Below are 71175 nucleotides of genomic sequence, written 5' to 3' on the forward strand. Positions count from 1 at the left end.
CCTGCATCTATTTTCTTTATTTATTTTAAACCCCAGACACAAAGTTTATCTGAATTTTCTCCAATCTGTTTCATTAAGAAACAACCGTCACCGTCAACTGTCTCTCTATTCAACACAATTATTTCCAAGAGGCTGGATATTGACTCGAAATCAGCTCTTCTGAGTGTGAGATGCTTTTAAGCACTGATGAGAATTGTTCCTGCTCTCTGAAATCGCTGCTCTGAGCGGAGCAGCTGCAGCTCCTGCTCGCTGCAGTAACAGTTCCCTCCAGCACAGCAGGGCTGGGCTCTGGAAGGGTAAAGCTGTTGTGGTAGGGATGTGAAGGAACCTTTCTGGAAGGTGGGGAGGCACCTGGACCACAGGATCATGGAAAAAGTCGATCTTTGGAGCAATTTTTTCATCGGTGCTTTCAGTTTGGGTCAGAGGCAAAAACATTGCTTTTCCCTGGAGTGCCTCTTTGCTCCAGAGCTGTGTTGTGGTGTAGTTAAATAACAATGAGAGAGGATTCCTGAACAGCTCCCCCACCTCCATCCCCCTGTCCATGCACTGGATCAGGAATCAAGGAGCAGCTTGGAAGATGGAACCCCAACATGAGAGAGACCAGAAGTTGTGGTTTGTGTGTGCCCGAGCTTTCTCTTCCAATGTTACACAGGTTTCCAGCCCTGGAGTCTGATGCATTGTCCAGTGTGTGATGACACCCAAACACCCAGGGTTTGTGTTCCCATGGTGACAACCAAACACCCAGGGTTTGTGTTCCCATGGTGACACCCAAACACGCAGGGTTTGTGTTCCTGTGGTGACACCCAAACACCCAGGGTTTGTGTTCCTGTGACACCCAAACACCCAGGGCTTGTGTTCCTGTGGTGACACCCAAACACGCAGGGTTTGTGTTCCTGTGGTGACACCCAAACACCCAGGGTTTGTGTTCCTGTGACACCCAAACACGCAGGGTTTGTGTTCCCTGTGACACCCAAACACCCAGGGCTTGTGTTCCCATGGTGACACCCAAACACCCAGGGTTTGTGTTCCCTATAACACCCAAACACGCAGGGTTTGTGTTCCCTGTGACACCCAAACACCCAGGGCTTGTGTTCCCATGGTGACACCCAAACACCCAGGGTTTGTGTTCCCTGTGACACCCAAACACCCAGGGTTTGTGTTCCTGTGACACCCAAACACGCAGGGTTTGTGTTCCTGTGACACCCAAACACCCAGGGTTTGTGTTCCCTGTGACACCCAAACACCCAGGGCTTGTGTTCCCATGGTGACACCCAAACACCCAGGGTTTGTGTTCCCTGTGACACCCAAACACACAGGGTTTGTGTTCCCTGTGACACCCAAACACACAGGGTTTGTGTTCCTGTGACACCCAAACACGCGGGGTTTGTGTTCCCTGTGACACCCAAACACCCAGGGTTTGTGTTCCCTGTGACACCCAAACACGCAGGGTTTGTGTTCCTGTGACACCCAAACACCCAGGGTTTGTGTTCCCTGTGGTGACACCCAAACACGCAGGGTTTGTGTTCCCTGTGACACCCAAACACGCAGGGTTTGTGTTCCCTATAACACCCAAACACCCAGGGTTTGTGTTCCTGTGGTGACACCCAAACACCCAGGGTTTGTGTTCCCTTTGGGAGAAGAGGAATCTGCCTGGGAGCTGTGGCCGAGGCAGGGTCTGGCTGTCGGAGGCGTGGCTGTCTGAGCTCTGTCCAGCTGTTTCCAGCTGTTTCCAGCTGTTTTCAGCTGTTTCCATCCTCTGCGGGCACATCTGGGCCGGGTGAGGTGTGCCCGGAGCCGGGAGCTCCCGGGGCCGGGAATTGTCGCTGCCGGGAGGGGCTGAGCCAGGGCTGGGGATGGGGATGGGGATGGGGCTGGACCAGCCCAGCCTGGGGCTGTTAAACCTCGCTCAGCACATCCCGAGCTGCGGGGGATGGAAAAGCTGCTCGGGAAGGAAAAGTGTTGCTGGTTGTTTTGACAGAAGTCGCAAACTGCCTGGGAAGACCTTGTCTGCACATTCTGTGACTGCTGCTCAGCTTATTGCTACCTCATTAGCAAGGAGTCACCTAATTAGCGAGGCAAGCTGTTAATTATGTGTGTACGGCGTTAGCTTTAAAAATGCTTTTAGATGTTAAATATTTTCGTGATAAAGAGTTGCCGCTAAATTATTTCCTTTCTGTATAGATTTCTTTCCTCTGTCAGAAGGGAACAAATCATGGGCTGCTGTAACCACCACAGACTGGGAAAAGCCTGGATTTCTTCTGGTGGAGTTGGCACTAATGAACAGAAATAATTTTTAAAAATAAGATAAAATGGCAAAGACTTGGTAAGGTTAATAAGATAGTGGAACCCCCGTGTGTCCAATCAGTCTTGATAAGAGAAGAAAAGCTACATGTTTGCTAAAATAACTTTAAAAACAAATAACATTGACTTTCCACACCTAGTGAAGACCAAATTTTCACTTGCCTGCATGCCTGCTCTCCCGGCATGCTCGGACCTGTCACCGTTCCGGCTCTCCCCAGGACAGTGTGACTTTGATTTTTGACTGCTGGGCAGTCTTTTTCATCAGATGGAGCTGGATTGCAAGGTGGAAATTAGGTGTCCCTGCATCTTCCCACTCCTCCAGCTCACATGAAAATTTTGTGCTGAGGACATGGATCCACTTCCTACCGGCCCCGCCGCGTGAGGCTTTGATTAGCAATTATTTCTGAGATATTAAAAAACACAATAGATGTTGCAGGGCTCTGGATTTTCAATTAGGATTAAGGGAAAGGAAAGGCTATGGTCACAACTCGATAGTTGTTTGTCCATGTCAGAATGTGAATTATTGGCACTGCCTTATGATCATGTGTGCTCATGTACCAACACTTGGGTGTGTTAACAGTGTCTCTTTGCATTGATTAGTTGAATTCTGACTTTCTGACTTTTTTTTTTTTTTTTGTTTGGGGGGTGGAGAGGGACAGAAAAAACGAAGGCAGACAGCACAGAGTGCTTTGTTCTTGATTTCTTAGCACTGTGTCTTCATCCTTACCCTGCTCCTCTGCTCTGTGTGAACTGGGATAGTAAAACTTCCAATTTAGCTTTAGAGAAGGATGAAACCACTTCATCCATTGCTGACAAAACTCAGATGGGACCTCTGGCCTGCAGGACTATTGTATCTTTTGGCTGATGCCTTGCAGATGCATTGCAAATGTGCCTCAATGGCACTGTCCTGGTGACAGGACTTTAATAGTGCATTTCCCAAAAGGAGCTGGAATTGGGTTCTTGAAAAACTTCTCAGGACCATATTCTGGAGCTGAGCTAATCCAGAATACTGAAACACTGCCCAGCTGAAGATGTGCACTTCCTTTAGCTGACAAATGACTGAGAATTAGAAATAGAAAGCAGCACCTGGAAGTGGAGCAGTCAGGAATGAGACAGGACTGCAGAGGAATCACCGATGAGGTGCACAGGTTCTGAGGGACAGGGCAGGAAACCCAGCTGGTGCAGCACTGGGAGACCTCCCAGAGCTCTCCTGAAAGAGGCCAGTGTGTGACCTGTTCTTCAGACCCACATAAAGCACAGTGGGGTGATATCTTTAAAGTAAGTGTCCACTCTAATATTTCAAAAGGACTTTTGGGTAAGGAAAAAAAAACCTCCCTGTGTGCAGTTTGTCTTGGGGTGAAGCTAGAGGCGAAGAAGAAATATTTGGGGCTTCTACCACTGATTGCACTATGGGTTTAAATTCTTATTTGATAGTCGATAAAGACAAATTACACTCAAAAATAGGCTCTGTAGAGGAGTGAGCTGGCAGTTTGCAGAAGGGGGTGCGCGGGATCTTAACGTGCAGTCGCTTGTAAAGGCTCGGGAAAAAAATTTTCAACTGCACATTATCTGAGTGAGCTTCCATATTTTACCATGACACCGACTCCGAGACTCATTTCCCTGGGTTAAGTAGTGTGGGGTGAAGTATCTGCCTCCGTGCCTCTCCCGATCCATCTGCTGCAGGATCCTGGGCATTTAACCTGGAGCGCCTGCTGATGTATGACCAAATCAGAGAAAAGAGGCCGCGCTGTTTAACCCTCTCCCTTTGTAGCTGCACTTAATGAATGTCACACAGGCCCACTATAGAAATGATGGAACATCCATTCTGGCAGCAGGAACAGAGCCCACCGTGCAATGATATGGTGAAATATGCTGAAAATATTCACAGGAGCCCAGCAACATAAACCCATGATTATTTTTTTTCCTTTAAATCTCAATATTTTAGCCAGTTTTTCCCCTCCACGTAGTAAAAGTGCAGTTCTAAAGAACATCTACTTTTTTTTGAGGGGAAGAGAACTCTATTTTCTTTTTAATGTGGTTGTACCGAAATTGCTAACTTATGCTAACCAAAATGTAATTATGTTGTCCGTGCAGGTCTCTTTGTCTTTCTGAAAAATATCTTATAAATGAGATTGTGGGTCTTAATGACTACATCCAGTAATTCCTGGGTTAAAAACAAAGGTGATAAAAGCATACCTTTTCTAGCAGAATTCTTCATGTGCAGGTGTTCTGTCTGCTGGCCCAGTTATTGTCCTCTCACTCATGGGGAGTCTCAGGTGGATTTTAAGAAAATTCACTCCTTGCTGAGAAGTTTTTGCTCAACATCTTGGAAGCAGCACAAGTGCAGGAGCTGTGAGTGAACAGGATTTTGTAAATGCAAAGCTCCTCTTGCCATGAGCTGGAAGAGTTTCATCCTCATTCCTTGCATGCATCTTTATCTCCTGAACTATCTTTTTCACCTTTTCTCAATACCATCTATGTTTTGCTTCTTCTCACCTCCAAACCTTGCACCAGATCTTTCTTTTGGGCTTCATTCAGGGAGAGAAAAGAGTGTGAAACTTGCTCATTGTACGGCTGTACAAAACCTCCTTCAGTTTCCCTAAATCACCATCATTCACCAACCTAATTTAAAAATAAATAAATCGTTTTTGTTGCTTCAGAAAGAGAATATAAATCTGAAAAGCTGCTGGCTAATTACTTCTGTTAGACTCAGCTTCATGCTGACAGCAAATGCCTGTCAACTGTTCTGTCAGAGACTTGTGTAATTGTCTGCATGTTCCTGTTAGAGGATGCTGTGTTCCAGGGAGGCTTTTTCGTGGAATTGCTCCCCAAAAAAGAACACCAGCACCCTCAGAGTGCTTTGCTAGTTGATGTACTCTCAGTTTACAAAGCCTGTGTTCATACTGGAGCAGGGAGAGCAGGAGAAGCTTGGATCTCAACCTTTGCTTTTCCAAGATAATCAGCAAACAGCGTTTGTGTGTGTGTGTGTGAACACGAGGTATGTAAATAAATGGAGGCAATACTATCTCTGGGACCTTCATTTCACCCAAGCTATTGAATCATCTCATCATAACTGCTTGTTATTAACCAAGTGGCATAATTCCAACTTAAACTTCCCCTTTGTTTACTAGAGACTTGCTGAGGAGCTTGTGCTGAATACTTAATTTTCAACCTTCTAACTGCATGTATTCATAGAAGGACCGAGCAGTTCTTCTCAAAGATCTGGAGCTGGGTGTGAACCTCAGCTTTATTCTTATAAGAAAGTTCCAGGTCTGTGTTTTAACAGAGAAAAAACCTTGTGAACAGGATTGTTAGAGGGAAGGGAGGTGATGCTTTGCATGAGCTGTCCTTGTAGAAGGTTATGTGCAATCCTTCCTCCAGCCAGACCCCAAACTGGGCACTTCTTATGTGATGACCAGAGGCTGAAAGTGTGAGTGAGGGCATTGTCTGCTCAGGACAGCTGTGTGCTGGCCACCAGCCTGATTTCTGGTCAGCAGCTCACCTGAAAGGGGATTATTCTCTGAATATCTCTCCCCCTTTGCTCCCCTCTCTTGCCTAATGTACACAATAAACCGCTATAGTAAAAACCCCAATAATTTCCTTTATTGACTGGCACAGTGGCTGTGCTGGAGCTCCTGGTGCTCGTGTTGGGTCAGGGTGACTCCAGACACATCTTCTTCCTTGCACCTTCTGCTAGAGCTCAGAAGATGTGAAATCATACATGCTGCTGTACATCTTAATATTTAAAATTAGGATGGAAAGGTGGCAGTGCCTTGGAGGCTGAAGGACTGTGCTTGGAAAAGCATCAACAGCTTTGTGAAGCAGAGTGAGGGCAGGGAAGCTCCTCATGGAGCAGGGCTGTTGAAAAATCTTTATGGAAATGAGAAAAGGGTAGTAAAGGCACCTCAATAAATTAATTTAGATGTTTAAGTGATGCTGTTAAACCTTTCTGTAAACAGGACTTTAACAACAAGCTCTACCTGAGCTTTCTATTTTCAAATGCTCTTCCCTGGCCCTGGTGGAGAGCCACCAGCCTGATTAACATATGAAATGAAGCTGCTGTCCCTGCACATTGCTGCTTCCTCCCGGTGCAGGAGCAACCTCCACACTCCCAGCTCACCCTCCTGACCCAGAGCATCCCTGTTTTCTGTGCCTTGTGACTGACAACAGCCGCAGCCTTCACATTTTGGGTTCTCGCTCTTTAGAAAACGATTTTTCTTTGGAAGTCTGTAACTTTTCGTGTCCCTGTGTCCCCGCAGGGTTTTTGTTTCAGCCTCTGGTGGCACGACTCGGTGACACACAGAGCCCACTCGCACCCTCCCCACGCCGGGCAGCCTTGACAGAACGGGTGCCCCAAGATAAATAGGCACCTTCTGCACAGAGTTGAAAATCGAACTCTGCCCGTGCTCATCTGGAGCTGAATAGATTGTCACAGAGCCTGGGGACAAGGGCAGGGCGCGGGGGGAGCGGGCAGGGCCGGGAGCTGCGGCCCAGTGCGGGGCCAGAGCTGCTGGGTGAGCCCGGCTGGGCTGAGCCTGGCTGGGCTGGGCTGGGCTGGGCTGGGCTGGGCTGGGCTGGGCTGAGCCGGGCTGGGCTGGGCTGGGCTGGGCTGGGCTGGGCTGGGCTGGGCTGGGCTGGGCTGGGCTGAGCCTGGCTGGGCTGGGCTGGGCTGGGCTGGGCTGGGCTGGGCTGGGCTGGGCTGGGCTGGGCTGAGCCTGGCTGGGCTGGGATGGGATGGGCTGGGCTGGGCTGGGATGGGCTGGGCTGGGCTGAGCTGGGCTGGGCTGGGATGGGCTGGGCTGGGCTGGGCTGGGCTGGGATGGGATGGGATGGGATGGGATCCATGGGATGGGATCCATGGGATGGGATCCATGGGCTGGGCTGGGATGGGCTGGGCTGGGCTGAGCTGGGCTGGGCTGGGCTGGGCTGGGCTGGGCTGGGCTGGGCTGGGCTGGGCTGAGCCTGGCTGGGCTGGGATGGGATGGGCTGGGCTGGGCTGGGATGGGCTGGGCTGGGCTGAGCTGGGCTGGGCTGGGATGGGCTGGGCTGGGCTGGGCTGGGCTGGGCTGGGATGGGATGGGATGGGATGGGATGGGATGGGATCCATGGGATGGGATCCATGGGATGGGATCCATGGGCTGGGCTGGGATGGGCTGGGCTGGGATGGGATGGGATGGGCTGGGCTGGGCTGGGATGGGATGGGATGGGATGGGATGGGATGGGATGGGATGGGCTGGGCTGGGCTGGGCTGGGCTGGGATGGGATGGGATGGGATGGGATGGGATGGGATGGGATGGGATGGGATGGGATGGGATGGGATGGGATGGGATGGGATGGGATGGGATGGGATGGGATGGGATGGGTTGAGCCCGGCTGGGCTGGGCTGGGCAGGGCTGAGCATGGCTGGGCAGGGCAGGGCTGCGAGCTCAGCCCAGTCTCTCCTGCCGGCATCTCTGGCCGTGCTGGAGCGCAGGGAGGACCCGAGGGCCGGGGGAGGAAGAGGAGCGCATATAAATCATTATTGGCGAACATCTCAGCTCTTGAGCCAGGCTGTCGCTTGCTGCTGCTCGTGGTGCAGCCCAGACATAAATCATAATTCCCCTACAATAGATCCTTTTGCAGCCGCCATCAGGAAAAGTGTGTTGGTTTTATCGATTTTTTGACACCAGGGCCCTGGCAACGGCCGCTCTGAATCATTATGAAATGAAACTGATTAGGAATTCATGGAATACTAAATAAACTTTACGAGCCCGTTGTAAGTTTTTTGATGCATGGGGAGCGGAAAATGAAAACTAATGATATAAAAATTACACAGCGTGCTGAGTATTATTATACTGCTATTGATTTGTTTCAAACTGTACATCAAAATCGAAGTGTGCTGGGTGTGCTTGGCTGCAAGGCTGATGCTCAAAAGCTTTTGAGGTTGGTTTGTTGTTTTGTTTTTTTTTTTTTTTTAAATGCTGGCTCCAGCATTTTTTGCCAGTTGGAGAAGGTTGTGCCGCTGCAGGATTGCTCAAGTGCTCCCTGCAGCTGCCTGTCCTCCTGCAGCCACCCTCTGCATGGGGATCACGGATTTTATCCTCCCGTTTGCAAGGGGATTCTCCCGAGACAAAAATATATTGATGAGGATTTTAGCCTAAGTGGATAACTCCCCACACACACACTTCTGCTCCAGGGAATTTTACTTCTGTTCCTTAATAGCCAACGTTGTGAGGGAAGCCCAAGACACTTGACAAACATTTATGCAAAACTGCACAAAGGGATCATTTGTTCTGCCACTAACTGCAGCCACCTCGGGAGCGAAGGGGAACAGCTGCTTATAATGCTGCCCATCGCTTTGGGTCAAGAACAGATAACTTGCCATTTTTTAAACTTTTCTTTCTACAAATAGACAATTTGTAACATGATCGTAATAGCCCTGTCCAGACTTAAAATCAATGGAAATAATGAGAGGAATAGGGGTGATCTATTTGCTTCCTATTTACTATTTTTGACAGCAGAATTTAGCAAAATTAAGTAAGGAAAAAAAAGGTAAAAAGGCTGGGAATGTTTCAGTGTCACTGTGAGACAAAGTGCTGAATAAGAGCAGGGGGTGTGGTTAGATGTAGTGGTGTCATTGCTTGTTTTTGTTGGAATAAAAAGGATCCTCGGCTGCAGATTGCCCTGCTGGCCTGGGAAGGTCTGTCCTGGCTGGAGCAATGTGGTTCTGTATTGCAAAGTGCCCATTCTGGCTCTCTCCTGCAGGCAGGGTGCTGGAGGATGCTGCAGCAGCTCATCTTATTATGATTTTCCTTAGGGGAAAACCCCTGCCCTGAAGTAAATACCTTTCTTCTTCATGGCATCCATTCTGCTTGAGTTCTGTGTGTTGCAGAAGAGCAGTGGGACACGTGCAGCTGTGTCCAAAGCATATTTGGGGAAAAGCTTTTTATCATTTCAGTGCAAAAACAGGGTCACATTTAGAAATGCCCGCTGGTGTAAATGGATTTGGCAGGGGATGGGAGCAGCAGTAACAAATAAGGTGAAACAGAGCTAAGCATGTGCAGAACCTCCTTCCTGGAGGTGCAGAACCGCTGCAGGTGTGGGCACAGCCCTGGGGGTGCAGGGAGCTTTCGGTGTCCTCAGCTGTGGAACAAATGCTTGAGCTGTGCAGGATTTTGCACAGATGTTGCAAAGTCTGTGGCTTTGGGATTTTGGGAGCCTTGTGAGCACAGCAGGAGCAGGGCTGTAGTGACATGATGGGGTTTTTGGGGCAGACAGCAATCCCAGGGCTGAGCACGTTTCTGGGAGTCCTCTGCCAGGGCAGGAGCTGTTTCTGTAAGCAGGTGACAATATCCTGATAGCTGAAATGTGGTGTCCCATGGCCTCAGCTCCTGGGGCAGGTACAGGAGGGCTCTCACAGGGGTATGGCCACTGCTGTAGGATCATCTGGCAGCTGAACTGAGCTTAATGCAGGGGACTTCTTAGGGTCAGCTCTATTTCTAGCTGCCCGTGCTGGTGATCATCTCTGGCCTAAGCACATTGCCTGTAAATGGAAATGTAATGCTGGTGAGTGGGGAGAAAATCCAACAGAATCGCGAACAGGAGAGGAGGAGAAAATTTAAGCAACTGGAAATAAGCTGCTGATCCACAGAAGGCTAAGCTGCCATGTCTCTTGGTAGTCCCCTGAGACTGCAAGTAAGCCTCCTGCAGCTCCCGTGTCCCTGATAAACTTGGATGTCACTGCTCCAGGCTGCACATCGAGCACCAGCTTGTGACCTGGGATCTCCAGATCCTCACCCTACAAACAGATCCTTCAGCTCCTTTCTATTCTCAAGCACAGAGAGCTGAGCCTGCAGGGTGTTAGTGGTGAATTTTGTTATGCTTTGGGCCAGGAGGGCTTTGCTCAGGGGAGCTGTGCCTGCAGCCACTGTGGTGCTGAACATGCCACTGTGCTTCTCCAGTGTGGGCTGGAGACAAAGCAGCTCTTAGCTTCAAATTCCCTGGAAAACAAATCTGGGAGGAGCAGCCCTATTTATTTGGGAAACAAACCCCTTATTTCCAACAAGTAATGTCACTTCAGGAGTGAGCTCCTGCTTCTGGTCCACGTCTGAGCTGTCTAGGAATTAAAAATATTACATTATATATAGATATAACATGTATTGAGGGGGAACAGCTTTAGTGTTTCCCACCAGGGCTGTGTTTAACTGCGTCCCTTGTGCAGATCCCAGGGTAGCTCAAGGACCTCCTGCACGTGGGGAGGAGGCTCTCAATTCCCATCCTCACAAGCCCTGCCTGGTCCTGGCTTGCCACAGACTCCAATAAATTTTTTGGCAGCCGTGGGCTGGTTCTGGCAATCTGTGGGTGTTTGGATGTTCTGTGTGATGCAAGCAGGGGATGATCTCAGCTGAAGGCAGTTTTGTTTTCCCGTGCCCGCTCTCCGCGCCTCGCCAGCGCGGGCGCTGGGGATTTTTCTAAGATATGTATATTGAATTTAGATTTGTGCTCTTAGTACCTTCACTCATTCATTCAGAGCCATATTGACTACATAAATTGAGTGTTACAAGTAAGAGAGAGTTTAGCCATTATTTTCTCAGTGATTTGATTTAATGGCCTGGCTGTTTTGGCCATTACTTCTGGCTTTTCATTTGCATGGATTCTTCGCTCTGCTGATTAGCATGTTTTTTATATTTGCCATTTAATTTCTCCCCCTTTTTGAAAAGCTGTGTGTTTCATAATTAAATAAATCTTGCATCTGTTTTGTATCTTCATACAAACACACATATAAAGGACTATATGGATGTTATATATATATTTATTTTCCCCCATCTCTGCTGATTATACAGAGTTAAATGCAGCTGTCTGTGTGACAGGAATATAGTATACAGTGTGTGGAGTGATATACAGGTCACTATATTACTGATGAATAAAAGTTTCCTCCTAAGGCAGCTGCTGCAGATTACTTAGTGCTTGACATGGCGTGTCTTTGTGTCACTGTTACCGGGTGAAATTAAATCAGAACAGGAAAATATTAATTTAAAGTAGGGGATAGAGGCTGCTCACTTCCAATTACTCTCTACCCTGTCAGCTTTATATGGGCGCAAACAAGGAAGGAGGCTGGATTAATTGCTTTGGACTCTGCCCCACTACAGGCCCAATTATAGAAACATATTGGCTCCCAGCACTATTATATACACTGCTGTGCAGGAAATTGTGTGAAATTTTAACGGATTTCAGACGTAATAATAGAGAACACGACTCAGGACAGCATTAGCAGGCTGGGTGGAATCTTTACGGTTGGGTTAAGGTTAAGCTGTTTGGGGGTCCTTTGTGTATTAAAGGATCATCTGGTTAACCCATGTATTGGGAGCTTTTGATACTGGCCTGGGAGCAAACAGAATAAAAACATTCATCCTCTGACAACAAGGAGCTAAATCCTCAGCTGGAATGAGGGCAGGAACATGCGGTGTGGGGCTGAGGAAGAGCCTTGCATGGCATTAAACACGCTGGTGTTGGGAGGTGCTCTTTAGAAACCACCCCTGGTGGTTTCTGCCACCCCTGCAACCCCTGGTGTCAGCTTGGTGTGAGACCCACCTGAGTCAGAGCAACCAGGGTGATCAGCACTGGCATCTGAAACAGCCATGGGATGATTGCTTTGGAAGTGCTTGTAGGAGGAGTACTCAATTCAATATTTTAGTTAGAATTTGTTCAGGCTTTTTGTTCCTCTCACTGTGAATTCCATCTGCTGTTTCCCTCCTTTTTCTGTGTTCAAACCCATGTGTTGTGAACACCTGGTAATTTGTGTGCCAGATCAAGGGACTTACTCCACAGCCAGAGCGACCCTCAGGACTCCTGAATGTTCTGTTAAAGTCACACATCCACCATGGGCTGGTGACTTTCTTAAAGACATTTAAGGTATTAGAAGTGAGGAACTAAAGAAATTCTGTTGACTCTCTGCTCCCTGCCCAGACAAAAGTGCTGAAGTCATCGAGTAGATGCACCTTTGATCTCCTGCCCACCAAAAGTGTTGTGGATTTGGTTTCACAAGAGCCCTGCTCTTCAGAGTGAGAGCAAACTGTGAGTTTAGCAAGTGTCTACCACGCTTCCTTGTCAGCCCCAGGATGGGCTCTGCAGTCTTTGACTTTGTGATCTTTCAAACCGTGACTCTTGACACCTCACAGCATTTCCTCCTCCTTGCTTCGGATATTTCAGTGGCGGCTGCTGAGGATTTTGGGGGGATGTTAGAGGAGGCCCAGCTGGTTGGGATCATAACTGAGGTAAAGCTGGGTTTAGTTGGGTTTGTTTTCAGCTGGTTTAACTGGGTAAACTCTAGAAAGCCACATGGTTGAAAACAGAGCCCTAAGGAACATGAAATGTGACTTCTACCATTCCTGCCTCTTGAAGTATCCAGAGAGGGACGTTTAGAGAATCCCAAAAGCATCAGAAATGGAAACATGTCTTTAGGCAGGATATCCAGTGTGATGAGATGGGGGAGTTCTGTCCCCCTGGGTGGGAGCACTGTGACAGTGGGGGCTCAGGCTGGAGGCAGCCCCATTGCCTGGGCCAGGGGCTGCTCCCTTGGCTCCCTCCTCAGCACATCAGTGACAGTCTGTGCCTCTCAATGGGCTACAATAAACGAGATACAATACAGCTGGTGATTTAGGGTGGCAGGGGAAACGCATAAAAAGCTGTCTGGGGGATCCAAGGTGGTAGAAGCCAAGTAAATTCTGACCAGAAATGGTTATTGAATGGCAGAATCTTTGCTGTTTTGTCTGAGGAAAGTCCATTTCGTTCCTGGATGATTATTTGGAGGGAAGCTGCATCTCCAGCTCAAGTCTTTGCCTCTCTTTGGTTCTGCTCCCTGTTCAGAGAGCCAGCAGGACCTGCAGAAGCCTCAAAGTGTCACTTTTATATTCGCAGTCTGTGCTGGTTTTAAACCAGGAGGGGTGAAGGACTGAATTTATGATGTCTGGTTTGGGAAATCTATTTTTGTTCCCTCTAACTGATTGTCTTGTAACCATGCCTGTTATGAGCAGGGAGCGTTGTACATAGAGCAATGTATAAATCTAAATCTCAGGAGACACGTGTGGAATCTTATCACTACCAAGTGACACTGAAAATTCTCTTGGCACTGAAGGCACTCTGATGTGGTGATCTGGGGAGGAGAGGGATGCAGGGGAGGCTGAGCTGGCCCAGCTTGGCCTGAGGGTTCCATCTCCTTGGAGGCAGCAATGCCAAGACTGCAGAGTGTGCCAAGGGCAGCTCCTGCTGCTGCCACGCTCTGTCCCAACCTCACAGCTGCTGTTGACACTAAAACCTTTTGGTATTGACCCAAAATCCTGTGGTATTGATCCAATCTGAGAGGGCTGTGGAGAGTCTTAGGTGGAATTTCCAGGAGATCCACGGTTCCATCAGGACATGGGTTCTAAACTGCTGGGAGAGCTGCTGGGTCAGTGGGGTCTGAGAGCTCTCCATCCCCAGGGCAGGCACCTCTGCCCTTCTGGCCCAAGGTGCTGATGTGGTGCCAATGCAAGGCCCTGCAGCCCTTGGAACTGTGCCTCTGGAAATGAAAATCAGGGAGAAAAAATTCAGATGGCTGCCATGAGATGGGACAAGGAATCAAGCAAAGAGTGACCACAGCAAGGCTTTGGAACTGTCTTCTGTTCCCTGGAGTCCCTGGGAACCTGAGCCACCCCCTTGCCCTTCAGTGGGAGCCACATTGCAGGTTACAGTAATTATCAGCGCCTTTAATATTTTTTTTTTCTAGAAGCTTGTCAAAATTGGTTGGTTTGGGGAAAAAAAATAAATCAAAGTGTTGACTCTAAAGCACATGAGATGGGTTTACCACTGATCTTCTGAACAGGAAGATTTTACAGGTGCCTGTGGAGATGGAACAGCACAGAGAGGGTTAATACTCTGCTTTGTTGGTTTTGACTAGGGCCCATGGTTTTACTGCAGCAGTAAAGTCACTTTCCTTTTATGTTTAAAAGCCAGCAAGGAAAAACTGCAATTACAAAGACAACTAAAATCTTCACTGGTACTCAACAAGGTAATCAGTTCAATTGATTTTTTTTTTCCCTAGCCAGAAAAGTATTTAAAGTTAAATTCTATCTGTGATTTTTATATGGAAAAAAAAAATCTGTCCTCTGAAATGCTTCCTGGTTTTAAAAACGCTCTATTTTATTTGCCCTATAAATGCAAACTTATAAAATGTGATAAGGGATCTTTCTCTTCTCCCTGCACAGACAAGACCTGAGCGAGCTCCCTGCTCTCCCTGCTTGGCTGCCAATTGCACGGACAGATATCACTCCATTAGTCATTAGCATCTAAATCATCCCACTTCTCATTCAGGTTTACTGGGCTGTGATGGCTACTGGATTCATAGGACACCTGAGCCAGGTCTTTTGTACAAGGTCTCCTGGAGCAATTGATTGTAAAAAGACAGCAGGAGAGCAAACCACTGGTTTCTGTGCCCTTTTGAGCAGGGAGGATGGGCTGTGCTGCCATGTGTTTTCTCTATGAATTATTAAAGTTTTTTCTTCTTGAAATATTGTAGGAGGATTGAGTTTGTGTTGTTCATAGTAGTGCAGCACCCCAGTGCAAGAAAACTGTGAGGATTTTTGGAAAAATAATAAATAAATAAACAACCCACTTAATTTTCAAGTGTGATACAATAGGAGCATCTCTTCCCTCTCTGGAGTGGAAGGGGGATGGGGCTTAAGGAGCTCCATGGCAGAGCAGCTCCATTAGGGGTCTGTTCTTGGACCATTATAATTAAAACTGTAGTTAATACTATGGTTAATCTTGTTCTTTATAAAAGCCAAGTCTTATTTACATGGATCAGACTTCAAAATCTGATGTGTGAATATGGCCTTAAAATGACTGGGGAATTCACTGGGATTTAACAGCCAGGTACTCTGGAGCATCTGGGCTGGGCTGTACACGAGCTGCCCTGTGCCAGTGGGTTTTATAACCCCTCTGTATCTCTGTTTAGGGCTCAGAAGGTGCAATTCATGTTCAGGGCTACAAAAACCCAACCAACAAACAAAAATCCCCCAGCCACTCAAGTCCTTGGGGCTTTCTAGAGCAGGGAGAGAAGGAAAGTGGAAAGCAATCTGTGATCCAGCACTTGGTGTCGAGGGATTGGGGGAGCCCATGAGGAGAGGAAGGAATGCCCAGCACATGTTCATTTTCACTTGATGTTTTTAGAGGAAGTGGCTGAGTTTCCATGAATGTTCTGGTTTGGGGGTTAACCCTTCCAGTATCCCTGCACCTACAAACATTTCATCACAAGCAAGATCACATAAATTCCTGGCAGTGGTATCTGTCCCATGCCCTCGGGCTACAGAAACCTTTAGTCACTTTGGATTGGACTGGATTTGAAAATAGGTCCCTAAGGTGAAGGACCAATACATCAAACCAGTAAATCATGTTTTATACCAACTCCTAATAATGAATGAAGTGCCATTTCATACAATACCTAAGTTAGGATTTTATTGATTAACTCTCATCTTGGTGTTCCACCCAAATCTAAGATATATTGCCTGCTGTAATTTTTACATTAGCTGTCAAATTCATCTTGTCTTCCCAGGGTTATGATGTGTACGGAGCAGACAATAAAAACCATCAGAGTTTCAGTGTTTATCTAATGAATATACACAGAGCAGAGAGATTAATAATGATTTGATAGGCAGAGCCAAGGGGCAGGAAATGCCCGAGTTTGGGCTGGAGCTCAGGACCGGGATTTCAGATGGAGGTGAGGGCTGGAGGAGGGTGATCCTCACTTGTCTCACCCCACGCCTCCCTCCTCCCCCTGCCAGGCTGTAATGGATGAGGGGAAGCAAAGACCAAGATTTTTTTTCGTGCATAACATGAAGGAGCAACGGGGCAAGGCAGCTGGTAAACACTAAACTAATCCTCGCAATGATTTGCAGAGGCAGAGCTCTGTGCTGGGGCTCAGAATCCAAACGAAGCCGTGCTGCTGGCATTCCTGTCCAGCGGAAAGAAATATTTTTGTGATCTCCTTCCTTATGTAGTTTCTGGTTAATAACCGCTCCAGGTGTCGAGCAGAGCCCTGGCAGTACTTTCCCGGTCCTCCCAAGAATCCAACATCTCCCTTCGGGATGCGGCTTCCCCCAAAGGCTGTAACGGGAGGGGGAGCCCTCATCCCGGCCAAGGCTCCGGCCACTCCTGCTGCCGGAGGATGCTCTGGGCTCCCGGAGAGGGAGGAATTCCAGCGGCCTCGCTGGGTCAGCCCGAAATCCCTGCGAGCCCCGGTGCCGCGGTGTGTGAGACGGGGGATTTGCGGCTCTCCGGGGAGGGCAGGTTGGCTCTGTTGGCCGAAGCACCGGGCTGAAAGGCTCTGGCAAGGTGCAGAGGGCTGCGGAGGCTGCTGAGCACAGCCCCGGGCCACGCTCCGCTGCTGCGGGGGGACGAGCCCGGAGCTCCGGCTCAGCGGTGCGGGACGGGGCTTTCATCCCCCGGCTGCCGGGGATAAAAACTGGGGTAAATACTGTAAATACCCGGTAAATACCCGGTAAATACCCGGTAAATACCCGGCTGGGTAAATACTGTAAATACCCGGTAAATACCCGGTAAATACCCGGTAAATACCCGGCTGGGTAAATACTGTAAATACCCGGTAGATACCCGGCTGGGGTAAATACTGTAAATACTGTAAATATCCGGTAAATACCCGGCTGGGTAAATACTGTAAATACTGTAAATACCTGGTAAATACCCGGCTGGGTAAATACTGTAAATACTGTAAATACCCGGTAAATACCCGGCTGGGTAAATACTGTAAATACTGTAAATACCCGGTAAATACCCGGCTGGGTAAATACTGTAAATACCCGGTAAATACCCGGTAAATACCCGGTAAATACCCGGTAAATACCCGGCTGGGTAAATACTGTAAATACCCGGTAAATACCCGGCTGGGGTAAATACTGTAAATACCCGGTAAATACCCGGTAAATACCCGGTAAATACCCGGCTGGGGTAAATACTGTAAATACTGTAAATACCCGGTAAATACCCGGCTGGGTAAATACCCGGTAAATACCCGGTAAATACCCGGCTGGGTAAATACTGCTGTTCTGCCTGGGGTGGAAGGAGCATTAAAGCCAGGAGCGATGCGCTCAGGGGGTGCAGGATGGGCAGAGCCCGGCGGCTGCTGGCTCAGGCTGAGCTCGGGCTCACATCAGGTAGCCCCTCGCTGTTCCTGCTAGCCACGGCAGCCCCCGGCTGAGCCCTCCGCCATCCCCCTCACCTAGCCATGCCTTTGCCAGTCCCATCCTCGCTCTGGTTGGATTGTGAGCTCCTCAGGGCAAGGACTTTCCCTCTGTCGCTGTTTCCCCGTGGCAGCAGGGACAGCAGGCTCCTGCATGGGCTGTGATGATGAGCGGGTGGCTTTTCCGAGCATCCCGTGCCAGTCAGTTCTCCAGCCAGGTTTAGTGCATGTCACATTTCACATCCCAACCCGTCTATTATCTGCACAAGCAGTCAGATCATAACCTGTTGAAAAATCTGTTTATTAAAGAGAGTAACGAAGCCTCAAAACAAATGTCTCCGTGCCTCCTTTCCTCCCTTTCTTCCCCTTCTGTCCGTGATTGCGTTTTCCTTTTATACATCCCAGCATGAAACAGTAACACATTACAGCACAAAGCAAAACACCACTTATCTAATCTCGGCTATAATATGGGATAGCCCTGAGTAGGATGCAGCCGGGGCCAGGAGCGGGGCTGGCTGGCAAAGGACAATGGATCGCTGCAGATGCGGATTGAGTGAGACAATTGAACCAATTATATTATTCCGGGCACTTCAATGAGATCGCAGAGCATTTCCTGAGCTTTGGTAGGAGTAATCAGCATTCCTATTCATCTCTGCCCCATCCTGCCTGCCTTGCTCTGTGCAGAATGCAGCTCCTGCACTTGTGGCTCTCAGACGATTCCCCGCACATTTTGCTCCCCTGTCTCACTCTTTGTCCTGGGCAAAATTTAAAAACCACTAATTACTTTCCCCACCTCTATCTAAGCTCATGTAATCATTTAACTTGGGTAAGTCATATTTGTGTGTCTCCCATTGAAATGTTTGGTCCTGTCTGGAAGCAGCTGTTTATTCACCTCTGAAATTGCTGCATTTTGGCTGCTGCTGGAGGGAGCTGCAAGTCAAACCCGAGGCTGGTGGCACATTACAAAGTGCTTTGTAACACTTTGGCTGAGAGGAAGCAGGATGACCTGTGCTGTTTCTTTTTAGCACCGCTTAAGCTGTAAAAGCAGCCAACCAGCTCTCTTCCAAATGTTGGCTGCTGAGATTGACTGCACTCATGAAGATAACAGGGGAAAGTATTTTTCTCTTAAGTCCACAGCTGTCCTAAATCAGCCGGGGATCCTGGAGGGCCGAGGAATGCTCAGCATCCCAGCCAGGGACATAAAGACACCAGGCAAAATGTCACTTGAAGTGTTGCTTCTTCTTCAGCAGTAACTCTGCTCCATAAATGCAATTGATCTCCTGAGAGAGGAGGGATTTCTTCAGCAAATGCAAGCTTTGTGAGGAAAAATATACGAGCTGTTGGGCTGGTGTTCCTTCTGTGTCTGCTCCAGATCCAGGGCCTGGGAGTGCCACAGCAGCCAGGGGATCTGGGGATTGCTGAGTGTGGCTTACACACTCCACACGGTGCTGCAGGGCTGAATTAAAGTTGTGTCCAGATTTAAAATCACTTCAAGCAGTTATTGCAATGTAAACTGAGCAGTGAGGGTTTGTTTTTTGATTTCATTCAGGTTTTTTAGTACAATATTTTCGTGGTTGTAAGATCTGGGCTGGATCACAGCTTTAAACCAACATGAATAGGAAATTTTGGCTCAAGAAGGTTTAGGCCTTGCCCTGGCTGGGCTGAGGAGCAGCTGGAGCATCCTCAGCTCCAAGGACTATTTTGCAGGATGGGCTGGGGGATGAGCATGTAATGGTAGGAGTTTTACAAGTGTCTAAAAACAGAAGCTTATAATGAAAGTGCTTCCTCAGCCATAACTATAGCGTGCTGGCATAATTGGAATGCTGAGTGGTGTGCTGGGTTTAGGAAGGTAATAAGAACTGCAATCAGTATTAAATAAAATGTATCTTCCTTTAGGGGAAATAAATGTATATTAAATCAAATATTCATGAATCCAAGTTAGTCTTCATACATTACACAAACAGTTTTTAAAAAATGCTGCTATCCTGAAGGCTGGGTGTGATGTGTGTGAAGGAGAGGGATTAGCTTGGAGCTGGGGAGAGAGAAAGGGCCTGGCCTGTCACCACCTGAAGGAACAAAGCCCTCTGGGCTCCAGTGAGGTCTTGCCTGAACAGCACATTTGAGAAAGTGGTTTAAATCGTGCAGAAGTGTTAAAAGAAGCAAAACTGCCTCTTTACAATATTTATCATCTCCAGCAAAACCTGGACATCCACCTGAGTGGACATCCAGGAATGGAAACCTAGAAGGGGAGTGGGTTTCAGTTCACAGATATTTCAGTAAATGCTGATTCCCTGCCAAGGGCAGGACTGAGAGGATTCACTTGCCTGTCCTCAGGGTGGCTTTTAGCTCCTGTGAACTTGTGTTTTCCTGCCTGCCTTAACACAGAGGGGAGGAGAACATCCTGCAGGAGAGGCACAGCCTTCCCTTTCCAGCCAGGCTGAGGATCTGTCCTGCTGCCAGCACCCTGGGATGAGGGAAAAACGTGAAAGACTGCAGCTTGGCAGCAGCACAGAGTGTGGATAGCACACACGTGTGAGCTCAGACTCCATGGGCTGGGACAGCTTCCTGCTTCTCACCTGGAGGGATCCTTGGTGCCAACAGGGGCTGCTGTCCTGCTCAGCTCTCAGAAAGGTGTTTCTTGTCGGTCACAAGAGGGCTCAAAGCTTCACAGCCTCGGTCCTGGTTTCAGCACAGTGTGGTGCCAATTTGGCTAAAAGTGTGGGGCACAAGGGGGTTTGGTTTCATGCCTCTCAAGTCAGGCTGTGCTGTTAGCTAACACCTCTGTGTTTAGGAGCCAAGGTAGTAAAAGTTCAGGCTGGTAAGAGCAGGGACAAATCTGTAGGTGTTTCCAGGAGAGAGTTTGTTAGTTTAATCAAATTGGACTCGTCTGGAGTTTGTGTCAGCAGAATTCTTCCGTGCAGTTTATGAAATGTCAGTGCTTTTATCCAACAGCTACAATCAATTTGCTGTTTGATAAAATAAGCAAACACCTCCAGGCTGCATCCTTATCCCTGCCTGTATAAACAGAGGGGCAGGGAGACACGGGCATGGATTCTGTTCCCTTCCTGGGGAGAGCAGGGTTTCGTTGCTGAAGGCTTCCAAAAGAGCGGCACACAGCTGTGGAGAGAGGGCTAATTTGTGTCATTTGCTGAAACCACTGGGCTCTTCTTCCCTGCTTGGGGAATTATTGATTTTATCACTCTCCGACCTTACACGTGTCACTGTCTTGTGCATGCTGGCCTGTAGGAAGTGCTGTCTACTGATTCACAGCTGAGGAATAATTCTGTTTTATTTGTGATTACTCTTTTATTTTTGGCTCATCAGCCATGCGCACTTGTTCTTTCTGCCAGGCTTAAATCCTCAGGAAAAATGTACCAAATAATCCAAAATACCCAAACAAAGCCTCCCCCTTCCCTACCACCCTGCACACTTTTATTCATCTCTGCACATGTTGCTCTGTAAAGACTCATCACTGTCCCATTGATTTCATTGTCTGGGTGTCTTTAACAGTTTTCTTGGATCTCTGTAAGTCGGGGAGAGCGGAATATGATTGCAGATATCAATATATGAGCGTGTAACCCTGCTGAAGTGCTGTCAGGCTGGCTGAAGTGCATGGGGGGGTTGCTGTGTTATTGTGCTGCTTCCCTACCAAAAAATCCCAGTCCCTGCTTGCAGAAGTGGAGGGGGGATAAGCAGAGATGTTGTTAGGGAGGAGGGTTGGTCGTAGGGAGGAAATATATGGAGCATCTACTAGAGCTTGCATGGTACATTAATTGTCTGTAGCTTTTTCCTTTCCTTCTCAAAGCAAAATTAATTACGGGGAGGTGATGTTCCTTTAATGAACATCATTTAATTTAAAAAACGGACAAGTATACTATCATTAGGTCTCTTACTTAATGTAGTGTGTTTTCTTAAGCTAAATCTGGTTGTTGTGGCACGGTGGAGGTGAAGAGAGTCCCCTTCCTCCGGGATCCGAGAGCGGCTCTCGGCTGCTGAGCGTCGCACAAACACCGAGCCCAATCTCTGCTTGCCTGTGGGGGACACTGCTTGACCGCTTATTGCATATTTCATCAGCTGATTTCTGCATGCCACAGCCTCCCCGGGGTGTCAGGGTGACACTGGGGTTCAGATTAATTGGCAGGGCAAGCAAGGGGAGGCAGGGATGTTCTGTGCTCCCAGTCTGAAATGATTCCCCCCTTCCTCTTAAAGGTGCCCTTTATGGGAGAGGCTGAGCCTGACAAGAGCTCAGTGATAACTCACCAGGGTGGGCTTGGGTTTGCCCAGCACTGGTGAAAATCAGCTCATCTACAAACCACCTTCACTTCTCTTCCACTGCCCCCTTCAACAGCTGAGCCACACAAACACAGATCAGGTAATCCAGGCTGGAGGGACACCGAGCTCCACCCTGGCACAGCCACCCTGCAGTTCCCCCTTCAGCAAAGGGCACAGAAGTGAAGGGCTTCAAAAATAAGAGTAACAAGATTGAGAAGTCCAGATTTTAATTAAATATACAAGTGGTGTGTTGGTTATTTGAGGGGAGTGGCAGCTGCTCTGGTTTCAGGTGTTCTGTTGTGCCACATCGAATCATGGCTCTAAGAGGTTAATCTCAAAATTAAATAGGTGGGACCTCTTAATGCTTATTAATAAAATGGTCAAAATTAGGGATATTTTTTCCTATAAGGAAAGTGGCATAAGGGTTTTTTTAAGGTTTTTTTTCTCTAATTGTTTCAGCTTTTAAAGATTGGATATGGTGTTTCTGGTCTGATTTGTGGCTATCAGTACTTACATGAAGTGTCATTCTTGATATGTGTGTTATCTCCATTTTCAAACACAGGCTTTTTATGAAAAACTAGAACTGAAACTGCAGTGGATGAAATAGGAGCTATTCCACGTCAGTTTTCAGAAAAGAAAATCAAAATCCCCCTGTATGGAGTCACTGTTGGAGGTTTTTGGCACTACTTGGAGGCCAAGGAGGAGGATCTCAAACCCGTTTTTAGTGTTTCTGTCGGGGCTCCAGAGCCTTTGCCAGCCCATTCTCACTTGCTGTGGTGGAGTTTGGATCAGGCAGTTGTTGCTGTGCTGCCAAACCAAGCATCCTGATTTTTAGCTTTTTTGTTTCCCTTTGGCCTCAAGTTTGGCTGTTTGCAAATGAGCTGTTGGTGACACCTCAGTGACTGTGTTTGACTGATTTTTTTTTTCCCCCTGAAGATTTTTTGGGGGTTAACCAACATATGTGGGTACAGAAATACCCGCTCTTATTCCCTACAATATCCACTTGCTGTGTGTTATTTGCTCCCACCGTTGAGGGGTTATTGCATTTGTCATCTCCTTTGCCATGTGGGGCGAAAGGCAGCGTTTGTTAATATACAGGAGAGCTGGCACTTCCACGTCTGGGAAATGATGTACTTTGAGAAGTCACCTGAGGTGAAAAGTGCCACGGGAGGGTAAAATGTTATGTGCCTGAAACAATGGCCGTGAGCAATGATCATCTGCAGCGCTCACCTCCGCAGGGCCGAGGTTCTGCCACCCAATCTCCCGTGCTCAGATTAACTCAGGAGCATTAAACACGTGCCCTGTGCTGGCTGCTTCCCCGTTATCTGCTCTCTGTGTTCTGAGCACAGAAATGCTTGCTTCTCTATACTAAAATGGGATTTTTTTTTTTTAACCTAGAGAAAAGTGTATTCCATTGTTATTACCTTCATTCCCAAGCTGTGTTTATACTCAGATAACTGCCAGCCTAGTTTCCAGCAATAGCTGCCGATAGAAAAGATTACCTCTATATTCTGAGCATTTTATTGACTTGTTCAATAGCACTTTTCTGTCATTCACCATGGCTAGAGGGGCTGGCCTTGGGGCACAAGAGGTACCCAACACAGCCCTGCTGTCCGGCTGTGGTCAGAGCTCTTGGCTGTTCCAAATTTGGGTTACTGGCAAAGAACTTGTGCAAACTGGGGCTCTTGATCCATCTCTCTGTGGAGCTTGAACTTCACATCATTGGTGTAACATGGGGAGCTGAGGTTTATGCCCAGTTTGGGTTGGTGCACGGTGAGCTCTGTGTGATGTGGAGGTGTTTGTGTGGAGCAGGACCCCAGCCCGTGTGGCTCGCGTTTATTTTTGCTCCTCGCACCGGCTGTAGTTTGGTTCTAGCTCCGGCTCGGGGAACGCTTTGCTGAGCAGGCTGCAGGAGGCTCTGTCGTGCTCTTGGCAGGGTACAGACAGAGTTAACCCCTCAGTGCATCAGCGTGGCTAACAAATGGTCCCAATCCTCCCCCGAGCCGGGCAGGGGCTGCTGGGCAGGAGCCCTGGGGCTGGCAGGGCGTCCCCAAGGAGGGAGAGGGCTGCTGGCAGCCTGGGCCGGGCTCTGCCGTCCCCCTGTCCCCGCTGTCCCCTCGCTGTGTGACAGCATCAGAGGGCGCTGCGCCATCTCCGCTCCTCCAGCGCTCCGTGTGCCGGCCCTGGAGCGGCTCCCGCGGGGCCACCGAGCTCCTCCCGCAGAGCCCCCTCCCTCCCCGCGTGTCCTGGCACGGCCTTGGCTGGGTTTTGGGGACGGTGAAGGTGCAGCAAGGCTCCAGGCTGGGATTTTCCCGCAGGTGCGGGGTGTTTGCGGTGTTTCAATCCCCCGCAGCTCCGGGCTGGCGGGGAGAGGAGCCCTGGGTCCTGCTCAGCTGCGCTGTGTCCCCGCACACCCTGAGGGAGGCACTCACCTTGTCCGAGGTGCGGGATGAGCTCGGTGGCACCTCTGGGCTCTCAGGAGCCTCTCCCGAGGGGCAGCGCTGCCCCACGGACCCGCATCCAGCGGCTCCTCCCCAGCGCAGCCCCTCCCGGCACTTCCAGCTACTGGAGGAGGTTAAGGAACTCCGCCGATCCATCCTGTTGTTAAGTGAAGGTAGCAGGGTGCCAACAATTAAAGAAGTAATTGTTCAATTGGTTCTGCAATAATACTCATTGATTCTTTGTTTGAAGTGATTCGCTTTTCAATCCTCCTGCATTTAGAGATCTTGTTTCACCTATGTCAAGGCGAGTTCAGGAAACCTAATTAACTGCGTTTTGTTTTTTATAATTAGGTCCCTAAAATAATTCATAGGTGGTGTTAATAACCCCATTTAAAAATCTATTAAGCTTTTGGAAAAGTTGGACAGAATCCTCTGTGCTGGTTTTTTTTTTTTTTTCCTTCCCTTCCCTCCTCCTTTTCCCCTTGGAGATGTGGCGCTTCTTCCTTTTACAGCGCACTAATTAAAAGCAGTAGGATTACGGTGGGAAATAATATGCATGTGAGGTTATCGTGCACAGGGCAAGAGGAGGCCGCGGTTCCCTTCCCCTGCCTGGCTGCAAGGAACACTCCCCATCTCCAGCGGGAGCTGGCAGGTTCATTGAAGGACAGATTGTCCGCAAGGACCCTTTGGCATTTGCGAGCCGCGGCCAGAAGGAGCGACAGGAAGGGATAAGGTGCGGAAAACGCCGGGCTCCCGAAAGGCAGCTCTGCTTTCAGGGGAGCCCCTCCCCGAGATCTGTCTGCAGAGAGGGCTTTGGGCACGTTTAGGAGCCCGACAGGAGCGCTCCGTGCCCAGCCGGCTGTCCTGGCACAGGCAGCCCCCGCCGCAGCCGGGAACACCCCTGGAGTCCTTTCAGCGGCAGCACGGACACACGAGCTGCCCTGTTCTACCCGAGCTGACCCGTTCCGTTCTACCCGAGCTGACCCGTTCCGTTCTACCCGAGCTGCCCCGTTCTACCCGAGCTGCCCCGTTCCGTTCTACCCGAGCTGACCCGTTCTACCCGAGCTGCCCCGTTCCGTTCTACCCGAGCTGACCCGTTCCGTTCTACCCGAGCTGACCCGTTCTACCCGAGCTGCCCCGTTCCGTTCTACCCGAGCTGCCCCGTTCTACCCGAGCTGACCCGTTCTACCCGAGCTGCCCCGTTCTACCCGAGCTGACCCGTCCCGTTCTACCCGAGCTGCCCCGTTCTACCCGAGCTGACCCGTTCTACCCGAGCTGACCCGTTCTACACGAGCTGCCCCGCTCTACCCGAGCTGCCCCGTTCTACCCGAGCTGACCCGTTCTACACGAGCTGACCCGCTCTACCCGAGCTGCCCCGCTCTACCCGAGCTGACCCGTTCTACCCGAGCTGACCCGTTCTACACGAGCTGACCCGTTCTACCCGAGCTGACCCGTTCTACCCGAGCTGACCCGTTCCGTTCTACCCGAGCTGCCCCGTTCCGTTCTACCCGAGCTGACCCGTTCTACCCGAGCTGACCCGTTCTACCCGAGCTGCCCCGTTCTACCCGAGCTGTCCCGTTCTACCCGAGCTGACCCGTTCCGTTCTACCCGAGCTGCCCCGTTCTACCCAAGCTGCCCCGTTCCGTTCTACCCGAGCTGCCCCGTTCTACCCAAGCTGCCCCGTTCCGTTCTACCCGAGCTGCCCCGTTCTACCCGAGCTGACCCGTTCTACCCGAGCCGCCCCGTTCTACCCGAGCTGACCCGTTCTACCCGAGTTGACCCGTTCCGTTCTACCCGAGCTGACCCGTTCTACACGAGCTGCCCCGTTCCGTTCTACCCGAGCTGACCCGTTCTACCCGAGCTGCCCCGTTCCGTTCTACCCGAGCTGCCCCGTTCTACCCGAGCTGCCCCGTTCTACCCGAGCTGCCCCGTTCTACCCGAGCTGACCCGTTCTACCCGAGCTGACCCGTTCTACCCGAGCTGCCCCGTTCTACCCGAGCTGCCCCGTTCTACCCGAGCTGACCCGTTCTACCCGAGCTGACCCATTCTACCCGAGCTGACCCGTTCTACCCGAGCTGACCCGTTCTACCCGAGCTGCTGGCTGCCCGGAGCCTCCTGCCGGGCTCTGTGAGCCTCGGCCGGGGCTGTCCCGGGGCAGGGAGGGGAAGCCGCCCCTCGGAGCCGCTCCCGAGGCTCCGCTCAGCCCTCCGGGGTGCCAAGGCTGTCTGACACGGATTTTCCAGCAAGGAAAAGCTGCCCTGTGGCTAATGCACAGACATTTGGCAGCTTTGGGCCTCAGCGCTGCCGCAGCTGGGAATGCTTTGTTCTACTCCCACTTAGGGAGGTGGTTTGACGTGTGTAAAGATAAATGCTTATCTCGGTAGGGTTATGGAATTCCCTGGAATGGTTCACCTGCAGGATGGTTCAGAAGGCTCTGCCTTGGAGAGTGATATCCCTGTGCAGGGGGTGTATAAATTCCAAAAAGAGCCACAACAGGAAGATCTAGCTAAACCTGACATCACCTGCAAGAGCTGCAGGATGCTCTCTGCATCCTCAGGGAAGGCTGCAAACCCTTTTTTGCCTGGCAGAGCTGAGGTGCTGGCTGGGAAGTGCAGTGTGACCTTCTCCGTGGGCTCTGAGGCATGGCGAGCGTCCTGAGCGAGCTCCAACAGCGGCATTTTCCCACCACATTTTCCTCCTGAAAGTCAAAATGTAAATTTTTTTATTACCCCTCCTGAATGTGACAAAGTCCTACTTAAAAATGTAAAGATTCCCATCTCCACATGCACCATAAAGGCCTTTGCATTGCACGTGAAGCCTCCAGACTGTTGATTTATTATTGAGCTACAATGGCTGGAGCAGAAGAGCAAAGTGAAATCTATGAAAGTGGCTGATGTGACAAAATTAACAGTTGTCAGCAGAGGAGAGGGGAAGGCAAATGTTGATACTCAGCAAACTGGGGCCTGGGGAAGCAAATGTAAATTTCCAGATGTAAAAAATCTTTACATCTTATGTAAAAAATTTTACATTTCCAGAGGTAAAAATCTTCCTGCAGCAGCAGGGATGGGGCAGGAGGGATGCTGAGGGTCCCAAGCTGTGGGCAGCAGTGCTGGGGCCAGGCTGCAAAGCCAGCACAGCCTTCCTGGGGGAAGAGAAGGAAGGGGAAGGGGACAAACCCTGTGGTGTTCTGTCCTCTCTTGCTCCCATGGTGTGGGGTTATATTTTATATAATTTATATTCTATAATGGTTGCTCTGCAGGGGAATTTGGGCAGTTCCCACTGGTGTCTGTGGTAGCTTGGGTGTGGACATGGAGAATTTCAGGCTCAGACAAGGAGACAGCTCAGGAAGGGGATAAGAAACCCCTTTATTCTGGGTTATTTTTTCAGTTTGAGCCCAGCTCTGGCTCTTGATGTTCTATCTGAAGCTGTTGAAGGTGTTTTTCTGGACCAACAGGAGGGGCAGATGTCATATCTTGCAAGTGGAGCTGAGATTTTGGGGGATGAGGTTAATGATGGGGTTATTTGTTCTGAATTTCTGAATTGAGATGTTTTGCTGAGTGTGTGATGTGCAGCAGGGAAAAGTGGAGCCCTTGTCTAACAAAAGGGTGAATCTTGTGTTTGGTGGGATTGTTTATGGCAGCCCAGGATTAAAGTGGTTTGAGATGTTTGCTTTCACATTCCAGGCTTCTTTTCACCTCCATTTGCAATTTTTGGGGGCTTTTTTATACACAAATAGTTGTGCCAGTCCAGCAGGGCCTCTCTTGGGGTATTGTGCTGGTGCTGGCAGGAGTTGACCCTTCTGGTATCTGGGAATTCTTCATGTGTTTCACTTGAACAACTCTGATTAAACAAATTACTTCCTAGAGGGATATTTTTGAAAAAAAACCCCACCTTTATTCCCCAAATATCTTGAATTTATAAAACAAAATGTGTGAAAACTTGCCTGACCAAGCTTTCATTGGGAGGTGTGGGTCGTGGTTTGGATGAAAGGCTCCCTGCAAGATTCCAAAGCAAGAAACTTCCCTGCTAAACCTGTCTGGAAAAAGGTTAACATGAGATGAATTGAATTATATTAGTGAAAATTGCATCATTAGGAGAAGCCTCTTCCTGCAAAATGCACGAATATAGCTGAATTCACAGATGCATTTTGGTCTTCTGCACCAGGAATATTTGTCATCCCAGAAAAAAAGTGGAAGAGGCTTGTTCTTCAATGCCTGGCATGTCACTACATGCTGTGAAGTGCAAATAGAGGAAGAAAAATTAACACATAAAAGAAATGTACTGTTTCTGCAGGAAAATTAGCTAGTTAAAGCTGAGGGAAGTGGCTTTTTAATAAAATAAAATAGGAAAAAAAAAAGAAACAAAACCACAGCAGAAAATAGCAGCATCTTCTTTTTGCTTGGCTGGGGAAAAAATAAACATTTTTTATACTGCAGCTCTGAGTGCTTGGAGCTGGAGGAGATAAGTCTTTGAATGAGAGGGGAAAATAGTTCCTAGAGATCCATAAAGCTGGAACAATCCTGGGATCCCTTTGGTGTATCCAGAGCTGCAGTTCCCCACTGAGCACCGGCTGCAAGGGACTGTGAGGGAGGAGGAGCCGAGTGATGTTGCATTGCATGCACGGATTTCTCCCTGCAAAAGCACCCCTGCAGCCTGATCCCCTCCTCCCCTGCCCTGCCCACTGGCACAGGTGAAAAGAGGGGCTCAAACTGTGGCTGAGTTGTGCAAACACACTGAGTGTAAAAGAAAATAATCTAATTATTCTGTGGTGAAGCACTAGCAAGTGCTGTAGATCCAATGTGGGTCTATTTCTCGCCTTTATTTTGTTTTTGGGAAGGATTTTGAAGTGACTTTTCGACTCACCCCTTGATACTATCAGCCCTTCTGGATTTGGCTGACTTTGGGGTGAGTTGGTGAGGTTGAGCAGGATTGGTCTCTGAAGAGGAGAAGTTTGTGTGGCTTCTGTTCCCAAAAACCTGTGAGGGAGAGGAATGGGGCTGTCTTTGTGTTTGGCCAGCCAGGGTGAGGAGCTGCCACACACTGGAGCCTTGACCTTGGTCTTTGGAAAACAAACACTGGAAAGGCAGTGTTGAAGGTGCTAAAAGAAAAATAAAAATAAATCCACACACCTTCTCCTTCTTACCACGAAAAATGGATCAGTGTCCTCTGATCTGGAGTGTTTTGGGTTGGGTTTGTGTCCTCACTGGGCCCCTGGGAATGACTGCAGGGGTGCAGTGAACGACACTGGACTCTCAAGGGAGTTTCAACACGAGAATTCCTTAGTTTATTGCTTCAGGCCTGTCTTATAGACAGATACATGGAAAGTACAGAAAGGAAACTCTTATTGGTTAGCAAAGTGCTACATCACCATCATTGGTCAGGGGCACTCTGCCCCCCTGACCCTCTCCTGCAAGGAGAACAAGAGGACAGATAAACAGCACCTGGCAGTTGTTTTCTGTCTCTGAGGATTGTTTTGAAATCCTCCTTTGAATTCCCAGGCTAGCTTCTCAGGCAGGACTGAGAGGCCATGGGCCTGCAGTTTCTGCAGCTCTCTGCAGCCTGCTCCAAAGCTAGCATCCATAGTGCAGAGCTCTCCACCTTGTCCATGCTGCTGCTGGCAAAGGAGATGAGCAGAGCCTGGTGCTCCCCTTCCTCTCCTGCCCCCAGGAATGCACTCAGGGGGTGCTGGATGGGGCTGGGGTCCAACATGCACCAGAAATTGCCTCGAGCAGCAGGGGAGCTGAGGGGAGCACTCAGCCTGGTCCATCAGCCTCCCCCAGACATTACTGGGAGCAGGCAAGGCCTGCAATGGCCTCACTCCTCAACACCTGGGTGCTGCTTCCCAGGAGCTCTGTGAAGTCCTGATAAAGGTGTCTCAGAAGAAGGAATGCTTCTGCCTTTATTTTCAGGATTATGTTGTATATTTACATCAGAGAGATTTTTCTGGGTGAAGCAGGAGAGGACGTGGCTATGGAACGAACAAAACGCTCAGCTCAGGGCTGAGAAAACAAATGCAGGCTCTGCTGAGTGGAGCCTGTCTGGGGTAATCCCAGCAGCTCCTGCTCGTGTTCTTACAGGAGACAGGCTTTGTTCTGAGCAGCACCTGCAGAGTTTTTCTCCCTGAAGGGTGCACCCTGGGCTGCAGCCCAGTGAGGTGTCTCCATTTCCATCCTGACACAACAGAAGCACCAGCTCATCCTGGCCTTGCTGTGCTCTCATGCCTCAAGTCTGGTCTTTGCAAGGCAAAGGGCACAAAGGGGCAAGGGAAGACTTGCTCAGACCTCCTCCAGGCAGTCGTTTTTAATTGCAAATGGTGTGATTTTGAAAGGGGGGCAGGGAGAGCCCTTGCTCCAGGCTAGAGAGCAAGAGATTGAAAGCTTGCTGCGGTGGTCATCGGAGGTGAAGAATAAGTCATAAATGATCCAAGGGCAAAGGCCAAATATAGACTGATGGCTGCTTTGTTCCTGCAGCCTTGGGAAGGACCTTGGTGCTGCACTGTGCTGGAGGGGCCCTGGGTTTAACCCTTCCCTGCTCAGCCACACACAGAGGATTCCAGCAGTGGATCTCTGTGCTGGTGTCTGGGTGCTGGCCTTCAGCCAGGCTGCTGCCTTCTGAATCTCCAGCTGAAAACCAAAACCTGCTGAGAATTTCTAGGGGGAATGAGGAAAATGGCAAACTCTGTCTTCCACTGCTTAAGCAAGTGTGTGGGGTTGTGGTTCTGAAAATCCAATGAATATACGCTTCAAAATGTCCTGGGGGAAATAACTTTGTCCTTTTTCCAGGCAAGTTCATGTATTTACCTTGGTTTGTCCACTTAAAATGAGCACTGTGAAGTGAGGACCAAACCTCACGGTAAATTCCTCAGAAGCTCCAATTCCTGTGCTAAAGGCTTTGCTGTGCTCTGAGTGTTGGGTGGTCACAAGTCCCCAGGGTGACACTGTCTTGGCAGGATTTCCTTCTCACCTGCTGGGTCACACTCATTGTCTTATTTAACTTCTCTTCTTCCCTCTTCCTTTTGTCAGCCCCTCCTCACACCAGGGTACAACGCAGATATTCCCAAAAATCCTGTGTACAACCTTTAAAGCCCCAAGTGTGGCTTGTGTCACCTGAGCCGTGGGTGTAATGTCCCCCAGTGCCTCAGTTTATCCTTCTGCTCCATTTTATGGTTGCTAAAAGTTCTTCAGCGCCTGGATTTGTGCATTCCTGCACTGAGAGTGTGTAGGGCTCAGAAGGAGCAGATTTTACAGCCTGAGAGAAAAAGGATCCAATTCCTTGCAGGTGCTAAAATTCATTTTACTGTACGTGTGAGAGTCCTCTCTGCTGGGAATTAAGTTAATTCTTATCTGCATGGGGTTTTTTTTGCTGTGGCAATTCCATTGTGGGTTATTTCATACAGATTTCAACCCATTGATTTTTTTTCCTGGACCAAAATTATCTCGGCATCGGCTTCACCCAAATTTAGTGGAGATGCACTGGGGAAAGGGAATGCTTTAGCCCATTACCTTCCAGGAGAGGCTGGATTTTCTCAGTTTAGCCAGGCAGAGCAGGGGCTGGCTTCTTGTTTAAAACAATCCTAATAAACAAAGCCCTTCCTGCGAGGGGACAGCAGTGTGAGCGCACATCTCTTTCCCTGCCCTGCCTGGCAATGCCGGGATTCTGGCGGAGCAGGAAAGCTCTGTAGGGAAAAACAAACGCACAGCTCGGGCTGTGGCGGCAGTCCTGTGCCCGACATGCATTATTCCTGCAATCAAAGGGGGAATCGGCAGCAGGAATGTTTAACTGGAGCCTGTGATCCTCAGGTGTGACACCGGCCCCGCCGCAATGAGATGCACAGTCATGCTCTCTCCCAGACGCAGGGTTAAAGATTTGCTTGGGGCCAGTCAATAGCACGCACTGAGTATCTTCCTCAAGAATGTGTCTGCTCTTTTCCTGCCTCCAAGTAGCAGCACTTGAGTCTCAGTCCCCTACTTGAATCACTGCACTATCTCCACTTCATCAGAAACCAGAGTCGAGTCTTTGATGATTGTTGTGACTCACGGTGTCACAGAACTACTTACCCTGTGATTTCAACTTTAATCACTGATCCACTATCTATAGAGCCGCCTGTGGAACAGTTCAAATTGTAATTATAGGAAGCTCATCTGCTGCAAGCCACAAAGCAGGCTTTACCATATGCCTTTAAAGGTGAACTGATGTCATGATGAAATAACTGTGTTTTGCTGCAGATTGATACCACTGGCTGGGAAGTTAACGTACAGCATGAAAGCTGTGACATTTCACAAGCCCCGCTATCGCTCCCTAAGTCATGTTAACCTAACATTCCCTGTTGTTTTACAAGGGATCTGTGGGTAACTGGGAAGTGTCCTCAGCTGCCTAAGGATGGGGAGGGGATGGTGCTGCTGCAGGAAGGGGCTGAGCTGTGCAGTGCCACCTGTGTAACACAGGCTCAAGAATGAGATGTGTTTCTCCTTCGCTCCTCATCTGATTTATTTTGATCTCTTTTTTTGTCTGCTTTGAAAGGTATTTCCTAATTTTCTTTTTCTAAGGTTGCTGCTGTGTATCTCAGAAACCTTTTCCTAGGGGCTGTTTTCTGTCCCCCACCTTGTCTGAGTGCTAAAAGCTCTGCCCTGTGCTCATTGTTTCCCAATTTACTCATGAGAATATTCACGGTCTGTAAAGCTCAGTTGTCATCCTGGGAGGACACACAGGGCAGGACACAGGTCCAGGGAAGTGACTTGCCCAAAATCTTAATCAAAGTCCACACGAGGGTTTCTGCAGCACTTTACTCCCCAGAAACCCAGCAGAGAATTCCAGAAGCCTGAGCAAAATCACCTTGCTCTGAACACGTGTCACAGGAAGCATTATTTGCTTTCTCAAATGGGAGCTGCGAGGCACAAGGCAGCAGAGAGCTCTCTTTTCCAAGGCTCTGTGAGGGAGCTGGGAAGGGTCTCCCAGGCTTTTTCCAGCTGTGCAAAGTGCAGAGCTCAGCCTGAGACCTCTCCTTGTCCCTTGTACCTGCAGCCCCCAGTGTGAAGAGGAGCAAAGGGGAGATGGCAAAGAGTTTGCTGTGGAAGGTCTTTCAAAACCCTTCAAGAGGAGCGAGCAGTACTGAGCTGTCAGGGATGTGGTAGAGGTGGCTGCACCTCTCATTCTTTGTTCACCTCCTCCTTCTCCCCAGATGTGGCTGCATTTCAGCAGTGCCACATTTAAAGAGACCTTTGGGAGGTGGAAGAATTTCTGTAAGCCCAGCCCAACCACCCCTCAGTAGATTCGCTGTCTGTTCTCTAATTAAACTTTTGTCATGAAGTAGGGAAATGGGATCTGCAAGTCCAAAGTTGGCAACTCTTCCTGACTCCTCCAACTCTCTGCCTGTGCTACTCTGCTGCTCTTTTCTCCTGCAACTGGCCACATAAAGATAAGTAAGGGAGATGGTTTTATTGCAAGCAGCTGGGGAAAATCACGTTGCTTCAGTTTCCATAAAATAGCCGAGCCTCAGCTTTTTTATCCTGCCCATTCGCACATCCACTATAAAAGGGACATCAGTTATAAACATTTCCTGTTTGTGCATACACTCTTCCAGTGCTTATGATGTATAGACTGACAAAAGGCTTAATGCTTTGAATATATAAAACACAAGGCCTGTGCAATGGAGGGTGACAGTTGCCCTTTAATGTTCTGCTTTTTAAAGATCAGGGTAGAGTTCAGAAAGCATAGTCATGAGGTTTAATGATTTAATGGGGACGACTGGGGAGCAAAAATAGTTACTACACCCTGGGGAAAAGTGGTTCCTCATACATATTACTTTAGCCTAATGGCCTATGAATGCTTCCTCTGTGGCATAGGAGGGTGTCACGGTACATAGACTCTATAATACTGAATGGGTTGATTAAATGCATATTAAACAATACTAAATTGGAAAAAAAAAGGCGCCACCAACTGTATTTATTCTGTTCTTAGAAAATGTTGTTACTCATTCAATTTCATTTGTGATATTATTATAATTTTCCCCCCATTTCCTGCTCGTGGCAGAGCGAGGGAGCCAAGTGTAAACACCGCTGATGGATCGGCGGTGGCCGAGCTCTCGCCGAGCTCTGGGTGGGGAAGGGGAGAGGGGCTGGGCAGCCCTGGTGTGCTGGTGATGGCTGCAGGTGGCACCTTCTCAAAGTGCCAGACAAAGCATTTCTCTGGAAAATGCCTTTTTCCTTTGCCTCCACGCCAGGGCAGCTCCCTGCCCTGCGCTTTGTGCTCCGTGCTCGCTGTCCAACCCTTGGGCTGGGAGCTTTGTGTGTGTCACCAGCAGTGTCACCTCCCTGGCACCCCACACACCCTGTCTGGTCACCAAACACAAGTCAGGGTTGACTCGAGGAGTGGAATTGTTCATTCTCGTGGCACAGACAGGTGAGGGCAGCCCTGGTTCCGCGGTGCTCTCAGGCTTGGTGTGCTGGCTCTGGTGTCCCCTGTCCCTGGTGATGGCAGTGCTCACCCTGCCCCACGGGATCTGCCTGGCACAGGGGCAGCCAGGGCAAACAAACCCTTTGTAGGCAGTTTTTGAGCAAGTGTAAACACTCCCTGCACCAGCACTTCCCACCGTGTTTTTAGGACAAGAAGAGAAAAAAAGGACGTGAGCTTTTGCTGTTGTTAATGCCTCCCTGTTCTGAATATCTGTGCAAATTCACCATTTCTGAACAGACTGTTTTTCTTGTCACAACCTGTTAATATTCTATGAACTGCTAGAGATTATAACAAATCTTATTAAGTCTGATATTTTTGGAAGTCACTGGATAGTTCTGCCCAGGTATTTCTGTACCACAGAATTGTCTTGTGTAGGGTATGTGTTAATTATCACCTGTATTTCATCTCTGACATGTATATTCCCTCCCAAATCTTGTTACCTTGATGAATGAAGAATCTTCTTTTCTACAGCCCTTCCACCAACATGCATTTGCTCTTTTCTTTTTCCTTTTTACTGCTTCAATCAGTTGCTTTATTCTGCACTTTGTAGTTTCAAACACAATTTACAGTTTGCCACACTGCAGAAGTAGCTGGAGCTCTGAGCAACCCCAAATTAAAGGGAGAGGAAAAATTGCCTTTGTAATACGAATGGCAGTAGGGTTGCAACCAGCAGAAATAATAATTTGTCTGGAGGAAAAACAGCAGTGAGAAGGTGCGAGTGGAGGTTGTGTGTGTCATCTGGGGCTGCAGGGTTTGTGGGACTCCTTGAGGCATCTCTTCCTCCTCCATCCTTGAGGTCCTGCTGGCTTGAGGAGAGCAGCATTCCAGTGTTTGCTCATATCCCCTCTGTGAACTGCCCAGTGTGTTCTGGGAGTGTGTGGATATGAGAGCAAGGGGATTTCAGGGGATTTAATGGGTTTGAAATGACAATGTCATAGGTTGTGGCTCCAGCGATGGATCTCAGGTGCCCACACCTCTTCCAGGCCTGCTCCTAGAAACTTGCATTGTAGCTCTTTATTTTGAGGTGGTTTAAGCATAGAATCCCAGATTGATTTGGGTTGGAAAAGAACAAAGATTATCTACATCCAAACCCTGCCATGGGCAAGGACACCTCCAAAAAAAAAAAATAATTTAAAAAGCATTTTCCTTTCTTTTCCATGGCTGGAAGCTTCTGCTCTCCAGACTCCTGACCCTGTCTGGTGATGCTCCTGTGTCTGGGGCACCTGGTGGTGCTGAGGGAGGATCCTGAGCTGCAGGAAGAGCCTCCTTTACTGCCCATGAAATTCCCTCCAACATAAACACTGATCCCAGCAGCCAAGGAAAGGACCTTCTCTCCCCCTCCCAACAACTTATTATTGATGGAAACATTTTATAAATAAACATCTCTAGGTAACATATTCCATAAAATATCTAATTATAGATTATTGGATTGAACATTTCTTGCTTCAATTAAGTGAGAGTTTTTTTCCCCTCAGGAAGCCAGCTCAATGCTCTTTCTGGGGAAATTATGTGTATTTATTCTATGTTCTATAGGCAGTGTCTTTTTTATGTTGTTAATAAATAAACTACAGTGCAGGGCTTTACCCTAAGTAAAACTAATGGAGGTCAGGATTTGGTTTTTTTTATTATTTTTTTATTTTCCTGTCAGATCTCTCCTGTCTGGTGGTCTGCAGTTTTGGTACAGTGAACTTTGTAAGGAAGGAAATGAAGGGAAAAGGGAATGAAGAAAAATGCAAAATGGCTTGGAGAACTGCATTCTTGTACCTCCCCCAGAACAGCTGCCTTTAGATATTAAAGAATTTTTGAGAAAAAAACCCTGAAAGCTCAGGATTCATCACTGGTGTTGAATTTCAGCCCCATTCATCCTCTGGGCAGCTGTTAGGGGCTGTAGATCTGAGAGTTTGATTTGCACCACTGCCAAGCTGGCAACATTTTCTCAAAAATCTGTCTTTAGCTCTGGATCTGAACCCCCCCCTGAAGCATCTGGGCTTGGCTGGGTTTAAATGCAGGGCTCAGGCTTTGGCCCATCTCTCCCAGCTGCAGGGAGGCCCAGAGGAGCAGGGTGTTTGGCTTTGGAGGAGATGCTGTAGATCAGACCTGCAGCACCTCAGGGATTATCTGAGCTGGGAGGGTCCCATGACGATCATCCATGTCCAAATCCTGAGTTTCAGAGCAGGTCTCTGGCAGAGCATGGAAAACCAGGTGTTTTCACTGAGCACATGTCATGGAATCATTTAGGGTGGAAAAGATCTTTAACATCAAATTCAGCCCCTAACCCAGCGCTGCCAAGGCCACCACTGAACCCTGTTTCCCGAGTGCCACATCCTTTAAACCTTTCCAGGGATGGGGACCCCACCCCTGGGCCAGTCCTTGATAACCCTTCCAGCAGAGACATTTTTCCATCCTTTCCCTGGGGAAGCTGCAGCTGAAGCTGAGCTGTCTGCAGGGACTGGAGACATGGCAGGCTGAGCTTGCACGTTCCTCCTGGATTTGCAGGGAGCCCTTGAGATGGGCCAGCCTGGCATTTACCCCTTGGCCACCTGCAGAGCAGAGCAGTGGAGGTGGCAGGAAGGTGTGAGAACGGCTCTGAGCTCTTTTGCACCCTCATCCCGAGCAGAAGGGGACAAAACCCCAATGCTCCCTCCTCTTGCTCCCTTACCTGCCATTTTAAACAAATGCAAATTAAAACCCTCCATCGGGTTGGTTCATTCCCTTCCTTCATGTAACTGATGTTATTGGATTTTTATGCAGCACATTACACCCTGAGCCATGTCTTCTACTATTTTGCTTTCAAATTGTATCTCCTGCCATTTGTGTCACATTTAAAATGCTAACAGTATAGAATGTCATTTACAGAATCGGGGCGTTTGCTGCGGAAAATTAATTTGACTTATTCCTTCTGCCTGTTCCTATCTCCAGGCCAATATTATGCTACTCATTCTACAAGAGTAATACTTAATGAATAGGACTATTAATAATGTCAAGGTCCATGGGGGTCTTATGGGTAACGGATAGGCGTAGACTGTAAGGGGGCAGTCACCTGACTTCGGTTAATGTTCCATGAAAATATCAGGCAGTGCAATGTAATTATGGAGCAGAGGATAGTAAAAAAGGCAGGGAACTTGGGAGTTTCTTAAATATTTTTTCAAATTAGTCATTGTTTTTTTGGTAATTTACCTGCAACCTTCATCAGACCAGGTGTGAAAGCTGTTTAAAATTCCAAAGGGGAAAAAACTCAACAACTGGGTACCTAATCCATGAAGAGAGAATAAGGCAGAGGAGTTTGCAGTGCTAGGCAGGAATTGTGTGTGTTTGGTGGGATGTGTCTGTCTGTGTGATTCCTATTTGCAGGGAACAGGAATGAGAGGAAAGGGGCTTTGCCTGGTTTTTATTTTCTTTTTCACCTGTACATGTCTGGCATTTAAAAATAATTCAAAACCGTTGGAGAAAACACAGAATTAACATTTATAATGGAAAAGAATTATGAGCAGAAGAAGCAAAGCTCCTCTTCCTGCTATTTGTAGCACTGCTGGCTGTGAAAATCCCAGGCAGGATGGGGTGACATGGATGAGCATGGCAGGGCTGTGTTCCTTCTTCTCTCCTGTGAAATTCGGCCCTGATTTCCACAGAGCAGCTAAAGGCTGTGAAAAGCACTGGTGTTGTGCAGCAAAATCACCTCAGTCCACTGCCATCCTTTCCCAAGGAGTTAAATGTTTCCAGAGGCTGCCTGGGGGCTGAACTGGTATTGAAAAAAGAGAGAGAAAGCACCAGGAGAGGAGCTTGGCAGAGACTTGGGGCTCTGTTTCCCATGCCTCATGTGCCAGGAGCTGCTGGTGCCTCACACACATCCCAGGAAACCTCTCCCACCTGTTATAAATCCATATTGTGATATTGGCTTTCACAAGTATTAATGTGAATGCTATATATTATATGTTTTTGCTATGTCTTTTTCTTTTTCTCCTTGCTAGCAAGTTTTAGGCACAGGTCAAGAAGAATTTTGGACATTAGGGCAATGTCCTGTCTGTGCAAAGCAAGATAACCTCCAGGAAACTGATGATGGGGCCCAGGCTGCTGTCAACACTGACTGCCTGCAGAAGGAGGAACCCCAGCCCAAATAAAAATGTGATAAAGAGAAATAAAATCTTTAAGACACGTGCTCTAAAAAGGTGGATTCAGGGCATAGCCATGCAAAATACTTCTTGGAGAAGTATGAATATGCATTAAAACCCCACAGCAGGATGGGATAAAAGGGGTGTTCCGAAGATATCAGGTGTGTTCCTGGCAGGTTCCAGGGCACCCGCCCATTTGAACCCTTTGCTTCATTATCTTTGTCTCCTAATTGTCTTTTCTGTTTATATTAAACCTTTTATGAGTGAACCTCGTTTTTGACACTCCAGCATCACCCTCAGGAGATGCTGCAGGACCTCGGGGGATGGAGAGGCGATTTCAGGGTTTTTGACCCCAGGATGTTTCTCTCTCCCATGGCTGATGGGACTGGGGCCAGCGCACACATGGAACGGGAACTGAGCCTTGGCCAAGCTGAGTGCAGCGTGTTGGACTCCCCCTCGCTTCCTCCCACTCCTCTTCATCCCCTTGCTGTTATTTTTTCCCCTCGAAGAAGCTTTATTCATTTCTGAGCGTGCCTTAATCCCGGCAGCATTAGGCAGCCCCAGTGTGGCTCTGTGCCTCACTAATTCCCACTATTAGGCCACCTGCTGGCACCTCCCGAACGGAGCCGGATCCCGTCACAGCTCCCATGAATAAACATGAAAGAGACAAATGAGGCAGGGCTGTGGCAGCTCCAGAGCCGCAATTCCAGAGCCAGGGCTCCCAAAGGCAGCGCTCCACAGCCCTGCCCTGCTCAGGGGCTCCCGGCTGGGCTGGGCTGGGCTGGGCTGGGCTGGGCTGGGATGGGATGGGGATGGGATGGGATGGGATCCACGGGATGGGATGGGATGGGATGGGATCCATGGGATGGGATGGGATCCATGGGATGGGATGGGATGGGATGGGATGGGATGGGATGGGATGGGATGGGATGGGATGGGATCCATGGGATGGGATGGGATCCATGGGATGGGATGGGATGGGATGGGATGGGATCCATGGGATGGGATGGGATAGGATCCATGGGATGGGATGGGATGGGATGGGATGGGATGGGATCCATGGGATGGGATGGGATGGGATCCATGGGATGGGATGGGATGGGATGGGATCCATGGGATGGGATGGGATGGGCTGGGATGGGATGGGATGGGATGGGATGGGATGGGATCCATGGGATGGGATGGGATGGGATGGGATGGGATGGGATGGGATGGGATGGGATGGGATGGGATGGGATGGGATGGGATGGGATGGGATGGGATGGGATGGGCTGAGCTGAGCTGAGCTGAGCTGAGCTGAGCTGGGCTGGGCTGGGCTGGGCTGGCAGCTCCTTGGGGCTCTCCAGGTGCAGAGCCTGGATTCCCTTCCCAGCCCCAAACTGGAGCCACACTGGCACAACCACACTTGGATTGGCAAAGTAAATGTGTTCTCCTGAAGCTTTTTGGAGGTGCTGTAAGGCAAAGGTAGCAGCATTTCCCAGAACCTGCTCCACATCCAAAGGAACTCAGGTCTCCACTCTGGTCAACATTTAGGGTGTGAGGGACCAGCCCAGTTGAAGGAAGGACCTGCAGAGGGATGGGGCAAAAAATTATAACTGCTTCTTCCTTCCTTTTATTTTCTGTTAAACTTCCTTCAATCAGAAAACTTAATGTGGGACCAAATATTGAAGGCTTTTTAATGGTTCTTTGCAGGACATTGGTGGTTTTAGTGTTGATTTATTAAAAAAGCAAACAAGCAAAAAACCCCATGAAAAAAACTAACCTACAAAACAAACAAATGAAGCCCAAATGAAACTCACCAAATATTGACTGAAAATTGAAATTAAGTTTACTTTGAAACTTTCCTGTGGTTGAAAAGCCTCCTTTTTGTGATCCAGCCCTGGGAGGAAGGAACTGTCTCTGAGTGAAGAATTGGCTATCCAGGGATTTCTCTTAAACCTGCTCTGCTTTATTAGACAGACCAGCTGATTTCTCTAAGGTTTCCCCTCGACTCTGGATGACTGATGAGAGTAACAACCTCGTGTGTACATTTTTAAGGGGCATCCCTGCTATTTTACCTATTCCACTTCAAAAGGAGCAGGCAGGTGTGGAATAAAGGCTGCTGTGAGCTGCTGGAAGTGTTGGGAGCAGCAGCGTGGCACGAGCAGCCAGCCAGGGCTGTGTAGGTGAATGCTCTAAATCCCTGGATCACAGAAGCTCAGGGGCCATATCCACAAACCAACACAGCTCCTTTCCCTTCGACCCCCATCTTCTCCTGCCGCGCTTTGATTTCTCCTCTTGCCTCAGATTTACAGCTACCTTGTCCAAATATATTACAGGAAATAAAGGATAAAATGCTTTAGAATCCTACCTTCCCAAGCCAGAGAACAGGCTTGGGTGAAAATAAACGAGCTGGTTTGTTATATTGCTCAGCCTCTGTCACGTGAAGGTGAGGCCTCCTTTTTTATTATTATTATTTTTTATTGCTGCCCATTTGCCTTCATTATAATTTATTTGTTAATCCAAGCTCCAGCTCATGAATTTTGCATTTGGGGAGGTGGAGGGAAAGGGGAGGGGGATTCAAAGCACCAAAAAAGATGCTGGCCCACTTAAAGTTGAAGGACACAGTTGGAGGGCAGGGCTGCCTCCCTGGCCTTCCATCATCCTTTTAAAAAGGCAAATATGCAGTCAGCAGAAAGAGAAAAAGAGGGGGGGAAAAAAAAGCCTAAAGACTTCCCAATTAATAATTACTCTGATGGCCTCAGTGGGATTCAGAACCTCACAGGTCAGAGAGGACAAATTCCAACCCCCTTTTCCTGAGCTCTTCTCCTCAGGTGAGCTGATGGCTTTGCTGCTGTGTTTCCATGTCCCTCATGCCAAGTTTCCTTCCCTCCTTTTCAGTTCCTTCTTTTCTTTTTTTTCTTTTTTTTTTTTTTTTTTATGAGGCATCCTGAGTGTAAAAAATATGGCCTGCCTTTATGGTGCTCCAGCACGAATGAAGCTATAAAATTATGAACAGTTTTTATGATGGCTATTCAGGGGATGCTTTTATATTGATGGTGCACATGCTGTATCTATCTTTTTTCCCCCCTTTCTTTTTTGCGTCCCTCCTTTTCCCTGGAAAAGATGGCAGGATATGTGTGGAGGGGGAAAGCTCAGGTGAGGGAGGGGGGCTGTGTAACTATTTTTCATGCATTTAATATATTAATTATCTGGTAAATGCTCCCTGGGCTGTGCTTGGGATGCCGAAGAATGACAGCTTTTCAGCGAAGCTCCAAAGGCAGCCCATCAGCCCTCAGTGTATTATGTCGGAGAGGTCAGGGTGGGGTTAATGTAACTTTTTATTTGCTGATTTTTCATAGATGGGAGCAAAGCTGGTAAGGGGAAAAAGAGAGAGAGAGGCTGAAAAGGAGGTGCAAAAAGAGCAGGGATGATGGCAAGTCTGTTCCAGCCCCCCTCCTGCCTCCCAGAGGTTGATTATGCAAAGCAGGGAGATGCTCACAGCCTTCTTGGGATGCTCCTTCTCCAGGGGCTTCTCTGCACCAAAGGGGACAAAATTCTGCCAGGGCAAAGTCTGTCCAAGAGAAGCAACAACGAGAAATCCCACCTGCAGTAGCTAAACTCAAAATAGATCATCTGTCCCCACTGCAAAGAGAAGAGATCCAGGTAGAAATAACTAGGAGGAGATTTGGGCTGCTCAGGGGTCCTTAAAGCCAAAGGTGAATCTGAAGTGGCTCAGGGGATCCTGCCCCACTGGATTTTTGCCTCTGAGAGGGTGATGGTCTTGGCTCCAGTGGTACCTGCAGGGACCTGGAGCCCTCTGAGGACAATTGCTCCTTGTGCCCTTCCCTGCCCTGTGCCCTGAGGTCTGGGGCAGCCCTGCTCTAACAGCTGCCTGGATCCAGTATTGATCTCAGAGGTAATAGGGGTTTAATTCTCATTTAAGAGGCCTGTAAATGATCTCAGGAAAGACACTTTCAAAAAAAAAAAAAAATAATCCTATCTCAACCAAGGTGCACAAGCTAAAGAAATTTGAAACCATTTAAATCTTTTAGAAATTCTCTGGCAAAGTCTGCTGTGGCTGAGCAGGAGGGTCTGTGGAGCTTCAGCATCTGCCCTGTCAGGCAGAGGTAGCTGCACACACAGTGTGGTGATGCTTTATTTCAGCTAATAAAAACAATCCTAGTGTTGCATTATTTGGGTTTAGAAGTGTATTTTGTGCCTGCAATACCCATTTGAATGAGGGAGGTGTGGAGGAAGGGAGTGTTCTTGTGTGTGCATTTACCCAGCACTGCTCCCATTACATTTGAATTGAGTACAATACGTCCCACTGAGTGTAATTACCACAGCTTTGTTCTTCTGCTTCTTCCATATTTTAACGCTCCAAACAATCCTAAATAAGTGGGATTGGGTTGTGTTGTGTTCTTTGGGAAACTGAGCTGGTGTTGATCACCCTCCTCTTGTAGCCCTGGGCTCTACCCCAGAGATGGTTGCCAGTCATATCCACTGCAGCAACTTTCATCTGTCTCACCCAGACAGGGATTTATTTTTCATATCTGGCTTTAACTGGGAGCCTTTCCTAGTGTCCTGCAGCCTCCCAGACAAGGTTTATGGTGCAACAGTGGATTATGGTAACCTTTCTCTAGTGAGCTGCTGATGTAAAATGGGCCTGAACCAAAAGTCTTCTATCAAAGCTTTTTCCCAAGTCATGGAAGGGTTGGAATTCTAAGGAAAAAGGTCTCATAAATGGGTTTTGCAGCTTAAGCTGTGGGGTATTGGAGGATGGAGAGCAGAAATGCTGTGGAATAAAGGGTATGAAAAATCAGTGTCCATGACCCAAAGTGCTCTGAACCTGTGGGAAAATCTCTCTTGGACTGGACATCAGTGTCAGTACCTTGCAGGGGACCACAAGGAGCTGTCAGCCTTTCTCCTGTGATATCCCCTCTGCACACAGAGCTTGCACACAGTGCTCAGCTTCCTTGGGTCTCCCAGCTCCATCCCAAGGCCCTTCTTGCCTGGATTTTGGCTGGATCCACTCCTTTGACAGGGACAGCCCAGGGAGAGGTGCTGCTCTAATGACCACAGCTCAGGACACTCCCAGCTTGCTTCCTCCCACATTCTGCAGGAGAAATTGCATTCTGTATTGCATTTTTTCATGTTAATATTTCACATTTCAGAAATGTAAAATAAATAGAGCAGCAGTTGGCAGGTAATACAGGGCACACATAGAAACTTCAATAGGAACCTACTAAAAAATTACAGTAACAGTGTGAACTTCTCCTGCCTGGCAGAAATTGTTTCTGTCAATATTTTTAATTTCAGCTCCTGGAAGTGCAGCCTGACTGGGATGGAGAGCTGATGGTTATTAACAAACTGATAAGCTTACTCTGCAGCCAGATATCCGAGCACACAAATCCTGGTGGAGCTTTCTGCTTGTTTTTCTGGGACAGCTTCTGCACATTTTAGAGTCACCTTGCTGACCAATTTATTTACCAGCTAAGGAATGTGTTTATGTAATTGTGCTTTGTTGCAAAATAATGGCATCTAGAAGATAAAGTAAGAGATAAAAAGCTGGATCTTCAAACAGCCAGAGGTCTCTCCCTTTATTGTCCAGAGGTGGCTGTCCCTTCCAAGCCCTCCAAAAGCTTGCTGTGGGAAGCCCTTACATGTTTTACTGAGTGGAGTATAAACAGAACAGTTTAAAAATCTATTTCACAAAATGATGCCTTTACTATTTATGGGCTGATGTCAGTGCTAAAACCCTGGAATGGACTGGAACCATAACGGAGGCCGAGTGACCTTTCCCCGTTCTGCTTCAGTAACTGCATCCACGGGGAAGAGCAGCTGAAACATCAGAGCTCAGCTTTGTTCCTCAAAGCTTTGGATATTTCAAGCAGGTGCAGAAATGGGAAGTGACAGGACATGCCCCTGATTTTGGTTATTTTCTTTGCCTCCGGCTATTGTTTCCTTCCAGCAATTCCATGTGGCAGGAAATCTGTTTGTTCTCTGTCCATCCGTGCCAAAACCATCCTGAGCTGGGCTCCAAATCCTCCTTGGTTCTCCAAACAAAGATCTCTGCCACTGCCAAGCCTTAGCAAGGTCGGCAGTGCAGCAGCACCAGGAGCTGAGCGAGGATTTATGTTCCCAGCACGGAGAAGGACACTCGGGGCAGGCTGAGAGCAGCTCCCACCATGGTGGGTGAGGCAGCTCCACAGGAGACTCCAGGTGTTGTGGTACCTCCTCCTGTTGCTGTGGTGAGAGGGCTGTGAGTTAACCAGCTCTAAGTCCAGCTTCAGGAGTGCTGTGCAGCTATCAGTAAAAGTCCTGGTAGGGTTGGAGGTCTAAAGAAGTCTGGATATAAAAATGTTCTTCCATGGAGAAGTGAGGGTGAGGAGCTGCCTGATGTGTCGGTCGTAGATTTTGGTGATGGCCCTGTGGCTGTCTCAGGTGTCTGTGCCACCCTTCCCCATCTCCATTAAACCAGGGCTGGGGTGCAGTGGCTGCTTTGAATTTAATCGGGTGCTTCGGCTGAAATCGGGGTCATTGTGGCAGCTGTGCTGTCTCCCCTCTGTGTCTGTCTAGAGATCCCAAAACAGGCCAGCTGAAAGAGCAGAGAGACAGAGCAGGTCCCCTCTGCCTTCTCTTGGCATACTGTAGGATGAGTCTGGGGTGGGGACTGGAAGCCCCTGGAAAGGGGAACCCTCTCGGGGCAGCCCATGGGGAGCTGGTTCCCTGCTGGGGTGGAGGGGACAGCTCTGGGGTGTCACAGCCTGGGAGCAGCTGACAGCCACCACCAGCTCAGCCACGGGAGGAGTGCTGGACCGAGAGCTCTGACCTCATAAAACTGGATTGGAAATGCAGGCATGATTAACTTGCCATAGATTTATGTGGAATTAGTATGTGTTTCAACACTGGGGTTATAAATACAGGTTGCCCTCATCTAACCAGCCGGGCTTTACATAATTTCAGAAGGGTCCTCACAATGGCAGCTTTAAAATGACAAAGGAGGGAAGGAATAGCTGAACATGGCAGGTGCTGTATTAACTGCACCCCAAATCCTGCAGGAGGCTGAGGGGAGGGTGAGAGGCTGTCAGTGCAGAGCACATCCTGTTCCACACGCTGCAGCTCAACTGCAGGGGCTGAAACCAGGCTGGGGAGCACTGGAGAAGCTGTGGCTTCACACCTGGCAGTGTCCCAGGCCAGGCTGGATGGGGCTTGGAGCAGCCTGGGATAGTGAAAGGTGTCCCTGCCCATGGCAGGGGTTGGACTCAGTGACCTGTGCAGGTCCCTTCCAACCCAAACCACTCTATGATTCTGCAAATCACTGCTGAGGGCTGTGAGCTGCAAGGAAGGTGCTTCAGAGGGGAGGCTTGGGTCTCTTCACAGTCTGGCTCACAGGCCAGCACTGCTTTCCTTTTCCAAATAATCCTCAGCCTTAAAAGAATCATCCTTGGCATCCCCACACGACAGGTTGCCTCTCTGCAGAAGCTTTGTCTTGTGGTATGTTCAGGGGATGGTCCAAAAGCTGCCTTAGCTCTGGCTTGGGCTGCTCCTGCAGCCACGTGCCAGGAGAGACCCGCTCAGAGCAGGAGGGTCAGACCGGAGGGGGAATGGTGCTGCCGGTGCTGCTGCTCACAGGAATCGTCACAGGGATAGGGGGACCCAGGAGGTTTTCTCTCTTTTCCTCTCTTTCTTTCAGTAGTGATTTTTAGAGCTTCTGAATCTCCCAGTAGCTCATGTTTTAGGGCCAGTGCCAACCATCCAGACGAGCTGCGGATGAAGGATCTATTTTTGCTTTAGCATATTTTTAACCTCTTCTTTTTGTTGTTCCAAATGTATTCACGCCAGATTTAAAAACAAACAAACCCCACAAGGTGCCACAAAACTTTTCCATTTGTTAAAACCTGAAAGAAGCCTGCTGTGCTCCAGGGACCCTCTGGTTCTCTTGGGCTAAGTTACCTGGGGAGCTGTCAGGGACCTGGCTCCTGCCACCACGTGTGCTGCCCTCCCTCATCCCCCTGGCTGCTCTCTGCCCCTCCTGGGGAGGGAGACCAGCTCCATTCCCCCAGCTAAAGGACCTGCAAGAATATAATTTAAAATTCTAATTGCTACAATACAGAGCTTTCTAACCTGTTCACCATTTGTGGCAGAGCAGACTCGGCTGTGGAGCGTTGGTTTTGCTCTTTCACAGCACCCTGAGCTGCAAGAAATCTGCACATCGGCCTGGGGATGTCTCCAGAAACTGTTCTTTTTTTCTTGAGCACTCAAAATACATTTTTCTGGTATAATATCCATGTATCTATCACATAGTGCATGTAGAGCTTCCTTCAGCGTGTGTGTTGGTGTATGAACAGCTGCGTAGCTGTAAATAAATGGAATATCCTAGGCCTTGAGTGTCTCCTATGTGTCACAGCATGAGCAGCACAATTTGACTCTGTTAGGATGTCTTTTGGTAAAATTAACATGGGGGATGGAGTGTGGGTTTGATTTTTTCCATTATTTACATTCCCTACACTGTGACTCAGTTATGTAACCACAGATGTCCCAGGATTTCTGTGTGTTCCTTGCTCAAATCCAAGCACCAGTGCCCTGGAGCTGAGATCTGCGGGGGGCAGGCAGGTGAGGGGAGGAGAGGAGTGGTCAGTAAAATCCAGACTATTACTGAAAATAATCAGGAGCAGTTGGCAACCCTGCTCCTGCATATTCGCCAAGTGCTCGGTGATTCAGCCCCTCTCCATTTTCAGGCCAGCGCGGCCGTCACTCTGAATTATTTTCAGTGAGCACTTCTATATCTCATGTCAGCTCCCAGTTCGAACCCATCACCGAGTGTCGAGGCTGCGACGTGCCGTCCATGCCGATGAGCAGCCCCCCTCCTCTGCTTTGCTATTAACCTTTCCTTTTACCAGAGTTACCCCTTTGTCCTGCTGCAGTTTGCAGTGCCTGATAGAAGCAGCTGCCTGTGGCCAAACGAACATCACATTTACATTTTCTTTCTTGAACCGAGGAGTGAGACGTGGAATTGCAGTAAATGATCTCCCCTTTCTCTTTTTTTTTTTTTTTTTTTTTGCCTCCCCCCCCCCCCCCAATCGTCCTTAATGCATTGCCTAGAAATCTATTTCTTATCTAATTTTACTGGATGGATCAACAGGGCTGAGAATGTAACCCTTTGTCATCTCTGGAAATCTTTTTATCCCATAAAAATGATTAGATTTGATGCAATTAGGATTATGAGGAGGTGGGGGGAGGCTGAGCCACTGCTGCTGACACATTACCAGCCTGTTTATTACTGCTTTATTTGGGCTGCGAGAGCTGCGTTCTTGTGCCTGATAAACCCAGCCCGACAGGAACAGGGAGCCTGGCTTTTTCGGCTGGCCCCCTCCCACCTTTCTGCATATGAATCCAGGAGGAGGGATTTCACTGGAAACAAAACCTCTGCAGCCGGAGAAATGCGACTTTGCACTCGCCGCTTCTGCAAGCGTGGCTGCTGCTGGAGTGTGCAGGGGATGTGCCAGGGGAGTGCTCCTCTCCCCCCGGTACCGCAGCATCCGGAATGCTCCGGGTCCAGAGGGTCTCTCAGAACCCTGTGCTTCCATGGGCAGGGACACCTCCCACCACACCAGGCTGCTCATTCCTTTGGACGGGCTCCCGGGGGTTTGCACCAGAGGCAATTTGTGTGTTCTGCTCCTCGTTACCAGAGCTGGGCCTGAGTTCCTCATCCTCTCCTACCAGTGGGACTCTGCTGTGCCTTCAGCTCGGACCTGTTCTGGGGAGGATTAATTTTGTGACATAATCTGAAACAATTTTTTCTCTCTGATGCTGCCAGAGAGAGAATATGTATGGGTTACACCCCGGAACATCCACAAGCACCCCTTCCACACCCCTTTGGCTGCTTGTGTTCCTCCCCTGGGCTCGGTGGGTGTGCGAGGCTCTGACCTGGCACGGACACCAGTGGGTGCCTCAGCACCCAGGGCAGGATGGCATTGGGACAGAGAAAGGCAAATCCCTCCTGCTTCCATGGGAAAACCCAGGGAGGCTCGGGCTGAGCTCAGGGAGGTGTTTTTATAGCATTAAATGTCCCTGTGTGTGCTGATCTCTGCTCCTGCTGCCCTCCCTGGCTCTGGAGCTGCACAGGCTCTGAGGGGCACCCGTGGGTATCCTCCTGTTACACTCCTTTACATGCAGCTTTTCAAAGGTTGCTCCTCTATCTTCACAGGAGGAAAATTTATTCCTCGGCTTCCTTGTTTGTGAATAACAACTTCTGGCTGGGAGAGAACAGGATCTGACTGTGAGTGATACAGGGCTCAAAGAAAAATTTTACATAAAAACAAAGGAATAAATTTACTGCAGGTCCCAGAAATTGATAAAACAATGCTAAATAAATCTGATACTGCACAAACTTTGTGTGTAGGTTTCCCCTGTGAGCAGCATCTCCCTGTGAGAGGCACAAAGCTGTGTGTGGATGCTAAAGCGCTTCTCTGGCACAAGTCAAAGGCCAAAATCCAGCCTTTGTTTCTCTTGATTGCCATCACAGTGAGAATATTTAATTTCCAAACATCCCTGTGCTACTTAATAGCAATTTTCCCTGGTCTTGTTTGCAGAGCACAAACACTCACGAGGGCATCACTCTCCACCCCATTCCTCTCTACCTGCCCAGTCACCTGCCTTTAATTGAGACCCATTTCATGGCTTTAAGTGGCTAAAAATAACTTCAGGAAAAAGTTTAAGGGCAGCAGCTGCAGGCACCCCTCTGTGCCCGCTGTGCCAGTGGGATCCCAGCAGTTGGCAGGGCCCTGCTGTGGGGATGCCAGCGTGGGGACAGCTGCTGAGCCGGACTGGCAGCGCCTATGCCAGGCCTTGGGACATTCCTGCTGCAGCCTGCCAGGGAAACACGCTGTCACACTTCAGTCCTTGCGAGGATTTGCTTTAAAACTGTTCTCGTTTAACAACTTCCCTTTAAAAATCAGCTTCAGGGAGATTTGCCAGCCCCCAAAGCTCTGTGTGCCCCATGGCCTGAATGGGTGTCTTCTGCTGGGGTTTTGCAGTGTTTTAGTGGCAGCAGAGGACACAGATGACTTTTATTCCAGCAAAGGAGATGGAATATTGGCTATTGCCTTTTTATCAATGACTAGAGGAAAGTGAGGCTGGCTCAGCTCCTTCCTGCTGTGGGAATACAACCATCACCAGGATTTTATGTTATCTGGGATAAGGCTTGTACAGTACTGGGTGAAGCCTGGTTCACAATTCTCCTTTCTTTTCTCTTCCTTTCTTGTGTTTTTTTCCCTGTGAGCTGGAGAGGTTGGACAATGGTAAATCTCCCTGATTGCCCTGAACTGGAGCCCAGCACAAGGGCAGTGACCTTGCAGGCTGGCTCCAGCTCATCTCTGAATCCCAGCAAAGCCATGGGCTGGGGGCTGAGTGTGTGGAGGAGCTGATGCTCATGAGTCTTCCTCCTGGAGACAGAAACAGCCCCTCACTGCCTTCCTCCTGGAGACAGAAACAACCCCTCACTGCCTTCCTCCTGGAGACAGAAACAGCCCCTCACTGCCTTCCTCCTGGAGACAGAAACAGCCCCTCACTGCCTTCCTCCTGGAGACAGAAACAACCCCTCACTGCCTTCCTCCTGGAGACAGAAACAGCCCCTCACTGCCTTCCTCCTGGAGACAGAAACAGCCCCTCACTGCCAGGAGCAGAGAGTGTCCCTGGCAGGCAGTGACCGAGACCTCAGCACCTTCAGCACAGGGGCACATTTGGTGTTTTACAGCTCCCAGGCAGCGCTTCCACAGCCACTCCTTGTGCTCCAGATAGATAAGCCCAAATCCCCCATTTGAAGTGCCAGCAGCAAGCAATTCCCTGAAGAGTTTATGCAAGGTCTTCCCATCTCTCCTGCCCTGCTACAGCTCCCTTCCCTCCGGGGAAGGTGAAGGCTCAGCCTAAAGACACCTCAGGTTCTAAATGTGCCAATGTTGTGCCTCCCCCCTTGACTTCCAATTGAAAAAGATTACAAATAATGTTAAATAATATAGTTTATAACCTCAGGGCTGTTTTCAAACGTGTATAGACCAGTTGTCAACAGGCAGAGAGGAAGGGAAGGGAAATTATAGGCTGCACAAAAGAGGAAAGTAAAAGTGAAAGCTCCATAAAAGAAAGTGGAACTATTATGGAGCAAAATGCCAACTCATTACAAAACAGCCAAATAAGAGAGAAATACAGCTTTACCCGTAATAGCAGTTTACAAGGGAACATTGTATTGCAACATAACGGTGGTGCTATAATTTGCTCTAACAACTCCAATTATGCCTTTTATTGATTTGGCAACACATTTAATAGGAGTAGCCACACCTCTTGTGTTACAAATCATTAAAGGTGTTGAACAGTGTAATTTTAAAATTGTCCTTCTCCTACAGATGTCAGTGTGACAGCATAATTTCCCCTGATTTCTGCTATGTAAACAGTGCGTTACAGTAATTTCCCCCTTACAAAGCAGAAATGTTGTTAGCCTGGGTTTTTTTGTGCAGAAACATCCATTTAATATTTTTCCCCCAGTCTATTCTCCTAATTGCTGGGGTTTTTTCCCTTTTCCCTCTTTCTGTCTTTTTTTTTTTTTAAACTTACCTTTGGAAGATAAACATGCTGATTTGCCATCTTCTACAGCAACCTTAATTGCTACTTAAATCTTCAATATGCACTTAATATCAGGGAGGTAAAACCCTTTTAGTTCAATCCTGTTCCACTTCACTCAAGTAGTGTTTCAGAGCTGGTTAAGAGTTATCTATCTCCTGGCAGCAATTTTGACAGGTGATCCCAATTCCAGCAGCAGTTTCCTTGCAAAACTCAGAAAACATCAAGGGAAACAATCAAAACTTTTTAGTTTTTATATTCTTTGCCACAAAGGGTCTAAATTTTGTGTAGGAATTGAAGAGAATCCCCTCATGCTCAGGTGGAAGGGGATGGAACGAGATGTTTTTTAGGATCCTTTCCAGCCCAAACCATGATTCTGTGATTCAAAATAAGCATTTGGAGGGACACAAGGCTGGGCTCAGTCCCCAGCTCTGCCTTCCCTAGGCCCAGAACAAAAGCTTGGTGTTAGGAAAAACAGGACAAGGGGTATGATGAGGCAGGTTTTGACATTCACACTGCTGAAAATTCAAAGTGGAGTTCATTGTGCTGGCAGAGGATGGTGGTTTGAGGGTCTGGGAGTGCCTTGCAGGGACCTTTTCCACTGCCCTGTGCTCCTGAAGCGTGAGGTGATCCTGGAGCTGCCTGCAGCTCCCTCAGCCCATCATTCCCAGGCCAGGCCTCACAGGGACCCAGCAGACAAAGAATGTGTTTCCCCTCTCTCTTCAAGCACATGCAGGCGCTGACGTGTGTAAATGAACCTGACAAGCTCTTTGAAAAACAAATAGAGGCCACCAACCAAGCTTTTGGCACGCCAACACGCCACATGTTTACACCAAAAGTGCCACGCTGCCCTGTGTGCCCGCTCCCAGCGCCTGGCCCCGGGCAGCCCGTCTGCATTTGTCTGGCTCCAGCAAACTGTCTCATTAACAGCTGTGTGGGGAAGCAGGAGGGGGCGAGCCAAGGAGGGATGAAAATCCCCCAAGCCCGAGCAGGGTGACATTTTTCACGCCGAAGTGAGTAAAGCAGCTCCGTGTCCCGCTGCCAGGCCTGACCCCCGGGCCTGCCCATCTGGCAGCCCCAGAACAAAGCGCGGTGAGCCGGCGTTCCCAGCACAGGGATGAGCAGCCGGGGCTGCCAGAGCCTCTCCGGGACATTTCACACCCACGTGTGGCCCCTGGTGCCAGACAGAGCTGCCAGGCTCTGCCCTTCCCCACCTTTGCACATAGATTTGGGTTCAGGTGTGTGTGAACACCCCGGCTGTGGCTGTGGGAGAGATGTCCCGGACACAAAGGCTGACCCACGGGCTCTGGGGACACTCTGCTGTCCCCAGGTGTGGCTGTGGGAGAGATGTCCCGGACACAAAGGCTGACCCACGGGCTCTGGGGACACTCTGCTGTCCCCAGGTGTGGCTGTGGGAGAGATGTCCTGGACACAAAGGCTGACCCACGGGCTCTGGGGACACTCTGCTGTCCCCAGGTGTGGCTGTGCAGGGCTGGCCGGCTGCCCCAGCTCAGCACAGAGAAGGTTTTGGGTCTGGGCCACGGCAGCCGTGCGTGGCTCAGGCTGGGACACCGAGCATGGAAACTCCTCCACATCTGGAAGGCTTTGCAGCCAAGAGGGCTGGATTGCAGCAGGCACTGCCAAGCAATCTGCAGGTGCACGGAGGAAAACAATGCTGGCCCTTGCCAAACAAACTCCCTGGAATTGCTACCCCGGCCTCGTGCTTGTGTATCAAAGCGGAAGCCAGAGCTTCGACTCCAGTGAAACTGGGCAAATAATTAACTAAGAGTGACTTTATTGGATTAATTTAAGCTTGTTTGTGGAAATTTGGTGGGCAAAGCCACTCTCGGTTTTCTCAGAAGTGTAAACACGTTTCTAACCAGCTCCTGGGAGAGAGCTGGGGCAGCAGGGGAGCGTCACGTGTGGGTCACCGTGACCCTTCCATGGGACAGGGGCAGGTTTCTGGCACCAGCACCACATTTCTGTCAATTAAAAATAGCTTTTTCCCAAAAGTTCTCCCATGATCCTTGTACAAAAACCCTGCTCATGCAAATGCCCATGGGGGAGAGGACTGGGGGGAAAAGCATGAGGACTGGAGGAAACTGTTTGCAAATGAGGAGGTTCAAGGTGTGAGTGCAGCAGGAGGGGAGGACAGGGACAGCCACAGGGACAGAGGGTGTGCTGCCATCTCATCCCTGTGCTTCCAAAGAGCCTTGGCTCATCCCAGGATTCCCAAGGAGTGGAAAACCAGCTGAGCCTCTGGCTGCTGAGCCCGCTGCAGGTGAAGGAGCTGCAGGAGGGAGCAGTGTGTTTTGAAGAGCTCAAAGCACGGGAGCTGTGGAGCTGCCTGGTGGATCTGGAGTGGGATACAGGGACCGGGGCACTGAGCAGATGAATAATTTTCCTGGGAAGACAGTGGCAAAATTAAAACACAACTCTCCAAAGGCATTAAACTATTGCTTCTTCCAGGAAGTTTGGCCGTGCTAAAAAAGCCGAATACAATGAGCTTCCACCCCTTTTAGTGAACAACACGTGCGGCCCCTGGGGCTCTGTGGTGGCTTTGTGAGGCTGAGCTGGCCTGGTCCTGCAGGGACAGACGTGGGACAGCGGGACACGGCAGCGGGGCTGTGCTGGGACCAGGCTGACGTGGGGCTCCGAGCAGGATTTAACTCCCAGCTTTTCTGGGAAGGAAATTTGTTTTGCTAGAACTAATCATTCACATGCATTTTTCATTAGTGTTATTATCCCAAAGAAAGGCTGCGGGAAAGCACTCAGATATTTGTTACCTCTGGGGGAATTTTACAAAGGGAGAAGGAAGGAGGGGAGCGGAGCTGAATGGCAGCTCCTGTTGGTATTCTGGTGTGGTGCCTCCAAACTGATCTTCCCAATCAGTTCAGACTTAATGCCAAAGCCTGCTCAAATATACAAATCATATGGAAACATTTCCGAGGCTTTATATAGCTTGGTTTGCCTAAGTCTTCTCTGGATGGAAATTTGGAATCATTTTGCTCTTCCCGGTTTATCCAGCTGTTAATAGTGAGAATTATTCCCTGTGCCAGGTCCCTGGGTGTTCTCCAGGTTGGTGTGGGGTGTGCCAGCTGTGTGCAGGCCCAAAGAGAGCCTGGGGGTCTCTTCTATGGCGGCTTTAAGGTCCCTTCCAACCCAAAGCACGCCGTGATTCTGAGCATCTCTGATCCCAGGGATGTGGGTGCTGAGTGGGGGCTTTGCAGTGGGGTGATAAACTGGAAGAATATGATCTGCTGGGTCTGGATGTGGAATTCCCAGGGCTCTGGGCACTTTCTGCAGGTGCTGTGGAAACCTGGGCAGTGAAGGCTGCAGGGAGGTCTCCAGGAGGGCAGAGGAGGTGATGAATGCACAGCAGTTTCTCTATGAATGTATAGCACAGCAGAGATAATTTAAAAATAAGAAAAAAGTCTCTTGGCTTAGTGAGGAATCTTTACCTCAGCTTGGATATAAAACAAATTAACTGTGATGTAAACAGGAGGTTGAAGAGGCTACAGCTGTGATTGCTGGTGGAAGGATATCGAAAGTAGGGTGATTCCTCTTTCATAGTGATTTGGGTTCCATTTAAGTTGGAGATCAGATGCTACTGAGTAAAGATATAAATTATAAAGGCACTAAACTTCAGTACCAATAAGCTCCCCAAATTTATTTGCATTTGTTATCTGGCAGTTTCATTTACAGTGAAGAAACTTTCACTGTGGATCAGATCTTTTTAATATTTCCTCATAACTTTCCAGTGACAATCAGTTTTTCCATTAGGAGAGATCAGACACATAAGTAATACTGAGGGAGCTACATGAATACCAAGTCATTCATTAGGAGCAATGCCACTGCCATGAATGCTGAGTGAATAGACTGCGAGGGGACACTGAAAATTAAAGGTTATTCTGGGTTCATTAACTTCTGCACTCCTTTCTAAAACAAAACCTTGGGTGAGAGCAGCCTTTGACTCCTAAACGGGATCTCCTTGTTCCCTAATTTAAAAAATATTAACATCATTTAACTGTTTCCCCTTCCTGCTTAATATGTGCAAGAAAAGAAGTGTTGGAATTAATGCTGGTGGCAGTGAGGAGCAGACAGAGCTGTGTGTGTGGACAGGGCTCTGCTTTGCTTTGCTTTGCTTTCACTTTCACGTTATTTGCCCTAAATGCCCATCTTGGTTCTCAAACAAGGATCCTGGGCACCGTGTCCTACTCCCTCACTTGACCTCCTGGAAGTGTTTAATACCAACCTACAGCACTTTATAGGGGACTAATGCAGCCTTTAATATCCCATAATAGTTGGATAACACTGCCTCAGTATTGAAATACAATGTTTTTAACTGAAACACACTTTGCCTGCTCTCTGCTCTCCCACTTAACCAAACAGGCAGAATCCCTCTCCTCGGAGCAGTGGATAAGGCTATTTCAAACAGTGGCTCTAAAGCCCTTGGTAATTCCTGGATGGAGATATGAGAGAGCAGCTCTCAGCAGCTCGCTCTAAAGCCGGCAATAATATTTCTTCCTTACAGAGTCTTATGTTCCTACTATTTTATTCTGATTTTCTGTTTGTGTACACAGGCTGCCTTTAGTCAAACAAAAAAAGTGGTGTGGTACCAGCAGCAGTTTGTCTCTGCTGCAATCTCAGAGGCAGCAGATGCTGCCAGGGCTGCTCTGTGGCTGGGGTGGGTGGTGGAGCCTGCAGAGGAAACGTCCTGTGGCTGGTCAGTGTGAGCAAACTGTTTCTATCCCAGCACCACAACTTAGCTTTGCTTTTCTGGGCTGGTTTTTAACATTGGGTTGGAAGGAACCTTAAAGCTCATCTCGTTCCAACCCTCCCACCATGGTCTGAGGCACCTTCTGCCAGCCCAGGTTGCTCAGGGCCATATCCAAGGTGGCCTGGGACACTTCCATTTGTCCTGTAACTCATTTGTGAGTGATGCCTTGGTGAGTCTTTGCATGTGTGATTGGTTCAGGACCAACAGGCAAAACCCGAGCTTTGTGTGTGGATTGTTACATGGGAGGAGCGATGGCGCAGTCCAGCCCATGATGGTTTCACTCATTAATTAATCCTGGGCAATTATTCCCTCAAGTTCTTGGCGTAATACCTGCAGGTGATTCCATCCCTTTGGTGATGGAGAGGAGTGACTGAGTCACCAGGGAGGAGCTTTAGTTTGGAGGTGAGGAGAACAGGTTCTGTGTTTTTCTGGATTATTTTGGTTTAGCTGTGCTTGTTGCTGTGGTTGCAGAGCAGGAGTCCATGAACTCCCTGGGCTGGTTTGCCCTTCTCATTCAGTCTCTGCAGCTCAAACCTTGATTTAGGAAATCTCCAGAGCTGTTTGCCTCTGCCTCCCTCCTGCAGAATGTTAAGCAATCCCTAATTTCATGTGTCCACCCAACCTCCAGCTGGGAAAGCCCAAAAGGTGGTGACCTGGACAAGGTCAGGGCTCCTTCCAAGCTGCTTCCCACCATTCCCAAGGATCTGAGAGTCTCTACCCCTCCTCACATGCAGGTGGAGGAGCCCCCTGGCCATGCCCACCCCATGGTGTAGCTGCCACCTCACCCAGCACTCAGAATTCCCAATTTCCCAAGCCATGACCTCTGTGGTGTGGCCGGGAGCGAGGCACAGCCGTGTTGGACTTTCATTGCAGAGCCCCAATCCGTGTTCCTGCAGGGAACGGAGAGAAGCCTCACGTCTCGTTTTATTTTTCCTCCCTTTCCCTACATGAGTTAATCTGTTTAGCACTTTAACCTGTGAGCCAGAGGAATTCTCAGCCAGCAACAACGGGAAGCTTTTGAGCTGGGGATGATGGAGGTGGAGAGGAGAGAGGCTGGGGAGAACGCCTGGGAGGTGGGGCTGGCTGGAGAGATAAAATATCTCCCCGAATTTTGGGAAAATTGTGCTGATGGTGGAAGGCAAGAGGTTAAACTGAGGCAGAAAAGTTTGTGCCAGCCCTTTTTCTGGTTTTTCCTGTCTGCAGCCTCCACCTCCTCTGCTGTGGTTTCTCCCCCGCCCCGCCGTAGCGTACCCCCTCCCCGGCTGGGAAGAAGGAGGTTTGCTGTCTTTGTATTTTAACTGTAGCAAAAAGATTAAATTGTTTACGAGCTGCGAGCCCCGGCTGCCTGGATGAGCTGGGAGAGACAAAGATAGACAGTCTAATTCTCCGGTGTACTTTGTGCTTCCGTCCCCCTGCGCTGCCACTAATTCTTTTATCTGGCCCCAACACTCCAGGCATTATGTGCATTCATAAAAAAAAAAAAAAAAAAAAAAAAGAAAAAAAGAAAAAAAAAAGAAAAAAAAGAAAAGAAAAAAAAAGTAAAAAAAAAAAATCCTAACTGAAGCAGGCAAAATTACTGTTCTCTTCGCTTTACCTCTGATAACAATCTCTTGAATACTGATTACTTTTTTTTCCCCCAACACAAAGCGACCAACACAAGTTGGTCTTTAACCCTTTATCTTTAGCAAGCAGAAAGACACGAGGAACATCTTACTCAGTTGGAAAAAAAAATAGCATACAGAAGAATTACTGTTATCTCCTAGCCAGAAGAGGAACAGCAGAGATAAGAAAAGCCTGAAGAATTAAAAGGAACGTTGCATTTGGGCTGTAAATTCGTGCTGAAGCTGGTTCTATTTGTCTGTCACTAGGGTTCATAATTTTTCGAGGTTGTTTTGATAGACTTATTGTGAGGACTGCATAGAAAACTCATCAGCATTTGTTGCCTCTGAGCATTATTGTCAGTGGTAACCGCATGGTTATAGACTGGAGGAAGATAATGGTTGAAGTATAAAGGAGATAAAGGCAAAACCTCTTCTCATTAAGGACTATCTCCACCTCTGCAGACTCTACAGTATTGAGTGACTGGAGCTGGTGCATTGGGCATAAATTATAGCAAAAAAAACTAAAGGCAGCATCATTATTTCGAAAAAGTTATAATGACATGCCACGGGCTTAAGACCTATTTACACCAAAGAGGGACAATAAATACAGAGGGAGCTGAGTGTGGAGTGACCAGCACTGCCTCCCTATCGATTGTACCCCTGCTCAGCTGCCTGCAGGGAGGCTGCTCTGAAAGGGCCACATCCACCCTCCAGGGGAGCTGCACACCCCACAGCACGCTGATGGAGCCAACCAAGGCACCTCCAAGGGCAAAAATGTCATTTTGGCTTCTTTTAATTTCTAATTTGGGAAAACCCACCCTGGCCTGGTCTTCCCCTGGAGGTCTGTGCAGCTGAAGTCACCTAAAAGGGCTGTGCCAGTCTCTCCATGCAGGTGGTGTTGTCCTCACTGGCGCTGTTGCTTTGCTGCCCTGCCCTTCCCGTTCGGTTTTTCTGGATTGCTGTTCTGCAAAGGGATAAAGTCTCCTTTCCATTGCTCTTTCTGGATGCTGCTCCTTTCCCTTCTCTATCCTCAGTTGCCTATGGTTTGATCTCTTTATCTTCAGTGTGGTGGGGGAAGAATTATGTTCAAATTTGAGCCAAGTCCACAGCAGATAAAGCAGAAAAAGCTCACTCCTAAAGCTGTTTTTATTGGGCAGGTGGTAAAGAACACTCTGTACACCTGCAGCACTGGTTATCTGGAGCTTTCACAGGTACTTTCTAAATTGAAATGAGTTTCCAGTGCCGCTCTGAGGACGAGGAACTTTTGCACTTGGTGAAACTGAGGCCCAGAAGAGGCTGGGTGGAGCTGGGAAGGTTTGCTTGCCTTGCCTGGACCCAGAGCCCTGCTGAAATCACCAGCCCAAGAGCCTTTTTAGTGATTGTGCTGGATTAGCGGCCCCAGAGGCTCCTAATCTGCTCTCCATATGGCACATGGAGGGTGAGGATGCACCCGCTGCTCTCCTATTGTGTTTCAAGGCTGATTAGATGGGAAAGTCCCCCAGGATCCAGCCCTGGCCTCCCCAGCCCATCCTGTTCAGATTTGCTGCTGCAGGATGCAGCTGCACTTGCTGCTTCTCTCTGCCTCCATGCCATGGACCATGCAGGGCTGTCACCTGTGGGTCACAGCCCACTCAACACACCTGGGGCATTGTGACAGTCAGACAAATCTTCTGTTGTCATGGAATCCCAGAATCCCAGAATGGTTTGGGTTGAAGAGGCCTTAAAGCTTGCCTTGTTTCATCTCCTGCCGTGGCAGGGACACCTTCCACTATCCCAGGTGGCTCCAAGCCCTGTCCAGCCTGGCCTTGGACATTTCCAGGGATCCAGGGGCAGCCCCAGCTACTCTGGGCACGCTGTGCCAGGGCCTCCCCACCCTCACAGGTAGGAATTTTTCCCTATTATCCATTTAACCCTGTCCTCTGGCAGTGTGAAGCCATTTCCCATCATCCTGTCATCCATGTTCTTGGAGAAACTCTCTCTCTGTCTTTCTTGTGGGCTCCCTTCAGGTGCTGGAAGGCCACACTTAGGTCACCCAAAGCCTTCTCCAGGCTGAACATTCCCAGTTCTCCCAGCCTTTCCCCATTGTGTGAGGGGGTAGAGCTGCTCTGTGCTGTCCTGACAAAGCCTCTGACACTGCAGGGAGGGAAGGATGTCCCTGCCATCCCTACCACTGTGCCTGGAAGGAGAGGGACAGACACTCCTGCTATTTGTTGTTTAATCAGGCATGATCCAGCCTGGCAGAGTATTGGCTCCATCCATAATTTTGGGAGAAGATTGTGAGGAAATGTGAATTCTGGTTTCATTTCTGAGGCTGCCCGTGACATAGTGCCCAGGCTGCAGGGAGATAAGGGCAGCAATGAGGCTGTTGCACTTGATTTGGAGGTTGTTCTGCTGTTGCCACCAACTTATTGATAATCCTGAGCCTCACTACAAATCAAGGCAGGCCCAGGAGTTGGCTGTTGATATCCAGCCTGTGCTCCTGGCTGCAGCTCTGGCACTGGCACTGAAATGGGATCGTGGCCTTGGCCTCCAGCTCTAAAGCAAAGTGGTGTCAGCTCCTCCTGACACACCTGGGGCGAAGCAGAGGGGAAGGTTTGAGCTGGTTTGGGGACAGTGACAGTGTGGGGGGCACTGCAGGTGATGCCAGTGGGATCAGGGCCTTAGGGAGGCCAGTGGGACACGTTCCCACCGCTGGAGGAGGCGGCTGTGCAATTCCGTGGGGATTCAGGCTCAGGAATTTGCTGGCAGCCCTTTCCCAGGGTGATTGGCAGCTGGCAGGGAGGAGGTCGCTCTGCAGATGCAATGTTTGTGTCTCTGTCCTGAGTGGGCTTTCCTGATCAGTGATAACCCCAGGGCTGGCTGAAGAAATGTCACTCTAAATACAGGTATCGACCTCAATAGAAATATTTTCATTTTACAGTGTGAAATGCCAGCAACGTTATCTACCTGATGGCTCACAGATTATAATGTCTGTTCCTTCCCAACACAGGTACAAGCCTTCCATTCAGGCTTACAATAAATACAGACATGGGTTGCAGTAATATTTCATTTTTGATGGCATAGCTGTGGGTTTTGATTATATAAATCAGGCTTTAGAAAAGGAATACAGCTTTGTGACTGACTGAATAAATAAGTAAATGCAAATGTAAAAGTCCTTACAAATAATAATAATAATAATAATAATCATAATAATCATAATCATGATAATAAACCCCACAGCTTTCGAATGGACATTCAGGATCAACTAGAAAACATTGCACTCTTGGTGTGAATAGGAGAAATCAGTTGGGTGCAGCATGCAGGCGGGTTCCTGATAAACTAATGCTCCTTCACACAATTTACAATCCAACTGAATTCATTTGCATGACAAAATTGGCTCGGGTATTCATGTGTTGCAGCAAGACAAGTGTAACATTACAAAGAACAAGTAACCATGGGGAAGGTTAATGCAGACAATAAGGAAATACAATGACATGAATCGGGTTCTTCTTTTGCCAACCTTTTATCTGAAATAGAAAAATAACAAGCTCCCACCCCCCATTCCTCCTTGGGAATAAAAGAGTTGTTTTATGGAAATGGGGGGAGGAAGAAAATGTGCAAAGTTGGCAAATAAAGATCTGTAATTTCTCTTTTCTTACCTCATGGATTTGCAACGTGTGTACAGAGAAGGTGGGAGAGAGGAAGGATGGGATATTGTTATTTTGGAGGAGGCGATGTTCAGCCAGGTGGAGTCGATCCATCAGGGAGGGACATGTGCCTGGGAGCTGTAGTTAAACACCCAGGGTAGTTCACTGCCCTTGGGCTCAATCCCATCCTCCTGTGGCAGAAAACTCCAGGTCTGTCAGCTCAGGCTGAGCTCAACTGGGATGAGCTCTGCAGGACACGGGGAGTCACTTGTGAGGACACTCTGATGGTGCTGAGCAGTTACCTGCATGGACGTGGGGATCCTCTGAAGATTAAATTCCCAGCTGGCCCCCCAGTACTCAGAAATCCAGGTCACTGCACAGGTGTCTCTGAATGCAGAAAGTTTTTTTTCCCTCATGAGGATAAGTCCACATGGGATGACTGTGCCATTAGACACAGGATGCTTGGTGATAATCTAGTCAGGGTTTTGTTTGGAATGATGTGGGCAGAGCTCTTTGTTGAAACCTGAAAAGTGCATTATCGGTTGTTGACTTAAATTCATTTTTTTAAAGAAATCCAAAGGATGGAGAATGTGTTAATTATTCTGGACTTGTGTCTTTGGGATGAACCCCTGCTCCCAGGTTTGGAGCCCTGTGTGTGTGTGTCCCTCCCCAGCAGCATGGTTTGGTGCACACCAACACGGGTTTGATGGAAGAGCTGCCTGGAGATCTGGGCTGGGAACCACCAAAGGAACCCTGCAGGGCTCCTGTGCTCAGAGACCTCTCTGCTCCGGCCACTCCGGGCTGCTGCTGCCTTTCCTCCCCACTTCACTCACGGCTGCAAGCTCTGGGCAAACCTCTTGCAACAGGAGAGGCTCCACTAAGTGCAAATTCTAATTATTGCAGCCCAGAATTGCTGGGAGAGGAGAGCTGTGCTGGCTAATTGGCTAAATGCTCGGAGCTGGCTGGGAACAAGGAGCACTGCACTCTGTGAGCAGCCTGCTCCTCCAGCTCATTGTTGTGCAGCTGGAGTGCTGAGCTCCCTTTCCAGCCAGGATTAGAGCTCTCCCCGAGTACCAGGGCCCCTCTTTAGATCAGCTCTGCTCGGCTCCACAGCAGGCTTGGCCCTCAATTGCCTCCTGCAACAAATCTCTAACAAGTTGACAAACGACTAATTTTAATTTAATCTTTCCGTTTCCAACTTAATGATGGAAAGAAAAAAAAAAAATTAAAAAAAAAATGCAGGGGAAGGAAGTGCTCCCCCACATCTTCCCTTCACACCGTTGGTTTGATGGGGAGTTTCAGTGCTAAACTGGAGAGGAGAGCAATAAGAGCCTTAGGTTTTTGAATTAAATTTAACCCTGGGGTGCCACTGCTTCAGAGCCTTTGGAGGCAGAGTTGTAAATCATGGCAGCAGATTCTGCTTCTGATGAGCACTTCCCATCATGATGACATTTAAACTATTAATTAATTAGGAGAGAGCAAGATGAGAAGATTTGGAATTCTCCCCTTTGGATAATTACTGTCGAACACATTTGTTACTGTAATGAACGAACAGGATGTGACTTCAGCCCTGCATGTGGGTCTTCTCACATTATTATTATTTTAGTCCACCTTAAAAGGAGAAAGAAAGGGTTTTTTCCTTGCAACCCTAGGTAGAAGTAATCTGTGTTGCAGCATTTTAGCAAAGCTGGATTTGGGGAGGAGGAACGAGGCAATGGGCTGAGCTGTGAGTGTCAGATATTCCGAGATCTGGAGTCTGGCAGGAGTGCTGGGCTCTCCCAGAACAAATCCACCCTGGCACTCCCCCAGCCCAGCAGAGCTGAGGGCAGCCCTTATCCCTTGAAAACTTGTTTTGGCAGAGCCCCTGAGGCCGGTGTGTGCAGAGAGCTCCCCTGGCTCGGCTGTGCTGTGGGGTTGGTGGATGATGGAGATCCTTCCCAAATCCTGGATGGAGCTCTGGATGCTGTCAGCTGAACCACCACAGCAGCACTGCCCTCCTTCCTGAGCCATCCTCCCCACCTCCCCTTCAGCATGATTATTTGGAAGTTTTCCTGGTTTTCCCCGTTTCCCCACAGGATTTTGTCCTCTCTCAGAGCAGTCCCTGCTCTCTCAGGCTCGCTGCTCCCTGCCAGCACAGCTCCTTGTTTACCTCTGCAGTGTTAATATGCCCTTTGCAGATAATCAATCTTGCCTGGCAGGATCAATTAAAATGAAGTGGGGATGTTCCACGTACCTTGGTCTGGAAATTTAACTCCAGTTGTACTCCCACCTGGAAAGCCACATTTTAGACCTGCTGGGCAGGATGATCCCTGTGTCCAGTGGCACTTTAACCAAAGGGACACGTCTGGATTGGCTCCTCGAGGGGAGTTACTAATTACACTCATCAGTAATGCAAGGTTCAGGCAGAACCTCTTTACTGAGGACACTGGGCTTTTGTGTCACTCGGCTGTCACCTAAACCCCTTTCTCTTTAGGGATTACTGGGCTGTCCAAGCAGGGAAATCTCAGATCTGCAGGCCTGGGGAAGCTGGGGTGTCCCTGCAGCACCCCCTGACACCCCAGGCTGCAGAGGTGCTGCTGCTGCTGTGTTTTGTCACCTGGAGCTGCCAGGAATTGCATGGGCCTGATTTTCCAGAGGAGAGAGCTCTCTCCCTGTTTTTTCAGTAGCTGGCCCTAGAGAATTATCCTCAGGTGATCCAATGATTTATTTTTTTTTTTACACAGAAACATTTACATTTGTTATTTTAAGCAGAACTGTCTCTAGGTACTCCTTTGTCATCTTACTCATTTTAACTTTCCAAAGAGTTTTTTTCCTCCTGGATGTTTCCATGACCTATTGATATTTTTTCTGTTTAAATGTCTCTGTTCAAAGTTGTGGTGGTTTTCTGGTGTCCTAAATGAAGTGAGTTTGAGCTCACTCTCAATTCCTGGTGTATCAAAATCCCCCTGGAAAGAGCCGCCGTGCTTTAACCTGGATTTTTTGCTCAGAACTTTTGCCACCTGGGACACTGATCTTTCCATAGACAAGCTGTAGACTTTGTACTGTTAAAAATAGAAATACTAATTCCTTTTGTGGAAAATCAGATAGTCTTCCCAGTGGAAAAAGAAGTATTTTTAATGTGCTCTTGCAGGAGAGAGACAGCAAAATTCACTGGGTTTTAATCTTTGCTTCTTTTTGGCACTGGGATTCAGAGTGAAGGGTTCTGCCTCTGCTCTTACTTCTGGAAAACCCAAACAAAAACATTTCCAAGACCTTAAATGACATTGTTTTTTGTTTTTTTTCGCCTTCTCCCTCCAAGTTCAACTCATGAATTATTTTGCAGCTCTGAGCTCAGCAGCTCTGTCCCTCCAGGTGGGTTTGGCCAGCAGGTTGGGGATGCCCTTGGTCACTCCTGGAGCAGAACCAGCTCTTGTGCTGAGCTCTGGGGTCAGCAGGGCTTTGGGGGCTGAGGGTCCCAGTCCTGCTCCCCAAAGGGGTTTGTCATAAATGGGTTTAATTGGATGCCCATGTGAGACAGGGACCCAAAATGACACAGACACACACAGCACCTCAAGGAAATTAATACCAGAGGAAAGGTCAGCACCAGGTGGGATTTATTTTCTGTCATGATTAGTGGGTTTTCCTCTTGATTTTAAATTCCTGTAATTTTTTAAAAAAATTATAGTTAATAGGATCAGGAGTATTTTGTTTGTGGAAAGGGCTAAAAATGAAATCTAACTCAAAAAATATTTGAGGGGGGTGATGGAATTAATTTATTTGTGCTCTGGTATAAGCCAAGACGATGCCAAAACCCTTTGGAGACAGATAAATGCTTCATATGGGAGTCAGAAAACATACAATCAGTCAGCAACAATCATCTTTCTGGAGATTCTAGATAATCCAGGCTTCAAAGCAAAACCTGTGTTTTGGAATATTCATTCTCTGATATTCAAACATCCAACTTTGTTCTTCTAATTATTATTATTCTTTTGATGTTATATCAGACAAGTGCTATAAGGGTCTTAAAAAGGGCAAAATAATTATTTCCTTTATATCTTAATACCCATGTGATGCAGAGGCTTTGGTGGAGAAAGGAATATTTTTTTTTGATAAATCCAAAGGGGGAAGCTTGGCAACATGGTACAGTTGAGTGTAACCATAAATAAAACCCTGTGTGAATTCCCCCTTGGAGACACTACAGATCTATTGAACAGGGCACCCTCTCTATAAAAATTGTTCTTGAGAGGTAATAGCAAGCTATACATTATGAAAAAATATAGCAGAGGGATTTGCTGTACTTGGAGCAAAACTATGAGAAAAATGGTGGGAGGTAATAAGGGATTGTCGTTCCATCCCATTAGAAATGTGTTTTATTCCAGACACCCAGATTTTATCTTCCCCCTGCACCTGAATTAGAAATGAAACTGCCAACTTTCTAGGATGTGCAAGGATCCACACAGTAATGTGTTTGGGGTTTTATTATTTATTTTTTTTTTCCTTTTTTTTTCCTTTCCTTTTTATTTTTGGGAAACTAATTAGGACCAGCATAGATAAAGCACACTGTGTGTTATGAGACTGTAAATAACAGAAAAGGGTTTTCTTAGGAAATTAGCACCAGGACACACAAGAAGCCATGAAACCAAATGCCACAAATATATACTGTATTCTCTCCATAGATTAAAATAATAATAAAAAACCTCTAAACCCAGCCATGTACAGGAGGGAATCCTCGAGGATTGGACTGGCACAATCGTGCAAAAGAAGAAGTTCAGTAAAAAAAAATCCACTCATTTCTAAAGAAATTTCCCAGATTAGATTTGTAAATCAAAAACCAATATATAACATGCAAGAATTGATCTGTTTTATATTCCTCAGTTACATTTTTGTGAAGCACATTTAGAAGATTTAGAACGTATTTGCGCCTGCTGGTTGAGCCATTATATGCTTGAGTTCATACATCTATTTGTGAGGCTATAAAACAGGCATCGACTACCCATGTAAATTGTGTTCTCCACAATAAATTATATGCATACTTGCAAAAATACATAACTGCTGTTGGTTGGCTTACGTAGGCTGAATACTAATGATGTTTAAAGTTGTATTGTCCCTCTTCTCGGGCCTAATTTAGCCTCTACATCAAAAATTATGTAGGAAAAAACACTTTATCCTCTCACTGAGAAATAAAATGGCACTTACGGGCATCCACATATCTTTCTTTTATGAAACACCACCATTTTCATACTAATTTTAGCTGCAGAGGGTTCATGGCAAACTCTGTCTCGTGCAAACCTCTGAGGAGGCTTCAGTGTGCGCACACACTCTGTAAAATGGGATTTTGGGGCTTGATAGAAATGGACTGGGGCTTGTGCACGTGAGCCACGCTCACAGACAGCGGAATCCTTTCTGGCAGGTGGGGTGTTTTTAATTCCTGAACTTCAGAGGGTGTTTTAGCCACACCCCAGGGCTCAGGGCAGAAATCCTGGCACACCCTGGCACATTCCATGTGGTGTCTCTTGCTGTCCCTGCTGCCTGCTGCCCATCACAGCAGCCCTGCCTCAATTACCTGGGTTTGCTCCTATTTCAGACGTCCCAGGAGCCGGGGAAGGGCCTGGCCCCGGTGTCCCCAGCTGGGACATCTGTGTCATTTGTTGTCACAGCCCCTGCTCCTCCTGGACACTTCCCATTGTTAGTGGCAGGGAGCAGGAATGGCTGAAGGTGCTGGGGAACCTTCCCAGGTGTTTCCCTCCCACCTTAGCCCTGGCTCTGCCCTCCCCTCCTCACCCCACACTCCACTGATAACATTTCCTACCTCTTCCATTACCCTGCTTTATTTATTACTTTCACCAGTTAGCCTTTCCTTGCTGTTCCTGCACACATCTCTTTCCTCTCCAGGTTTTGATTCCCTCAGTGTGTTTTCCCTTTTTCCCTGTCCCTCTCCATCCCCTTCCTGCTGTTCCAGTGCTTCCTCCAGCACGAATTCCGTGGCTGCTGCTGCAGCCCATCTCCGTGAGCGATGGATCTGCCAGGCACCGGGGTACCCCGAGAGGGAGAGGAGAACCTTCCCATCCTCCTTCCCCAGGTGGGGAATATGGGAGCTGTCACACACTTCCTCTGCTGCCCAATGATGTGTAGGAGCACAATCCATCCCTTTTACCTGGCTCACAGCAGAGGAGTGAGAGAAGCAAAGTAACAGCCTCCTTCTTCCTCACCCACAATATCCCCACCTCATCCCCATCCCTGCTGGGATTTCGAGGAGCCCTCTGGAAGAGCTCAGGCTGTGTCTCTGGAGCCAGAGGCTGTGCAGACACAGGACACACTCTCCAGGGACACAGGGATGTGCTGTGAGGCTGCAGGAGCTGTCTCCAGGCACAGTGACAGGCTGGGACACTCAGTGCTGCTCAGTGCTGCTTTCCCAGCCCAGCCTGTGTCACTCTCGTGCTGAACTGAGGTTTTGTTCCAGGACCAGCCCAACTCTCCAAAAAGCAGCTCACAGGGTTTGCTTTGCCAGGGCTCTGAGCTGGGAGGGGAGGAAGGGACGGGTGAAAACCCACTCAGAACGAGGGCACAAGGGTTTGTACATGGTTTATACACATCCATATTGTTTTCTTTGTTGCTTTCCTTTGCATGTGATTAAACTTTCAACTTCTGGAGAAAAAAAAAAAGTCATTCCTGGAAGGGCTCTGGGGTGTCCAAAGAGCAGGGGAGTTGGGGTTTGTGGGCAGGGGCAGTTTTTGGTACCCAGGCTGTGGAAGAGCAGGGTACACACGTGTTGACAAAGAAAATTCCACCCCTCCACACCCTGCACTGCTGATTTATTTGTTGTCATCTTTCTGGGAATCGGTGTGGCAAAGCCTCAGCACCGAGGTGTGGCTCAGGAAGGGGTGGCAGACCTTGCCAAAGGAGCAGCTGCTTTTGTGGGCAGCCCTGGGTGTTTGTGTCCTGACAAAGCAAAGCTCTGGAAGTGCCTGAAGTGCAGGAAATCCTCCTGGGACAGGGAGGGGATCGTGGTCCCCAAAACCCACCCTCAATGGCAGAGCCAAGCACCCCTGGGATGGATCCCACCACAGCCCCTTGGATGAGAGTGTTCCTTTAACACCTCAGAGTCTCAGAGTTGCAGTGGCTGACAAAGTAACCCAGATATAATTTTCCTTTGTGTCAGTTCTAGCCACTAAAATTAGTATTAAGAGACACAGAAAGCTCAGTGGAGTTTTCCCAGTTTATCCTGCGGCTAATCTTTTTATATCTCTTTTTTTTTTTTTCCTTCTTTAAAATCAGGGGGAGGGGAAGCCCTTTCATTCCCTGCACCTGGCATGTCTAAACTCCTAACATATGTGCTTCTTATCCAACATACAGTAGCTTAGGACTTTTCAAAAACACAGAACCCCTGAATCCAATAAAATTGCAAATTTCACTGTATTTCACAATATCCTAAATAAACATGAACAGCGTGCATTTCTCTTTCTGGCATCAAATATTAATCTGTCCGTGGTTGGAAATGTGCTTTCCATCTTGTGTGCGCTCACATTGGGTAAACACTTGGGAGATTGCTATTCCAGACCTTTCATTCTCTCCTAGAGTCAAGAGCATGACAAATTTTTCTCCTAATTACACCTGCCACTGTTTGCCTTCTAATACTGTAAATCCTCCATCACATAGTTTTTCAGATTCAGGATTAGGTTCCTTCTCTGTCATACAAATGATTGGAGGTGCAGTGTGCAGTTAGCAATGCACATTAGGAATGTTTAGGGTGGGTTGTCTCTTCCTCCTGAGCGAGGAATCTGCGTGAGCAGAACTCCATCCACGTTTAATGTGTGGTGTTGAACTGGGACCTGTGGGTTGGTTTTTCTGGATGTTTGGGAGCAGCAGAGCCCCCTCCCTCTGTCTGAGAGCACAGCCCTGAGCCTGGCTCTGCTTTCCACTTTATTTGGCTTTGGCTGATACTGGAAATCACATTATTCCCCTGGTCTGCAAGAGGTGCCTGGTGTCTCTCTGGCTTCAGGGAGGAGGTTTAGCAGAAGGATGGCAGCAGATAGAAATTAAATAGTCCCAGGGGTGGCAGAGGGTCCTGCTGTGGCTGCCCAGCCCTGGAAGTGTCCCAGGCCAGGCTGGGCAGGGCTTGGAGCAGCCTGGGACAGTGGAAGTGTCCCTGCCCATGGCAGGGTGTGCGGCTGGATGAGCTTTAAGGTCCCTTCCTACCCCAGCCATTCTGGGATCCTGTGATCCCAGGGGTCTGTGAAATCCAGGGATGTGTTTCTGGAGGCTGTGCTGTGTTTGCTTTATTTTGCAGGTTTTAAAATCAGCTGTGAAAGCAGCAAAGGGCAGGCAGTGGGAGTGTGTGGAGGCAGAGAACAGGAACCCAGGCTGCCCTTCCCTGGATCTCTGCTCTTTGCAGGTGGCAGAGGGATGGGGGCAGCAGTGCCTGCTGGATTTCTCCTGCTCTGGCTTTATGTTTAAGTGAAATCCTCTTGGGCAAAGAGGCCGTTTCGCTTTGCTGCTGCAAATCCTCCATTAACGCCTTGCAGCAGGGGGGCCCAGAAATTGGGGCAGCTCCGAGCTAATCGAGAGTTAATACACAAATGATGAGCGGGGAGAGAAGCGGCGCTTGTGACACGGGTGAAGGACACGCAGTGAGGAAGAACAGCAGCAGAGATGGCCACGGTGTCTGTGTGCCTCCAATTGGGCGTGAAAAGAGTTTGCACATGACCTTGGGATGTGTCCCAAATGCAGCGTGTGTGTGACACAGCAGGACCCAGGGACAGGGACAGGGTGACACACATGGTGCCTGCCCCGAGGGTGAATGACACCAGCGTTTCCAGAGCTCAGGCTGGCGGCAGAGGACAGCTTGCAGCATTTTTGGGGTGTGGGAACCTTGCTGTGTCGGCACTCGGGGTTCCAGTGAGGGGAATAAATCGAGGGCTTGAGCCTGGAGAGAGGGAGTGAGACAATTCCTTTGATTCCCAGGTAAATCAGCTGAGCTCGGTGTGGATGATGGAGCAGGAACCTCTCCCTTCCTGCCTCTCAGCGCTTGTTTAGCCGACTGCCAAGGAGGCAATAACTCCTTCCCTCCTAGCAGGCTTCCAAAAGTTACATATTTTTATTGGCAACCAGGGCAAAAGGGAGGAATTTGGTTCATTATAAATTAGTCTCAATTTTCAAAATGTAAGTGACAAAACTGCCCTCTGCCTGATCCATTGCACAAGAATTTTTGGCTGGTTTGGATTCTCTTTTTCTTTGAGAAGTGGGAAGATTGAGTAAATTTACTTTACTTTGTTTGAAAAATTCTTGCTTGCAGAAAAAGCTTTTTATTTATTCATTATATAAAGTCCAATCTTTCTTCTGCCTGTATCCCTTCAGGACAGTGCCCTGAAGGCAGCTTGTGGAATGAGCACCTCCAGTTTGGAGGTGCACTCAATACACGGGCTTTTGGGCACATATATTGGATTATTCCTGCACCCCAGCACAGCTGTGAAAATACCACTTTTGTAGTACAATTAAACCTACATTTAAAATCAAAATTCCCAAGTTCCAGTTTTGCTCCCAGGGTGATCCTGGGTCAGTCCTGTCCTAAAGCTGCCACAAGCTCAGCTGTGGATGGAGAAGTGCCCAGCCTGCTGTGCTCGGGATTTCTCCCAGGTCTTCAGGGGCGAGGGGCAGCCACTGGCACCACAAAGCCATTATGGGGTTCCCATCCCAGCAGCGCTTCCAGGGGTGGAGGGGCTGGTGGAGGCCGGCCGGGCACAGCCCCGCTGATTTCCAGTGGCCCGGAGGGGCTGTGGCTGTGACCTGCTTGTGACCCCAGCGGAGAG

General features: G+C 48.6%; 1 long non-coding RNA gene across 1 annotated transcript; it reads right to left on the reverse strand.

Annotated features, from left to right (window-relative positions):
• Nucleotides 1-23289: 23289 nt before the first annotated feature.
• On the reverse strand, nt 23290-24305 carry LOC111937862 (uncharacterized). Its single transcript, XR_002868801.2, has 2 exons — nt 24217-24305; nt 23290-23712 (listed from the first exon to the last, which is right to left on the reverse strand). It is a non-coding gene; the product is annotated as an uncharacterized LOC111937862 (long non-coding RNA).
• Between the last annotated feature and the right edge of the window lie 46870 nt (nt 24306-71175).

This window comes from Cyanistes caeruleus, chromosome 21 (genome assembly GCF_971803275.1).
Source record: "Cyanistes caeruleus chromosome 21, bCyaCae1.hap1.1, whole genome shotgun sequence".
Lineage (NCBI taxonomy): Eukaryota > Metazoa > Chordata > Aves > Passeriformes > Paridae > Cyanistes > Cyanistes caeruleus.